The sequence below is a fragment of the Equus caballus genome, chromosome 22 (assembly GCF_041296265.1).
Source record: "Equus caballus isolate H_3958 breed thoroughbred chromosome 22, TB-T2T, whole genome shotgun sequence".
Lineage (NCBI taxonomy): Eukaryota > Metazoa > Chordata > Mammalia > Perissodactyla > Equidae > Equus > Equus caballus.
Window position 1 is genome coordinate 22,234,322 of NC_091705.1, and position 72,089 is coordinate 22,306,410.

At 45.2% G+C, this 72,089-nt stretch overlaps 1 protein-coding gene and 1 long non-coding RNA gene across 3 annotated transcripts; one reads left to right on the forward strand and one right to left on the reverse strand.

Annotated features, from left to right (window-relative positions):
* Positions 1 to 9,378: 9,378 nt before the first annotated feature.
* On the reverse strand, positions 9,379 to 50,465 carry PSMF1 (proteasome inhibitor subunit 1). Of its 2 annotated transcripts, none has more exons than XM_005604538.4 (8): positions 50,274 to 50,459; positions 47,309 to 47,452; positions 40,972 to 41,124; positions 39,443 to 39,525; positions 29,965 to 30,150; positions 14,858 to 14,911; positions 13,559 to 13,717; positions 9,379 to 11,748 (listed from the first exon to the last, which is right to left on the reverse strand). In XM_005604538.4, the coding sequence occupies exons 1-8, from the start codon at positions 50,277 to 50,279 to the stop codon at positions 11,721 to 11,723; spliced, it is 813 nt and encodes a 270-aa protein (XP_005604595.2). In that variant the 5' UTR covers positions 50,280 to 50,459; the 3' UTR covers positions 9,379 to 11,720. The 2 variants fall into 2 exon arrangements, with proteins under 2 accessions (XP_005604595.2, XP_001498961.3); XM_001498911.7 differs by lacking the exon at positions 9,379 to 11,748 and adding an exon at positions 12,579 to 13,007 and having other exon boundaries at positions 50,274 to 50,465.
* Positions 47,451 to 49,032, forward strand: LOC138920253 (uncharacterized). Its single transcript, XR_011431115.1, has 2 exons — positions 47,451 to 47,764; positions 48,206 to 49,032. It is a non-coding gene; the product is annotated as an uncharacterized lncRNA (long non-coding RNA).
* Positions 50,466 to 72,089: the final 21,624 nt, after the last annotated feature.

The window sequence follows — 72,089 nt, forward strand, 5'->3', positions numbered from 1 at the left end:
CAGGGCCAATCTTTCTCACCAAAAAAAAAAAAAAAAAGTCCTCCACCCTCAGGGTCAACCCTTCTGCCTTTCTTCTCTCACACCTACACCTCTCATTCTACCCATCAGCAGATCTCATCCTGCCTTTGAAATCTGACCACTGCCCACCCCTCAGCCATGATTACCTGGTCCAATTGCTCACTGGCATCCTAACTTCTCTCCTGCCTGCCCTCCACTCAAGTTCATCCCCAGATGATCCTGTTAAAAGGTTAATTGGGTTAGGTCACTCCTCTGCTCCAAACCCTCCTATGGCTCCCTCTCCCTCCCAGCAAAAGCCAAAATTCTCACCACAGCCAGAGGCAGATTTGCCATCCAGGTACCTCACTTGCACGGGCTCTGAGTCAAATTTTTATTGGTAATTTTGACTGATTTTAAGGATGGCCCCTTACACTGCATAGAATTCAGGTCCCCACAAACCTGAGTCTGACCCTCACAGTGGCCTATAAAACCCAAGGCAGTCAGGCCCTATGCCTCTCTGACCTTTCCCCCCCGCCTTGCCTCTTTGCTCATTCCACTCCAGCCACACTCGCCTCCTGGCCATTCCTCAACCTTGCTGGGCACACTCCCGCCTCAGGGCCTTTGCACTTGCTGTTCCTGCCTGGAAGGTGCTTCTGCTTCATATCTTCAAAGCCCACTCCCTCACCTCCTTAGGGCCAAATATCACCTTCTCCGTGAGGCCTTTGCTGACCACCTATTTAAAGGGCGCTCCCCTCCCTCCAATCTCATCCCTCTCTTCCTTCCCTGCTTTATTTTCCTCCGAGCACTCGTCACCACCCAGCAGGCTGTGTCTTGTACTTATTTACTGTCTGTCTCTCTCACCACATTCTCCACTGGGTTGCAAGCTCCATGCGGGCTGGCATTTGGGTCTAACTGGCTCCTGCTGTACTCCTGGTGCTAGAACAGTGACACATAGAAGTTTCCTCCGCCTGCTGCAGCGAGGCAGGGCCGTGTGCAGGGCCTGGAGACCCACGGTCCCTGCCACCCCCTCCGGAGCCCCTTGGGTGAGAGCAATCCTGTAGATCACGTGCCTGGAAGTACTGAAAGCTTATTGTGTCACTGGGCCCTGATGCTGGAGCTTGGGGGCCCACCTGCCTTCCTCTCTTAGGGCCTTGGCGCTGCTTTATGTGTGCGAGGTGGAGGGAGGACGACCCACTCCCCTAGCCTTGTCGGGAGACAGCGAGGGTCCAGCTGGTCTTGGGGGATGTTTGCTGGGAGTTGAGGAGCCTGTGAGAGACACCAGCCTGACGCTCCCCCAGGCCTGGCTTTGGGACCCCAGTATCCACAGGCACAGCTGCCCGCTTACCTCTGCATCCTATCAGGCTCCCTGCCAAAAAGGCCTGCTGCCTGAGATCCCAACACTATTCTTCCCTTCCTTGGGAGTAAGCAGTACCTTCCCTGGGATTCTCTTTAAAAGGTCCTCCTCCTTGCACGTACACACCTATGTGTATAGTCATGCATCGCTTACTGGCGGGTACGTCCTGAGGAACGCGTCATTAGGCGATTTCATCGTTGTGTGAACATCATGAGTGCGCTTACACAAACCTAGATGGGGTAGCCTACTACACACCTGGGCTGTATGGTACTAATCTTATGGGACCACCATCATGCATGCAGTCCACCATTGACCAAAACGTCATTCTGCAGCGCAGGACTGTACACACACATGCTCACATGCAGGAGCACACACCTGTGCATGCATACACACACTCGCATGCACATACCTTGTGCATGCGCGCGCGCGCGCACACACACACACACACACACACACACACACAGGGCTTTCTCTTGTCTGACCTAGCTCAGAAGCCAAGGACACATACTCTTTTGAAGCAGCTCCAAGCTGGGCAACCCCTGATTATTGATAACTTTTTCTCTTTCTCCAGAAGCCATGGGCCTTGCAGTTCCCAGGAAGCTAACCTCACAGCAACAGTCAAGCTTCCCTCTCCAGGTTAGGCTGGTGTCTCTGTATCCTTTCTGCTCCCCCTCTGTGTGGTCCTGGGCCGGGAACCAGGTGAGCCAGGTCCTGCAGGTCACCCCTCCCCTCTGGGTCTTTGGGCAAATCACTCCACCTCTCTGGTCCTCCAGAGTAAGATTGGAAACCTTCCCACCTTGCCTTCCCAGGCACTGAGGGGATCAGGAAACAGCAGCAGAGGGCTTCCACAGTGAAGAGCATGGGCCCCTGTGTCTGGGGAGCTTGGGAGAGGCAAGAGGAGGGGGCAGGAATGGAGGCATTATGAAGAAGCCACAGGAGGTGGCTTTCTGTCTAAGCGTTCTGTCTGGGAGGAAAGCGGGGTGCTGGTGGCACTGACAACATCAAGATGTCCTCCAGCTGAGACTGTTGGTTTCTCCCAGAGAGAGTGGACTCCCCTTGATGTCCCCGAAGAAGTGCATTTCAGCTAAGGGAAGGAGAAGCTTGCTGAGATCTTGCCTGGGTTGGAGTGGTAGGGAGCTCCTTGTCAGTGGAGGTATGTTAGCTCTTACCAGTCAGGTGTTGATTATCTCCAGGGATGGAGCCTAGTGGAGTTGGGTAGGATTTGGTCAAGAGGCTCCCCAGACTTCCAACCCCCCTCCTTGAAGGAGACCCAATGGCCCAGTGGCCAGAGCCTGGCTAAAGCCAGTAGCACCCTGGCCCTGCGGTATCTTCTTGCCTTTTGCCCAAACACCCTCTTCCCCAGATCAGTCCTCTTCCTGGGTCAGGTTGTCCTTGAGCAGATGGGCATGCCCGCCATATCTGACTGGTGCAGAGGGCGGCAGAATTACTGCCTTCCTCTTACCAGATGGCCGAGTGCTTCTGAGCTTTCTCCCTACTCAGATCTGAGGGACCGAGGGCAGAGCCCCTTATGCAGGGGGTCCACTGAGGGTCACCCATCAGATAGAAGTAGAAGGGCACTGGCTCCAGAGTCTGTCTGCCTGGATGCTTGGAGGATGCCTAATGCCCCTGAGCCTCTGTTTCCTCATCTGTGAAATGGGGGTGCTAAGAACACCTTCCCTGTAAGCCTGGTGAGCAGTAGAGGAGATGACACCTGTAAAGCACTTAGCACAGCGCCTGGCACTTCATCATCGCTCAGCAATGTTAGCTGTTTATGTTCATTCGTTCATTCACACCTAATGTGCATTCTTCCCTGGGTGAAGCCCTGCGGGGACACCCGGGCCCTGCCCTTGAGTCGGTCACAGACTATCTGGGGAAACAGGACGGTACACAGCAGGCTGTGTGTGTATTTAGGGGGGATGGGGTGCAGAGGAGGCATCTGGTTGAGTTGGCATCAGAAAAGCCTTTCCTGGAAGGAATAATGTCTAATAGGAGTCTTAAACAAGAGGCAGTATCTGCTGTGGGATGAGATAGGGGAGCAGGAAAGGCAGCCTAGGCAGAGAGGAACAGCATGAGCAGAGGCTCAGAGGCATAAATAGCCTGTGTGTACTGGGGAGGGGCGGGGGGGGGGAGGGAGGTCTGCAGGTTCTGGGCTGGCATGTTGAGATGAGGCATGCGGAAGGGCAGGGGCATCATCGTGGGGCCTTGCATTTCATCACCTATCGAATGGGAGCGACCACAGTCCTTAACTCTTGGTGTTGTTATGAGGACTCTGAGTTCATACTGGTACAGCACTTAGCAGGGGGCCTGGTACGTGATGAGAGCTCGCTGTCAGCCATTATGATTGCTTGCAGATGTGTGTGGCAGGAAGAATCTTCTAATGGCAGGTGCATTGTAGGGGTGACGTTGGCACTGTGGAGGCTAGTCCATGGGACTGTGGGTTTCCAGCGGCAGCCAGGGAAGATGACCTCAAACTCCAGGTCTCCATATCGGCAACCCGTCCCTTCTTGGCCTCTGAGCTGCCAAGGTCAAGGTGGCAGCTGCTGCTCTCCTAGGCCTGGGAGAAGGTTAGTCAGTGGAAGGATCTCCCACAGGAAAACTGGCCCCAGGGGAACATGGAGGGCAGGGGAAGAAGGCAGCTGCCATGCCAACCTCTTCCCAGGTGGCAGAGCATCTGAACCAATACTGACTTAGGGTTAAGGGCATTCAGGAAAGGCCATGTCTCTCCCTATCCCAGTTTGTCTCTTCCTCCAATCTTTCCCTATCCTCCTTTTCTTTTTGATTTCTCTCTCTGTGTTCACATATCTTTTCAGTGAAGCCACTCCTGGGGGTGAGGCACCCACAGGTGAGTTGTCACTATGGCTGACTCATCTGCTAGCCATCTGACTCTCCTTCTGAAAGTCTCCATCTTTCCCCATCAAAGATGAAAGCCGGGGCCCAAGTGCAAATGCCTGTAGGGCTCAGCAGGTGACAGTCACGAATGAAGCAGGTGGCTGTGGGCAGCAGAGGCAGGATTAAAGGGTTCAGTTCCAGCTCTGGCTGGCTGCTGCCCTATGGTGGATGGGCTCAGGGCTGCTGGAACGCCTGACTTTTCAAGAGCAGCTGGACATCTAGACCTTCATGTGGGTAAAAGGATGCTGAAAGCGATTATCCTACTGCCTGAGAACTCTGTCGGGCCAAAATTGAGGACAAGGGAGTATCCAGTGAGATGCCACCTGCTAGGGCCAGACATCCGCCCCTCCGCTGGCCCAGGGCTTACTAAGTCACTCAGAGATGGGGGCGCCCTCAAGAAGTGGACTAGCCTCTGCCTCCAGCTGGAGGCTTGCGGAACTGCAAGGCCTGTAAACCACTTGAGTGTTGTCCATCCAAAATCCTTTATTCATTCTTTCAACAAAGATTTGAGCACCAATTCCGTGCTAGGTTTTGGAAGTTTAGCACCCAACAGGTGAAAGGAGAGTATTCTTGAGAGGGCCTGAAATGTATCTTCTGGGGCTCAGCGGTGATTGTGAATGTGGAGGACAGGTCTGTTTCTCACCTGGAGAATTTCTGATGTGGGAGGCCCAGGAGAACAGCAAACGCTTGAAGGGATAGTCGTATTGGGGATCAGGAAGAAAGAAGGGCAGCCCTGCATCCCCTCCCAGTGTGCTGAGGCCCTTGAAGGGAGGTGAATGACCTCAGTGTTCTAGGGCTCCAAGTGTCGACACAGGGAGGTGAGAGGAGGCTGGAGCTATGGGGTGGCACAGTGGCTATGCAGCCCAGCACACCACCTCAAGGAGCAGATGGGCTGTGAGCCTCTGGTGGACTAGACAGAGACCCTCACTCCCCTCAGAGTCCAGGATGAAGCTCTCATCATCCCCCAAATTATGCGTGTTGTCTACTGGAGACCCCAGAATCCAACCCCCCCAAAAACTAAAACCAAAATCCAGTATGAATTAGAGTAAGCACACCTCCCCCCACACCCCCACCATCACGGCCAGTGAAGGGGCACTTCATTTTCTCTCTTCCTCTTCCCCACCCCACCGTAGTGGAGAAGCAACAGTCCAAAAGATGTCAGAAGAGACCCCTTGGAACTGGGTGTGAGTTGGAAAGCTTTAAACTGGACTGGACTGAGTTTGAAAATCAAAGTGACCAGTTAGTTATTGGTTGGGCCCCAAATGCTGAGATGAGAAAGGGGGATTTGAGACAGTTGGATACAAGAAAACATTTCATGTTTGTACATGTCGATGAACCAGTTATGCATTATACACATTAGATCATCACTTTTTTTAATGAAATATAGTGTTCTTTCTGTGCCAGGCACTCTTCTAAGTTTTTACATCTACCAGCTCATTTAACCCTCATAACAACCTTTGAGAGTTACTTCCATTTTACAGATGAGGAAGATGAGGCACAGGCAGGTTGAGTGACTTGCCCAAAGTCAGACAGCTGGCAAATAGCAGAATCAAGACTCAAATTTAATAATATGCAGGCCCGTCAGAGCATGTTTGTGGACATATCTGGGCTGTGGGCTGCCACTTTGAGGCCCATGGTGTGAATGAGAATAGGGAAGCTCTGTGGGGGAGGAGGAGGGCAGGTGGGGGAGTAGAACCCACTTAGAATCACAGACTCTCACAGATGGGGAGAATCTTGGAGACAGTCGGCCCACCTTTATCTCCATTTTACAGGTAGGGAAAACTAAAGGGGGCAGGCCCTGCTCAGGGTCACTACGGCTCAGGGCCCCTGCCTGTCCCTCTCCTCTTCACAGGCTTCTCATGTGAATTTATCTCCTGTGAACCAAGGATGAAACTGTGCTCCTGCAGTTCTAATCTCAAGGAGAGGAGGAGAGGTGTCTCTTTCCTGGAGGCAGGACACCTAGGTCCAGGTTCCCTTCTCTTAGGGATGCCTGCCTGTCCCCTGGGGTCGGCCACCCTGAGCGGGAGCAGCAGGCACTGGCCTATCCTGGCCAAAAGGCTGCCTCTGGCCGGCGCGCATAAGGTGGGCGCTGACCAGGGTGCTGAACCTGTACAGCGCCTTCCTCTTAACACACAGGCTAGCTGACGTTAGAAAGGGAAGTGAGAAGGAAGGGGATTCTCAAATTTTTGTCACTCAGGAACCAACATGACTGTTTTGGGCAGTGTTTAGTGGGAAAGTTTTGGAGCTAGGATTTCTGTGGTCTTTGTGTCCTGGGGAAGGCCATTCGACTGCTCTGGACCCGCTTTTTATCTGTTCAATGGGGAGAGTAGCTCTCATCCTACCACACTCGGAAGGCTGAGGTGAGATCATCTGGAGCTAGTGACAGCCCCACGCAGCCCAGGTCCATCTCTGGGGCCCAGTAAGGCTCTCAGGAGCTCACCCTCAGAGGCTCCGTGGCCTGTTTCCTCCTCTGTGGAGTGGCGGTCGTGCCAGGTGGTTTCTGCTGCTCCTAACCTGGGTGCTCTGGATGCTGTGGGTGTAGGTGGAAGTGCTCCGAAACATGAGATACACTTCGAAATTGGGACTGATTTGGGAGTCTGAGAGCATACTGGGGATTATGCAACATTGTTCCTTTCTCACACAAGTCCAGACTTGGTTTTCCCGCTTCAGGAATGGCTATGGCCAGGGATCCATGCTCCTCACCTGAACAGGGTGGGGTCTGGGTACGGCAGTTTTACTAAGAGCACTGGCTTTAGAACCAGGCTGTCCCAGGTTCTCATCATGGTTCTGCCACATGTAGAAGGGCAAGCCCAGTGCCTCTACTAAAGCAGCTAAGCGTTTCCCTTGGGGTGGCCAGGAGTACTACAAGAGCCTAGGAGAAGCCTAGCATGCTGGGGGTACCAGATACATGCCTGTGCTCTGCACTGGAGGGCAGCCTCAAGTTCCCTTTGTCTTCTTCATGTGCCCGTAGCCTATCTACCCACATGGCCTCAGTACTAATGACAGCTCCAACTATCTGTTTGTAAGACACATTATTTGGCTGAACTCTGCAAGAATTCTGAAGGTAGAGGTGATGCTCATTTTGCAGATAAGGCCGCACACCAGCAGAGGGAGGGCTGGGAGTCACACCCATGCCTACCTGATTCTGAGACTCCTACTTGGCTTTGAGCAGATTACTTGACCTTTCCAAACCATTTTTCTGGTCTAGAAAACGGGGATAGTTATCTCATTATGCTTGTTATGATTTGAAGATATAATGTGCACTATTTTACAAGGGTACATACATATTTAAAAACATACATGAAACATATTTGAGTGACCTACAAGGAGCAAGGGGAGGAGAGAACACAGGGTAAACCTGGAAAACCTTAAAATGAGCAGGTTCTTGCACGCATCATAGTGTGCTACGAACCAAGACTGACTCGATTCTACCTGATATCCAGGTGAAGGAGGAAGATATAAAGTTTGTACACTACAGCATCTCAAACTCTAATGTGCACACGAATCACCAGGGAACTGTTTACAAGGCAGGTTCGCACTTGATAAGTCTGGGGCAGGGCCTGAGATCCCGCATTTCTAACAAGTTTCCAGGTGAGGCTGTTGGTTTGAGTGGCAAGGATGTGGAAAGTTTTCCCTTCCCTTCTCAGGAGTCCTCAACTTGCTTGATCACGTGAGTCACATGAGGAACTCATAAAAACGGATTAAAGGCCCTTCCCTAGTGAACTGGATCCAGGTCTGGGTTGGGGCCCAGGATATACTGTGTACTCTGAGCAAGCATCTCAGGAGACTGGTAGGCTCAGGCAAGCTGGGGAAGCATGGCTGTGGTCCACATCTGTTATCATGGCCCATGGCGTAGACAGACACAGGAGACTGGCTCCCCAGACCTCTGTCCCCAGTGCGCCTTCCTGAAGGAGAGGTGGGAAAAGGGAACAAAGGCATTTTCCCAAGTTCCCTTGCAGCTGTGGTCTGCGAGGTGCTGTAGCTTCCAACCATCAGATGCATTCAACTGAGCCTTGAACTTGGAAGTGAGCTGAGCGGTGCATTCACTTTCTCGTACAGATCCAGGCAGTTGTTGTGTGGCTCTAGTTTCCTGATCCCCAGATCATGGCGATGATGATGGATCTTGTTGATCTCTGTATCTAAACCTTTTTGTTTAAAAAGGCTAAAGTAGCTTCTGTTTACTAGAACTGAACCCCAGGACTAAGACTTCCGCAGGATCCCCCCACCCCCTCCTCCCTCTAAACCTGTACACTGTCACTCTCACAACACTCACCTTATGTGGCTCAAATGGAACACAGCCGTTTCTGGGGTCATTCAATCTTCTCTATTAGACTGCACCATTAGCCTAAGCAGATGCTGGACCTTCAACTCTATATCTCCCACCTGGTCCTTTGGTCATTGCTGCTCCCTGCATTCTAGGGTCTGTCCTTAGTCACCTGGGTCTTGCCAACCCTCACTGCCCACCATCCTCACTGCCTGCCACTCCTGCCTTCTGACCCACTCTCCGGGTCAGATTCAGGGCCAAGCACAGCGGCAGTGGCTTGAGGCGGGCCTTGTGGTATCCCAAGGACAAACAAGGGCTGTGAACTTGGATGCCTGCCTTTGAATCTGTCCTTTAGTGCAAACAGTCAATAGTGGCCCACAAGCATGCAAGGTGTACAAGAGAAAGCTGAGGATACGTGTGTGTGGGATCTTTCCTCTCCTTGGTGGTGGACCTGTCTTATTGGAACTGCACCAAAGTAGACAAGATTGGAAGGTGATAGAGAATATTACCTGTTCCACAGACTCTAGTTTTCTCTGTGTGAAGAGGCATGGATCACTAACAATGTCATTAATGACACTAGGAAGACAGGCCGAGAGGGAAGCTGGGTTCTTAAGAGTGAGGCTGTGTGGGCTTGCCACTCGTTTTCTAACTACATGTCAACAGGTACTGACCTGACCATAATACATTCTTGGACTCGGGGTCTCAAGAGACTCATGACTTCACTATGGAGGCTGACAGACTGAGTAGACAGATGCAATGAAAAACACAGCCAGCTCTAAGAATTGGGAAGGAGATAAGGCAAGGAGAAGGTGGGGATGTAGGAGCTGCCAGAGATGGTACAAGTGGTTTACGGCACTTCACCAAAGGACAAGGATTTGGAACCAGACCTTTATTTTACTTGTAAGGCACTGGATGAACAAAGAAATTTCAAGCCAGGCAAAAGTGATGCCATGAATCTCACTAGACCTGGAAAGGTCATGGGAACCTCCCTATAGACAGGACCTGCTCTACACCATATCCAGCCCAGGACCTTCCCCCAAGGTCAAACCCAGCTCCTCTGTGGCTCCCCAGCCATGCTCATCCAAAGCCATGGTCTGCTCCCCAGGGGTGACTGTCTTTGGTCTATGCCTTGCTTGGCCTAGGTCAAAATTCTTTTTTTTTTAAAAAAACAGAGGACAAAACCACAGTGAGATGCCACTTCACACCTATTAAGATGGCTATCTGTAAGAACACTACCACGTATTGGCAATAATGTGGAGAAATTGGAACCCTCATACCCTGCTGGTGGGAATGTAACACGGTACCACCACGTTGGAAAACAGTCTGGCAGTTCCTCAAAAAGTTAAACACAATTACCGTATGATCCAGCAATTCCACTCCAAGGTGCATACCTAAGAGAACTAAAACATATGTCCACACAAAAACTTGTACACAAATGTTCACAGCAGCATTATTCATAATAGCCAAAAAGTAGAAACAACCTAACTGTCCCTCAACTGATAAATGGTTAAAGAAAACGTGGTATATATCCATACAATGGATCATTATTCAGTCATAAAAAGGAATAAGGTACTGACACATACTCCAATACAGATGAACCTTGAAAACCTTAAATGAAAGAGGCCAGACACAAAAAGCCACATATTGTGTGATTCCACTTATGAGAATTGTCCAGAATAGGCAAATATTTAGATAGAAAATAGACTAGTGGTTGCCTGGGGATAGGATGGGGGGGAATGGGGAGCGACTGTCAATGGGTATGAGGTTTCCTTTTGGGGCGGTAAGAATGTTCAGGAATTAGATATGGTGATGGACGCACGACACTGTGAATATACTAAAAACCACTGAATTGCACACTTTAAAAAGGATGACTTTTATGATTCTGTGAAGTATATCTCAATAAAGCTGTTATTTACAAAAATAGGAACAGGTTTGGGGCTGGCCCCGTGGCCGAGCGGTTAAGTTCGCGCGCTCCGCTGCAGGCAGCCCAGTGTTTCGTTGGTTCGAATCCTGGGCGGGGACATGACACTGCTCATCAAACCACGCTGAGGCAGCATCCCACATGCCACAACTAGAAGGACCCACAACAAAGAATATACAACTATGTACCGGGGGGCTTTGGGGAGAAAAAGGAAAAAAATAAAATCTTTATAAAAAAAAAAAAATAGGAACAGGTTATTAAGTGCTGATATTTATTGTTAAGGCTCCAACTTTTCAGGTTCCACAAAACCTGAACTATTCCCATTTGCCGCTGGTGATTACTTGGTGATGGCTGGAAGGAGGGAGGCGGCCCAGACCACAAGCACGACAGCCTGACTTGGAAGTTCCTAACGGCCTCATTCCCTTCCCCCCACAGAACACCTAAGACACTGTCTGTGTTGCTCACTGTCCTGGATGCAAGGAGACCTACTCAGAAAATGGCTGATTCTGCAGATGAATCACTAGAGTTTCTGTTTTCAGAAGACAAAATTATGTCTGTGACTATCCTTTCAATCTTTGCTACTAGAAAATCTAAGTGGCAAATTTATTGTTTCAGTCTTGTCTTTTCCTTGACTCAGGGTCCTAAAAGTTATCTCCCTTCCCTGATTGTCTAGTGGTCTCTGGTCTGATGTTCCTTTAAATGCTTCCTCTTACAGTAAAGGATGCTTTCATGAGCAAATTGCCCCAAGTCCTTTTGGTAGCAGATATGGTCCGATTTCAAAACACAAACGTTCCGCCCACTTGCCAGCCCTTAAGGAAGAAGACCACGATTAATGGTTGCATTTGTAGCTCTGCCTGACCTCTGGGTCTTTCCCCAGAGCGGAGATGTTCTAAAGGCTTCAACGTGGTCTTTTACTAATCACTGCTTGAGGTGGGGTCTGCCAGAAATGCCCAGGGGGCTCGCTCATGCTGGCCTCCCCACCCAGGCACAGCCCCGACCCTGGATTGACCCTGGGCACAGGTGCCAGTTTAGCTTACCACTAACCCACTCTCAGGCAGGGCAGACAGGCAATCCCAGGCTACAGAGGATTAGCAGACATCTCAGGAAGGCTCTAGTGGCCCTCTGCACACAGACAAATGTCCTAGTTTGGGGGAAGGAACCCAAGGAACTACGAAGTGAAAGGACGCACCCATGGCTGAAATGCTACTTGTGGAACGAAAGTGACTAGTGCCTTGATCTCTTGCCTCTGAGCCTGGTGCTCTACGGTGTTCTTTCCACTCCAACACAGGGCTTCATCACTGACCATGTCTGTCAGGCCTCGGGCTGAAAAGGATCCGGAGAACACTAAAGTCAGGTGGGCCTGAGTGGAGGGCACAGGCTTCCAGAGGCGGGGCTCCCTGGGGGTGAAAGGCCTTCCTGGGTTGTTTCTTGCTTCACTAGCTCCTCCATCTACCCCAGTCACTGGCTTCCAGAGGCTGGGCTCCCTGCTCCTCCTGAAGTTCAGCACCAAACTCAGATGGAGCCCATGCTCCTATACTCCTGTCTGGGCCCCAAAGGGGATGAGAGGCAGAGAGTTACAGACTTTGTTGGTAAGCACCACACAAAGCCTTGAACCTTCATTGTCTTCCTTTTGCACCAGTTCCTAGGGGTCACCATACACAGAAGCAGACGTCAGAATTCTAGGTAGGAAAGGCACCTCAGATTTCACAGCAGGGCACAAAGGCCCGGGGAGGGGACAGGACTTAGGGTCACTCAGTAAGTTAGTGGCCAAAATGAGATTAGCCCTCAGGTCTGTTCTGTTTACTCCTGTTTATAGGCTGCCATTGCCCAGGCACAGACAGACCCAGAGGACTGGCTGAGACAGGCAGAACTGGAGGATTCTGCCCTTTTCAGAATGATGCAGTCTTTCTGCAATGTGCCTGCTCTTGCGAAAATCATCCTTGTGGCTATGGAGTTTCCAGTCACTCATTTTCATCCACACAGCCGGACTGGGACCCATCTTAGCGATGTCAGGAGCAAGGGCAATTTATGAAGGGAAGGTGCTCGAGAGGCAAGATTGAACCCTGGGGAGGAAAAGAGTCATTTAACCCCACAAAGACTCAAACTCTCAAGTCTCATAACTGGAAGGAGCTGTGCAGTAAAGAAGAGTGGGAGACCGGCAACATGATTTTTGTATTGACATTTGGTTCTCAATAATAACATCCAAAATGCGTTCTGTTCTTATAGCGCTGCAGGTGGGACTGCATCGGGCCGAGGGCATATGTTGCCGGAGTCTCCCTTGGGAAGTGGGGAGGAGCTGGTGGCAAAAGAGACACACTGATTTCTCTTTGGGACCTATATACAGCCAGGTGGAGAGCTGCAGCAGGCGTCTTGGCTCTGAGAGGGGGTGGGGAGGCAATCCCAGATGGCCTGCAAACACATGGGCAGAGTCCCTTGCCCCCGGCCCACAAGAACACGGTTGCTGATGGGACCAGTGGTGGCAGCTCCAGGAGAGTGGAGGGAAGGCTGGGATGTTACATTCTTGAGGCCTTCACAGGTACATGTCATCGTAGCCCGGCGGGGGGAGATGGTCTGGGTTAGGTCTGGAATGGAAAGAGGGGTTGGTGAGTTGGAGCGATGTGAGGCCGGGGGCACACAGGCAGACTGGGCCTGAGCTGAGGGAGCCTGCCTCCAGAATCACATGGTGGTTCATGAGTTTAAGAGCGTGTGCTCTAGAGCCAGACCGCCTGGGCTTGCATCCTGATCCTCCATCTTGGATAAGTTACTTCACCTTTCAGGGCCTCGATTTCTGCATCTGTTAAATGTGGATAGTAATATCTACCCACGAGTGTTGATGTAGGATCCAATGAATTCCCGACACACACTAAAACTCCAGTGAGCAGTGTGAGCAGCAACTCCTCCCCTGAGTCCTCCCTGAGGGGAGCTGGGGGGAGGGAGGCACTGAGGAAGGGGGTGCTCCTGGAAGGCTCCGGAGAGGCATCAGGCAGGGGCCTGGAGGAGGCTCCGCTCTCCTGGCAGCAGGGGATGGAGCTAGTGCCAACTCTGCACCTAGTGTCAGACATCTTCGTTTCTGTGACACTGAGCTGAGCTGCCAGCAGGTCCTACTTCTCAGCAGCCCTGCGTGAACACCTACCCAGACGGGCTGGTCCCAATGGGTCCAAAGGGGTCAAAGCGTGCTCCTGGGGGCACAGCGCCTGGAGGAAGCCGGTTTGGGAGCCCCGACGAGGGGTCGATAATCGCTCTTGGGAAGCCGGATCTCAGGGGATCCACAATCATGCCACCTCTCCGACACCTGAGGCAAGAAGGAACGATGGGTAAGCAGGTGTTGCAAGGAGCTGCTGAAGAGGTGAAGGAGGCAAGAATGGACTAAGAATGACTAAGATATCTACTCTGGGTGAATCAAGCAGACACGTGTGGTTGGGTGCCTGAGTGCCAGCAGGAAGTGGGCAAGGGCAAGAACACAAAGAGTACCTTTCTTGGCACACATGCCCTGCACTTTCAGCTCTACATGCTCCCTGAGACTGTAAAACTGAGATCTCTGCCATGACCCACACCCACAGGGGACAGCTAATCGAGAACAGGTGCCAGAACTTGTCAAGGTCAACGCAGAACCACCACATGGCTCTGCAGGGCACTACTTTAGATCTAACAACTAACAGCAGTCAGACAATTCATACTGCTCGCTTCTTTGCTTTACTTTCTTAAAGGACCCCGGGGCAATCTATGACTGCCTGTGGCCTGCCCAAGTCTGGCTCCTGACAGCATCTGTCCCTCATGGAGTTCCACAGACCTGACCTCACGGCTCAAACTAGGATGAATGAGCTGATGCTCCCCAAACTTTGAGGTTTCTGTTCAAGCTTAACTGCAGGCTTCGGTGAATTGCCCACTGCCTAAAAATGAGATGCTTAACTTGGAGTCACCTTGCAACAGAGGTTGAACTCTATTCTGAATCATTCAGAGAAGACAGTGTACAGCGGAGGCTGCAATAACTTTGTTGGGTGCATGACAAGAGTCACACAGTGTCTAATGGAGATCAGAGACTCCTCTTATCAAGAGAGGTGACCTCTTCATAGCCCTGAACTGCCCTGAAGTGTGTAGCCCAATGAGTGCACTGCAGTCTGCACCTGATAAACCCCACGGTATCCTTCCATCCAAGGGAGGGCTACTGTCCTCCAGCAGGGTAAAGGGGGCCAGAAAACGACAGACGAGTTACCCGCTGGGCTTGCTCAGCCCCTCTCCAACACTGAGAACTCTCCTGCGCTGCCCTGGGCAAGGCAGAGCAGAAGTGGCAATTCTTTCTAAGCTGCTCAGCAACAACTGCCTCCTTCAACCCAAAGGAAGACTGACGAAAAGCTCTAAAATTAGACGATGAGCTGGGGCTGAAAGCCACAAGAGCAAGTTACGTTGCTGCCACTGCCCCAGCAATACTCACCCAAAGGGGTCTAGGTCCTCTCCCCCGACAGCAAACGGGCCCAGGGGATCACACCTGAAACAAACAAGGGACAATTACCGACAGTCCCAGAGCAGCCGGGCGCCTGGGCTCCCAGGGATGGGGACAGGGGAAATCTCTGCATGAGACCATAACCCAAGGGCTATTTCAGAGTGGTCCTTAGCACACACTAACACTAATAACATTACAATGGCAATTACGTGAACAGAGCTAAACACAAAGTTAAAAACATGGAAAATCCCAATCTCTGTACAAATTTTATCTGTAGAAAGATAAAATATTAACAGTGGTAACCTCCAGATGAAATTTATTTTATTTACACCTTTTTCAAGTTCCTAAACTTTGTATAAAGAACCAAGAACTTTTAGATCAGAAAAATATTATTCTAGGGCCAGCTCTGATGGCCTAGTGGTAAAGATTGGTAGCGCTCAGCTTCAGTGGCCCAGGTTCAGTTCCCGGGCATGGACATACACCACTTGTCTGTCAGTAGCCATGCTGTGGCAGTGGCTTACTTACAAAGAGGAAGATTGGCAGTGGATGTTAATCTTCCTCAGCAAAAGAAAAAAGTTAAAAAAAAATTATTCTAAAACCCAAAATCAAAAGCTGATTTAAAAGCGTCCAAGGGTGGAATGAGACGGGTGCTCACGCAGCCAGAACAGTGTTTCTCAACCTTCCATTCATTATGGCCCCTAAATGGGACTTTAATACCACAGCTACTGTGTCCCTGTGTATGCACCAGAGCCCACTGGAGGGTCACAAACCATTATAATCTCTAAGATTCTTTTCACCACCCACCAAGGACCAATTTCTGTCTTCATTGAGAATGCATGTGCTAGGACCATAAATGACTATGCTTTCTGGAGAGCAATTTTATATTATCTAATATATATACACAAACTATGTCTATCTTGCCAAGAGTCTTATATATCTTTATATTCCTTAGATTCAATAACTTAACGTTTCTATTTTAAGGAAAGAATACAGAATTCAAATTAAAATATCACCATAAAGACTTGAATCAAGGGAACTGGACTGGCCTAAATGGGGACCAGTTAGACACATTATGGTACATCCCTAAATGCAGACATGGAAACAATGTTCTTAGAATGCTTTAAAATAATGTGGAAAAATGCTTATGCTCTAGTGTTAACTGTAGGGGAAAAGGGGATTATCAATAGCCTAGGAAATCAGCTGTGAAAAATGTGTGTGTGGGCGTGTATGCATAAATAAAATTAGACAGCAGCATACTGAAAATATAAACAGTGACAGTTTTTCCTGGGTGGTGAGTTTCTTCTTTATAGTCTCCCGGCTTTCTCTATAAAGCACATGGATATGGATATAATAAAACAAGACTGAGTATTTGAAAAAGTGCGCTTTGGCATCTGCTTGGAGCCCCAGCGCGCAGTACAAACCTGCCAGTTCGGGGGCACCGCGAGTTCCTGCCAGACTTCAGGACAGCCTTGTAAACAGCAGCTAACCTAAGCTTACAGGTAAGAAGCCATTCATTAAAGAACTGGGAAAAAATCCAAAAGTAGGTGCTTCTCCGGTCAGTTCTACCTAACGGGCTGGAAAGGATATTGTGATTTAGGTGGACGTGGCTAGGTTTCCAAGGGAAAAAATTTTTCCTGACCTAGGTTAGTGTTCCCAAGACACGGTCCATGGAGCTGGTACTCAAAGTTTCCAGTGGCCTCCAACATTCTGCCTCACTGGACAGACCAGATGGTGCCAGAGGGCAGTGAGCATCTTACCTATCCCCACAGAGCAGCAAAGAGAAGGGGATTCTAGAGGCTATAAAAACGCCTGCGAGAACAGAGCCTGGATGGCTCCTGGACCACGTGGCTGTCTCTATTTTTCTCTCCTGGGCCACAGAGGGTGGGGAGGGGAGAAGAAATGGAGAACAATGGAGGCTAGAAAGGCAGCTGGGAGGCCGGCCCCAACAGTTTGTGTACTTGAAAGTGTCACAGCATATCCTTTAGGCTCACACTCAACACAGTTGCACTGTAACACAGGCACACTTCTGTGAACTCAATATGTACATGCTCAGAATCCATTTTAAAACAGCCTCAGTCCCGGATGTGCTGAGGTCCTGGGGATTAAAAATAATGCTAATTTTTGTACGTGGTCTCCAAAATCAAGCCCCTACAACTTCCGCTGGTAATCAAGTGAAGGAAAGAGAGCTGTAACTAACCCTGTAGGCAAAATGGCCAGGCTGGGCCCACTGGACAGTATGTCCCAACTCCAAAAGGGATTTGAGGGTGATCCTGACCACACACAACTTCCTCCTCAGGGGTTCCCCTCTCCTCTTCCATAAAAACAAGCCTCTCTTGGGCACACAAATCCAGCCAATGCCATTCTAATGGCCGAGGTCTGGTGCACTGGAAAGGCCTCAGGACTGGGAGTCAGAAGATGGGCCTCGGACTCTGGATGGCGATTAGCTTAGCTGGCTGGCAGAGGTCTGTCAGAAACCTCTGAACCTCAGTCTTTTAAGATGTAAATCTAAGTTGTAACACTCACAGGGTCTGCCATGATGGTAAAATGTAGTGCGGACATGAACAGATTTGTTGACAAGAAAGGCTCGAAGAATGGAATAAAAGCAGCCACCATTTACCAACAGCTTGCTTGGTGTCAGGCCTGTGCTAAATTTAGTTTTTAAAAGATTAATTTCTAAAATTTTATTTACTAAATAAGGTAATGCATTCACCAGTTTCAAAATTAAAGGATAAAAAAGGATATACAGGTCTATAATCTCAGGCTAGATGTGTTTTAGAATTCAGACTTTTTCATATTTTAGAAAGGTCAGAAGGGTACACCTAACATACACTGACACTCCCAAGCAGCACTCTGTAACCAATACCCTAATACTTCTGCAAAATGAATGAGTATTCACAAGTAAGTGAGATAAATGAACATATAAGGAGCTTCATGCCACTTTAGGTCAGGTTTTGCTACCAAATAAGGCTTGGCACCATTCTTATGAAAAGAAACTTCGTTTTCAGAGCTCTTCTGATTTCAGAATTGTAGATAGGAGACGGTGGACCTGTAAAAGTAAAAAAAATCTCCCTCTCACCGCTGTCTCCAAGCCTACCAGGTCTTCCCACAGACAACTAACAGCACCATTTCTTGAACGTCCTTCCAATACACTGCACATATGAGCAAACACATATCTCCCTTACTTTCTTAACAGATGGATGTGCTGAGCTCCTTACATATATTATCTTATTTCATCTTTGCAGCAGCCCTCTGAGTATGTATGATTTTTATTCCTATTTTAAAGATAGATGAGGAAACTGAGGTTCAAGAAGCAAGGTTTCTTGCACAAGGCCACATAGGCAGTAAGTGGCCAAGAGAGATTTCAGACCAGGTCTGCCCAACTTCAAAACCCATGCTCTTTTTATTGGTGTGTTGAGGCCATTTATATTTAATGTGATTTAATATGATACGTTGAGATTTAGATCTACCATTTTATTATTGTTTTTCCAATTGTTCCTTCTGTTTTCCATTTGTTTCCTCTTTTCTGAAAATTCAGTTTGAATTAGTGTTTTTCAATAGACCTCTTTGTGCTTTTTTCAGTGGTTGCTCGAGGAATTACAATATACACACTTACCTTTTCAGTCTACTTGGAAAAAGTATGTTGCCATTTAAAGGGGAAGGTAGAAACCTCAGCAGCATACATAGGTCTTATTATCCTCCCTTGACGTCACACTTGTCACATATTACATCTACATACATTGAGATGTTATAATTTTTGCTTTCAGTTGTAAAACATATTTTAGAAAATTCAAGAGAAAAACAGTCTATTATATTCATTCAGGTATTTGTCATTTCTAATGCTCTTCCTGATGCTCTAATTTTCCATCTGGTCTCGTTTCCCTTCTGTCCGATGAACTTCCTTTAGCAATTCCTTTTGAGAAGATCTGTTGACTATGAATTCCCTTAGTTTCCTTTCACTAAGAATATCTTAATATGCTTTGAAAAGAAAGGTGAAATATTCACTGGATATAGAATTCTGGGTTGACAATTCTTTTTTCTCCATATGTTAAGAACCTTGGTCTACTTCTTCCTGGTCTCCACAGTGTCTGATGGGAAATACACAATCGTCCAAATTCTTATTCCTCTATAAGCAATGTGTTGTTTATCTCTAGCTGCTTTCATCATTTTTTTCTTCATTTTTAGTTTTCAGCAGTTTGATTATACATCTGGGCATGAACCTCTTTGGGTTTATCCTATTTATGATTTGCTTTTTGAATCTGTGGGTTTATGTCTTTTGCCAAATCTGAGAAGCTTTTGGCTATTTTCTTCAAGTAATTTTTCTGTACTGCACTCTTTCTTCTCTCCTAAGACTCTGATGGCCCCAATGTTAGACCTTTTATAATTGTCCCACAGGTCCCTGAAACTGTTTATTTTTAAATCTTTTTTCTCTCTGTTGTTCAGACAGGATAATTTCTATTATCTATCTTCAAGTTCATTAACTCTTTCTTCTGTTATCTCCATTCTGATACTCATTCATTCAGTGAGGTTATTTTGATCATTGTATTTTTCAGTTCTAAAATTTCCATTTGGTTCTTTTTTATATCTTCTATTTCTTTGCCGAGACTTTCTATCATTCCATTAATTTCAAGACTGTTTGCCCTCACTTCTTGGAGCATTTTTGTTATAGCTGCTTTATGTCTTTGTCAGACAATTCCAACATCTCTGTCATCTTAGTATTCTATCTATGGACTGTCTTTTTCTGAGTTGAAATTTTCTTCATTCTTTGTATGCCTAGTAATCTTGGATTGTATTCCAGACATTTTGAAAATTTTGTTATGAGGCTTTGGGAGAATCCCAATATTTTTCTTTTAGCAGGCAGTCAACCCAGCTGGGTTTGGGCTCCAAGTTCTAGTTTCAATGTCAGTACTGTTTTCAAAGTTTTTGCAGTGTTATTCAGTGCTGTACCATGTACGTGCTACCCAGTGGTCACTCTGAGACCCAGGAGTAGGCTATTTTATCTCGTAGTTCTGTTCTCAAAGTCTTTGGTATGCTGTCTAGGATCAGATCCACTTACGTATAGTTTGCAGGTAAGGCCAGGAGTCCATAAACAACTTTATGGAGTTGCTTTCTGAGATTCTCCCTTTCTGTGACCTCCTTGGTACTTTTCAGTTCCTTGGGGTTCCTTATTTGGTCCTCTGGCCAGAAAGCTGGGGCTTTATTTATCGTGCTCTGCCATGCACTTCCCCTGACTATGCCTGTGTCCACATGCCTGTGTAAAGTGATGGGAGGACAAAGAGGAAAAAACACAAGAATGGTTCACCCTATACTCTTGAGACAAGTCTTCTTACTGGAAAGGAAGGTTCTTCTCCCCCAGTTTTAGGTGTTTGTGGACTGCCACAGGCTGGGGAGCAAAAAAAGTGGAGAAGAGGAAGAAGAGACACAGGAAATTTTTCTGGTCCCCCTGGGCGTTAGTAGACCCCTTCCCGCCTCTCCAGTCAGAATGGGAGGGCTCTCCTGGAGTGCTCTCTGTTCATGCTGACGTCCACTGTCTCATCCTGGGGTTTGAGTTTAGACTAGAGGATACTGAACGGGGACGTGCATTAGTAGACTCCTTTCTCCCTCTCCAGTCAGAATGGGAGGGCTCTCCTGGAGTGCTCTCTGTTCATGCTGACGTCCACTGCCTCATCCTGGGCTTTGAGTTTAGACTAGAGGATACTGAACGGGGACAATGGTGAATTCACTGCCACTTTGGTGGTACTTCAAACTCTGGTCTTCCTCCCCAATCTACCTGCTACTACTTTTCAGAGTCCTCAAATAGCCACTCCATGCATTCTGTGCAGCTGCAGTCAGTGGAAAAGTCAGGATGGAGTGTGTTTACTCCAGAACCAGAACCTTCTAAACCCAGGCTCTGATCCAAGGCAGAACATTAATATGGCTGCCTTTAACATAACTGCTGGTCTGCACCCAGAGGTGACTGCCGGCTGTGAACATGAAGCTTTTAATCTGCACATCAAACTTCTCTAGGGGTGCCCGCTGTGGTTTCACAGAGCACCAAGCAGCAATGACCTGAAGATTTCCAGACCCTAATCCCTGAGTGGGTTTTCACAGTGTTGTCTGAACCATCTAGGTCAGTTCTGCTCAAACTGTAATGTGCACATGAATTGGGAGGGGATCTTGCTAAAATGCAGGTTCCAACTCAAAAGATCAAGGGTGGAATCTGAGATTGTGCATTTTCCACGATCTCCCAGGTGATCTGACTTTGCTAGTCTGGGAAGCACAAAGAGTTAGGCTACTTCCTGGTCAGGGTACAAGTTCAAGCTGGTGAACTTTTGTGATCTGGGTTTATTTACCTTGTTCTGCCAAGTGTGGAAATCCAGGACTGGGGAATTGGAGATGCTGCTGAGTGTAGACAAGAAGTGTGGGTACACGTACATGTACAGCACCAGTTAGAGTGCTCAGAACAAGCAGAGCACCAAACCTTCCCTCTTCCCACCCCGAGGATGTTCTATGAATTCAAAGGTGAATCAGGGACTGAGAATGGTTGGGAAATACTGCATTTTGACTAAGTGAACAGATTTTTAAAAGAGAGAAAAAGAGAAAAGATATGCATAAATTACACTAAAAAATTCTAAGAAAAATGTGACCATAACCTTATTTTAACAATGATTTGTCCTGGTCTTTCCTAGTCCTCTTTTATCAGCATGTTTTCATATAATTGTAACATTACAAGTATAATTTTAGATCCCAGTGTTTTCCTCCACTATGTCCCATATTTCCCAAGTTGTTGGCCTTTGATATTAAATTTTTTAATAGCCAAGTAATATTCATTCAAGTGAAGAAAATTTTTAAAATTTACTTAATCTTCTACTGTAGGTACTGGTATTGCTTCTGGTGTGGATAACTATAACTGCTGCTGTAATTAATAACTTTTGTGCACACAGTTTCTTCTATGCTAGAAATCAATAACTGCTATCTTCTGCCTGTCCCACCACTGTATGATGGGAACATACAACCTGTTTCTCTGGTCAATAGATAGAAAGGAGTTGTGCTCACTGAATCGTGCTATTTAGAGGGTGAAATTTGGGTCCTTCAAGCTGATGAGATTTCGGTAAGATTTTAGACTGAGCTGATGCAGTAATGGCATGAGACTCCTGTGAATCTTGGGGAAGGGGGCATGTATATTGCATTTGGGAGGCGAGAGGGTAGACTGTGAGGTAGGGAAACCTTCTAGAAATGGCCCCCTTTCAATATTCCAAACCCCTAAATCCCCAGAACCCATAAATGATGGGAAATCACTCCTGTGATTGTTGCATGTTCTATGGCACGACTGACTTTGAAAGGGGGAGATCATCTGGGTGGGCTAACCACACAGCCCTTAAAAGCTGAGAAGTTTCTCTGGTTGGAGGCAGAAGAGAAGGCAAAAGGGAAGACTGGAAGCACAGGAAGGACTTGAGGACCTGACACTGCTGCTAGCTTTGAAGATGGAGAAGGCCATGTGAGAAGAAAGGCAGGAGGAGCTAAGAGAGAGGCCCCCAGCCAACGGCCAGTGAGGACTGGGGACCTCAGCCTTATAACAACAAGGCACTGAATTTGGGTTCAGTTAACTTACAATGTTATGGGGATGATGCTTTTCTAAACAATTTAAAAGAAAAAGGAAACTAACTCCAGCAATGGCAAGGGAAATGACATCAAAATAGAGTGGGAATGCCAACTAATACAACTGTCTAGGAGGGGAACTGGGAAATATGTATCAAAATCTTTAAAAAGAGGCTTAGTCCTTAATGTAGTAACTCTATACTCAGGAATGCATGCTAAGGAAATATTCAGAGATGTGCTCTAAGTTGCATAAAACATTCCCTGACGCGTTAGCGATGGTAGCCCAAAATTAGAAATGACTTAGGCTAAAAAAACCCTTGCATCATCCTTGATTTTTCTTCCCTCCTTTAAGCCAACCCATCAGCAAGTCCTGTCAGGTATACTTCCCAATACGCCGCAGATCATCTCCCCAGTCTGTCAGCACCTACCACCATTACTGCTTGCCTGAGTGCCTGTGTCAGACCCTTACGTGGTCTTCTGTTTCCGTTCCTGTCCCTCTAGACTCCACTCTCTACAAAGGAGCCAGAGGGATTAAAAAATGTAAACAACATGAAGCCCCTCTGTTGTTAAACACACCCAGTGGCTTCCCACTGCTCCTGATCTTGACCCCAAGGCTCTAGATGAACTGGTCCGTGCTTACCCCTACAGGGTCACCTCCTATCTCTACCCCACCGGTTTACTGTGCTCCACCCACACCAGCTTCCTCTTTGTTCTTGGAACAATCTAAGCCAACACAGTTTCTTTTGAAGCAATTGCTGATAAATGTGTCAAAAGGAGGAAATACTAAAGGCTGAATCCTATTCCAATATTTATAAGCCATGCTGCTTTGGGCAAGTTAATTAACCTCTCTGTGCCTCAGTTTTCTTTTCTATAAAATGGGGATAACAGTAGCACCTACTTTCTTCTCTTGTTATGAGGATTAAGAGATTACACACTTAATGTAAGTGCTTGGCACACAGTAAGGGCTCAACAACTATTAACCATGTTAGTTATCACAATCTAACTGGGATTCATGGAGAGAAAAAAGTCAGTGGCTAAAGGGGTCCCAACCAGATCACTTTATACCCAAAACATTTTGACGGCTCCTATCACCCCAGAATCAAATCCAGCTCCTTGTACATAAGGCCCCTTGTGACGTGGTGCTCACATTCACCTGTTCTCCCCTCAGAGGCCAGCACAAGTGAAACATAACCCCCCTGCTCTCCACCACACGAGATGACTTCATAACCCCATTTGGACCCACTGTTCCTTGTCATAAATGCCAATTACCCCCAAAACCACTGAATTTGTATCAGTCCTTTAAAATTTAGCTCATCAGGCATTATCTCTGTGAAGCCTTTCCTTCTACCCTGTCCCACGTGAGCCTTCAGAAGAACCACCCTTCTCTGTGCTTCAGCAGACCTCAGACATACTTCTGCCGTTGCTTTAAAAACACTTAGGACCTGGAATGAAAAGGGCAATCAGCCCTAATCGACTGTGAACTCCGTGAAGGTTGGGACGACACCTCATCATCTACTCCCAGTGCCGAGTGCAGTGCTTCACACATAATGGACACTTAAACAGACCGCTTGGGGATAAGAAACTGCACACAGGATAAAAGCAAAGGCTTCAGAGTAAGACCCACATTCAAATTCCGGCTTTCCCATTTAACAGCTGTGTGAGCTGGGCAAGTCACGAAACCTCTAAGCCCTAGCTTTCTCTCCTGTATACAGACAATAGTACCTGTTTCTCAGGGTTGTTAGACAGATTAAATGAGAATGTTTATAAAAGCGTAACACCTGGTACATGATAAAGAATTCAACAAGTGGTATCCAGTATTCTAGTATTATAACACAAGTTCTGCTTCTTACTGGTTTATCATCACGTTCATTATTATACATGAACCGCAGTTTCCTTACTTGTAAAACGGGGATAGCTCTTCCTGATCTCACGGGGTGGAGAGGATTTAATAAGAGCATGTGGATGAAATGCCTAGCATGTTGTCTGAAATACTTGGCACTCAATAAACAGTATATAAATATTATTGAACTAACCATGCCTCCACGGTAAAAAAAAATCAAACAGATTAAGATTATTTGGCTCCAAGAAAAGAATGAGGGCAAATTTTAATAGGAAATAACAGTTTCACAAGTGATGAAAAACAAAAATTTAATTACTAAGGTGGCACAGGTAGAGGATAATTCTTTTCAAAATATGGTGCTGGATCAACTGGCTATCAAAATGGTAAAATATGAATATATCTCACACTACACATACAAATTAATTTCAAATGGATTGTATAACTAAATAAAAGGTAAAACAACAAAGCTTCTAGAAAAAAATACATGAGAAATTCTCCATGATCTCGGGGTAGGGCAAAGATTTCTCAAACAGATCAAAAAAGCACCAAACATAAAGGGAAAGCATTGATAAGCTAGATTACATAAAATATTAAGAAGATGTTAATTAAAAAACCCCATCATTAACAGAGTGAAAAGGCAAGCTACAGAGGGAAGATATTTATAGTACGTATGTCCGACAAAGGAGTTAAATCCACAATATATAAGCAATGCCTACAAATCATAAAAAGACAAGATAACCCAATAGAAAAATGAGCAAGAGACTTGAACAGACTCTTCACAAAAGAGGAAATCCAAATGGCTTGTAGACATGAAAAAAAAGAAGATTCAAAATGTGGTCCATGGAGCCCTTGGGGACCCCTGAGACACTCATTTCAGGGGGTCCAGGAGGTCAAAACTATTTCACGTTGGAAGCTATCTGCTTTTTTCACAGTGCTGACTGCTATTTTCACTGATGGTGCAGAACCAATGGTGAGTGGAACTGCTGACGCCTTGGCAGGAATCAAAGTGGTGGCACTAAACCAGCAGGACCTGTCTCCTCCCTCGCCAACCCCCCCACACACATCCAGTTTGCTTTAGAATGTCCTGATGAAGTAGCAAAAATTACCAAGTGTTCTAAAATAGCAATTGAGTCCACTTCTTTTAATGTTCTGTGTGATGCAATGGAAAATAGCATAAAACATTTCCTTTGCATACAGAAATACAATGGCTGTCTGAAAGAAAAGCTCTTCTGCAGTTGTTTAAATTGCTAGCTGCAGTAGCCATTTTTTCATGAAAAACATTTTTATTTGAAAGAATGACTGACAGACAAACCATGGTTATTCAGACTTGGTTACACAGTAGACATTTTCTCAAAAACAATGTGAGCCTGTTACTTCAAGGAAAACAACTGACAGTATATGTTGCCAATGATAAAATTCAAGCTTTCAAATGAAAATTAGCAATTTGGAAATTTGTGTTTACCGCTAGCTTGATGGCTTCTCAGTGCTAATGCTGATGAGATCCGTGATACCAATGACTGTGATTTTTTGATATTGTGTAAGAAAATGTGTCAATGTTAGGCACATCTGTACACCTCAGTGAATATTTTCCAAATGACCAAGACATGATTTTCCAATATCATGCATGGGTAAAAAATGACCCATTCAAAGGCATGATAGACCAGTTGGTTTTAACGTAATAATGCACTGATACGGATTCAGATTCTACATTGCCACTAACCCTTAAAGAAACCATCACCTGTCAAATTTTGGTATACAGAGGTCCCCCCTTATCCACAGGGGATACCTTCCAGGAGCCCTAGCGGATCCTGAAAACACAGACAGTGCCAAACCATATATATACTATGTTTTTTCCTATATGTACATACCTACAATAAAGTTTAATTTATAAACGAGGCACAGTAACAGATTAACAACTAATAATAAAATAGAACAATATGACCACATATTGTAATAAAAGTTATTGAAGCTCCTAGTAACCTCAGAATGTGATTTTTTTTCCTTTCCTTATTAAGTCAAGAACTTTTTGCCTTTTCACTTAAAGGAAGCAGTTTAGGGCTTCTCTTTGGCATACCCAAATTGCCAGCATCACTACTCTTATGCTCTGCGGACATTATTAAGTAAAATAAAGGTTACTTGAACACAAGCACTGTGATACTGCCACAATCTGATAACAGAGATGACTACTAAGTGACTAACAGGCGGGTGGAACACCCAGCGTGGACATGCTGGATAAAGGGATGATTCATGTCCTGGGCAGGATGGCGTGGGATGGCCGAAATTTTATCATGCTTCTCAGAATGGTGTACATTTTAAAACTAATGAATTGTTTATTTTGGAATTTTCCATTTAACATTTTCGGACTGAGGTTGACCACAGGTAACTGAAACCACGGAAAGGGAAATTGCAGATAAGGAGGGACTACTATAACGCAGAATATCCATGATTATTTGAAAAGATTATTAAACTACCCCTCTCTTTTCCAACAACCTACTTGTGTTAAGGCTTCAACAAAAACAACATTATCACCTGGAGACTAAATGCAGAAGCAGAAACAAGAATCCAGCTGTCTTGTATGCCAGATATTAGAGAGATTTGCAGCAACATACAACAATATCGCTCTTTTCACTAAGTTTTTTGCTTTGACAATATAGTTACTTTCATAAAATTTGTTATCTATGTTAACACATGAGTTTACTGCTATTTTTAAACATATGAATAAATGTGCATTTAAAAAATTTTTCAGCTGTAATTTCTAACACGATAAATATTGATAGATATAACCCAAACAAACAAGAGCTCTTTGAGTTCCTCATTAATTTTTGAGAGTGCAAGAGGGTTCCTGAGACCAAAAAGTTTGAGATCTGTCACCATAGGAAATATAACTCAAGGAAGTAAAAGAAAAATTTATATAGATTGTTCATAGTGTACTATTTAAAATGAAAAACTGGACAGGCTTGAAATACGCCATGGAGGTTAGGCATATCAGTAAAATAAAATATCAGACATTAAAAAACATATGTTCAGCACTTTAGTAAATGAATGGTTAAATTTCAAAAAGAAAATGTAAATCACAAAATATTGATAGCATTTAAAAAATACACATCCAGACTGATTGGGATTGAAAATGAATTTTGAATGACATAAATAAGAGCTTTATATCCGAGGATTTATTTTTAGCAAAGCTGGTTAAGCATAGGAAAAACTGGTTTTGCAAAACAAGGAACAGGATTTGGGGCATACAGTCTCCTGACTGAGGACAGATGGAGGAAAGGGAAATGGGTTAGAATTGTAATGACAACCACAAAAAAAAGTCAGGCTTAGATGAAAAAAACTTCCCTTACAGATGGGCTGTTTTCAGTTAATTCTTCCCTAGAGATCTCAGGAGTAGGACAGACCTACTTTTCACCCTCAATTCTCCATCACAATGGAATACCCTCTCCATCTATACCCAAAACCTAGAAGCATCCAGTATCAAATCAGCAGACCCAGTACTCTGAATAAGCTCTGGACACACGTCACCACACGCTTAGGAAAGCAAATCTCTTTATGCACTGAGGCGCACATCCCAACTTCGGTTTGCATCTGGAGGTTTCCAGGTGTGGGACAGGCAAGATGGGGGTGTGGAAGGCAAGGGGTGAGACGCAGGACTGTGTCTTGTGGGAAGGGGCAGAGGCTGCTCCTTACTACTCCAGCACAAGCTAAGCTCAGGGTTGGGGTAATTAACGCCCCAGCAGCCAGATGGGCCCATTGCTGTGCTGCTCTTTCCCTTCTTCCTGCCCTACAGCCTCACCCCCAAATCAAGCATTGAGGGAAAAACGAAAAGGTGGAAGTGTGAGTGCCTCGTTGCCCAGCAACATGGCGGTAGTGGGGGCTAAAGGAATTGGTGTTGTTTTAGACATCTGTGCTGACACAGGAAGGGGGCTTGCAAGGAGTGGGGGTGGAGGGAGGCGAGGTGACTACAGAGGGAAGACCTGACAGGCTGTCAGCTCGCTAGTGGCTGACAAAGGCCTGCTAAACATTCCACCTCCTCTGCCAACCATCTCATCCCGTTCATGTCCTAGTCCTGGGAGAGAGGCTTGCTTGAGAAAGACCTAACTGAGAGGTGAACAGCAGATGGATTTTTCTCCATTATCAGTGTGTACTCACTACACTGAGCTTGTACACAAATTGATTATTACTTGAGCTAAAACTGAAGGGTGCATTGGGGAAAGCATAAGCTTCTGATCAGACCTGGACAGGGGTAAACCCCAGTCTTCACCCTCCCAGAGAGATAACTCTGGGAAGTTACGCTACCTCCCTATCCACTATTTCCTCCCCCTGTAGAGATGCCACTGATCATCTTGTAGGGCTGTCTGGAAGATGAGCAACCATAAATGAAAGCATCTTGTTCAGGGATCAACACATGGTGGACAGCCAAGAAAAGGCAGTTACTCCTATTCTCGATAAATGAGGCCAATGTTGATAACGCAAACGATGTCCATAAAGGGCCTGGGCCTAAAGACAGTCGCCCAACACACCCTCTGGGTTGATATTCTCACACCTAAGCAGCTCTACCACACTAAATCCTCTCCTGGAGGGAAAAGGCTACGTATTTAAAAAAATAAAACAAGGTTCTCTCTTTTGGGAGACCCTCTACCTTCAGTCTTGTTTTCATCTATGCCTACTACCTGAATGGGATCTGCTGAATGTTTACTTAACATCTACTATATTCTGAGAAATAAACTCAACACGTGACATCCATCATCACAGTCAACCCTAAGAAATCTCTGAGACAGACATTATAATTCCCAAGGTGCAGATGAGGAAACCGAGGCTCTGAGAGGTTAAATGTGCTCAATGAGACGTAAAGCTACAAGGTTAGGGTGTGAACCCAGCTGATCAACCTCGGACACCTGTGATCCTAACTGCTCTCTCCTTGACATGGGATGCAAGAGTGACAAGGCTCTGTCCCTTCTGCCTTCTGCCCCCCAACCCACCGGGCTCTTTAGTCAAAGGCACTACTGCCCTCATCAGAATCCTTCAGTGGTTTCCAGCTACCCAGGGAGAGATGCATGTACTTCGTATGAGGGGCTTTTGAAAGTCTAGTCCCATCCTCCACAGCTGTTACATCCTACGAGCCCAGACATGAATTCTTTCTCTAGCCTAACTTCAGGAACAGTCCCAGGCTTTCAGACCTTGATGCCTCTGGCCTGTTGCTCTCTCAGCCTGGAACAACCTTCCCCCTGAAAGAAATGTTAAGAAATAATTCAGACATGTGAAAAGGAGCTCAAGGAATACTTCTCCTCTTCCCCGTGAAGACGCAGCTCCTCCTCCAAGAAGCTCTCCCAGGCTACCCAGGAAGGATCTCTGCACTAACCTCTGTACCGGCAGTTACCACTCTTATTCACTCACCTGTCTCCCATGCTAAAGGGACAGTGCGTGCCTCAAGAGTGGGCGCCAAGCCCTAAGAATCCCTGAACCGACAGGGAAACAGTGCTGAAGAGAAAACTCGTCAAAAACTTGCAAGGCACAGGTCCAGCAGACACAAGATGTGAAAAAGTAGGGCAAAGGGGAGAAGAGGGGATACACACTTAAAAAGCCAATAATCTTGGGGGCGAGAGAGGAGGTCAAGAGGCAGGATGGTCATGACTGCAATCCTCCGGCAGAAGCATAGGTTGCCCAGCTGGGCCTCTGTACTCACCAGGGAGGCTGCCGGCTGGTGTGTGGGTGCTGTGGGTGAATCTGCAGTGGGTCCACCTCTCTGGCAGTGGCAGGGGGAAACTCCCGGTGGGCACTGCTTACACTAGCCTTTTCCCAGTGTTCATGGATAGGTGTGATGATTCCAGACACAATTCGAGACCGAAGATCCTCACTGTTCTTGTAGGTCCTGCAGGAAGCAGACGAGGCGTCAACTGCTTGCAGCTGGCTGGCAACTGTGTTTACGGTATTTTGGCGGCGGCGACTCTGACCGCTCTTGCCGTTGCGCTTGGGAGGTTTGCAAGGGTGGGAATGGGCCGCCCGGCGGACCTGCGTGAGGGGGGCAACAGCCCGGGGTTGTCTCCGAGATTTGGGCCTAAGCTTCTTAGGCATCTGAGTTGCCCCTCCTCATTCACCACCCCATTAGAAAGAAGTGAGGGTATAGGGGCACAGGGCCTGCACTGGCCACTCCTCTGTATCAGCCCCACCCACACCCACCCCACCCTTAGCCTCATTGTGTGTTCATCACATGTCATGGGAAGGGTCATGGAAGGCCAAGGCTCTGTGGGGAGGATGAATCAGGTTCCTGGTTCAGATAGGCAGGGTTCTGGGGGCTCAGGCCCAGTTTTGTCACTAACTCGGGGGCCCTCAGAAGGCTGCTCTGGGCTTCTTTTCTCTACCTGAGAGAAATAAGCAATGTGAGCACTAGCTGAGGTGCTGAGGCAGACTGAGGTCAGAGTGGGCAGGATTCTAGAGTTCCTAAAAATCTGGTGTTTTAAAAAGAGCCACATCCTGAGTCAAAAAGCAAACCTCACAAATTAAAAAGAACTGAAATCATAGAGAGTATGTTCTCTGACCACATAGAATCATACTAAACATCAAAACAGAGAGGAGGTCTCTGATTAAGCAACACAATTTTAGATAATCCATGGATAAGAGGAAGTCTTTTAAAAAAAGTACAAAGCACTAAATAAAAATAAAAATACAACATATTACAATATATGGGATATAGCTAAACCAGTGCTGAGAGGAAACTTTACAGTACTAAACACTTACATGGGAAAAGAGGAAAGAAATCAATAATCACAATTCTGACCTCAAGAACCTAGAAAAAGAAGAGCAAATTCAACCCAAAGGAAGCAGAAGTAAGGAAATAATAAAGAATAGAAATCAATAAAAGGGAAAACAGGAAAACGATAGAGAAAATTAATAAAATAAAAAAGTGGTTCTTCCAAAAGATGAATAAAACTGATAAACTTCTAGCAAGATTGGCAAACATAAAGAGAAGACACAAATCACGAGTATCAAGAATGAAAGAGCAGATATTACAACACTCTTGCTGCCATTGAAAGGATAATAAGAGAATACTGAAAACAATTTAATTCAACAACTTAGGCCAATTCTTCAAACACCACAAACTGTAACAACTCAGCCAAAATGAAACACGTAATCTGGATAGTTCTATTAATGTAACTAGATTCATACTTAAGCACTCAAAAAAAGAAATCTCTAGGTCCAGATGATTTCAGGAGAAAATTCTATCAAACATTTAAAGAAGAATTAACACCAACTTGTGGTCACTTTCAGAAAACAAAGGAGAAGGGAATATTTCCCAACTCATTTTATGAGGCCAGTATTACCTGATATCAAAACCAGACAGTACAAAAAAAGAGAGAACTACAGACCAGCTATTTCCTATGAACAAAAAAATGAGCAAATTGAATTAAAAAATATATAGAAAGAATGATACCATAGGATTTATTGTAGGTATGCAAAGCTGGTTCAATATTCACAAATCCCTACCATATCAATAAGCTAAGAAAAATCATACGATCCTAACAATTGAGGCAGAAAAAGCATTTGATAAAATCCAACATGATAAATCCACTCATGATAAAAACTCAACAAGCTAGGAAGACAGGGGCTCTTCTTCAACTTGATAAAGAGCATCTACAAAAAACCTACAGCTAACAATACACTTAATAGTGAAAGATTGAATACTTTGCCACTAAGACTGGGAATAAGGCAAGGATTTTCTCTCTCAACACTCTTAATTAACACACATTAACAATATTAACAATACTGGAAGTTCCAGCCATTGCAATAAGGCAAGAAAAAGGAAAAAGGATACAAATTAGAAAGCAAGAATAAAACTGCCCCCATGTGTAGACGAAATAATAGTCTACCTTAAAATTCCCAAGGAATCCCAAAAAACCTTCCAACACTGTGAGTTCAGCAAGGTGACAGGATACAAGACCAACACATATTAACACACATTAATTGCCTTTCTATATACTAACAATGAACATCTGAAAATGAAAACTAAGAACACCACCATTTATAATCAACCCCTGCAAAAGAAATAACAAAAACATGTTCAGTATATATACTGAAAATTACAAAATGATGATGAAAGAAATCAAAGTAAGACCTAAATAAAAGGAGAGACATACCGTGTTCGTAGTAAAAACAGCAATTTTCCCCACTACAGGTTTAATGATCTATAGGTTTAATGCAACTCCTATTAAAATCCTAGCAAGGATTTTTATAGACATAGACCAGCTTATTCTAAAGTTTATACACAAAGGCACAGACCCTAGAATAGCTAAAACTATCTTAACAAAGAAGAAGTAAGTGGGGGGAATCATTTTACTCAACATTATGGTCTACTATATAGCAACAATAATCAATACAGTGTGATACTGGCAGAGAGAGACACACAAAGATCAGTGGAGAAAAGCAGAGAACCCAGAAACAGACCCACACAAGAAGAGACAACTTATTTTTGACAAAGTTGCAAAAGCAATTCAATGAAGGAAGAACAAATGGTGTTGGAGCAACTGGACATCCACAGGCAAGAGAATTAACTTCCGTCTAAACCTCACATTTTACACAAAGTTAACTTACAACAGACCACAGACTTAAATGGGAAAACATAAAACTGTAAAATGTTTAGGAAACAACATAGGAGAAAATCTTTGGGCCCTAAAGCCAGGCGAAGAGTTCTTACACTTGACACCAAATGCTTGATCCATAAAAGCAAAATAGGTATTATCAAAATTAAAAACTTTTGCTTTGCAAGAGACCCAGACAGGAAAATTTTTTAAAACCTAAAGGCTGGAAGAAAACGTTTATAAACCAACATCTAACGAAGGACTTGCATCTGAAATACATAAGGAACTCTCAAAAATACAACAATTAAAAAACCGAACAATCTTAATTAGAAAATGGGCAAAAGACATGAACAGACATTTTGCCAAAGATGGCAAGTACACAGATGAAAAGATGCTCAACATCATTAACCATTAGAGAAACGCAAATTAAAACCACAACGAGATATTACTACACATCTATCAGAATAACTAAAATGAAAAAGAGTGACAACACCAAATGCTGGTGAAGATGCAGAGAAACTTTATCACTCATACACTGGTGGTAGATATGTAAAACGGTACAGACACTCTGGAAAATCATTTGGCAGTTTTTTAAAAAACTAAATGTGCAATTACCATTGGATTGTAATCACTCTTGGGCATTTATTACAGAAAAATGAAAATTATGTCCATACAAAAGTCTGTACATGAATGTTCACAGCACCTTTACTTGTAAACAGCAAAAAACTGAAAACAACTCACATGTCCTTCAACAAGTGAATGGTTCAACAAACTGTGGTACATACACACCATGAAATACTGCTCAGCAATACAAAGGAACAAACTACTGAGGCATGCAACTACTCAGAGGGGCCACAATGATATTACACTGAATGAGAAAGGCCAAACCTAACAGCTTCCATACTGTATGATTCCATCTATGTAATATTTTTGAAATGACAACATTTTAGAAATGGAGAATAAATGGTGGCTGCCAGTGGGGTCAGTGGTAGGGAGTGGGAGTGGGTGTGGCTAGAAAAGGGCATCAGGAGGGATCCTTGTGGTGACGGAAATGCTTTGTATCATTGTCTCAACGTCAATATCCTGGCTGTAATATCTAGTATGATATTATCTGTATGATGCTATTTTTATCAATACAAAGTCTCTCTGTATTATTTCTTACAACTGTATTTAAGACTACAAATACCTCAAAATCAAAAGTTTAATTAAAAAATACATTTATTATATAACCATAAGATAAACTGAGAATATTAGACTTGAATTAATGGGTTTTCTCTCCCTACAAGGGGACTCAGGGAGGGCAACAGAGAAAGCCAAGTATGTGAAGCACGGGGACCTCCACTTCCCGCCCCCGTCCTTTCCACCATAGCAAGTCTACTTGAACTGGCTTAATATGCCAATCCTAAAACACTATGCTTAAAGAAAGAGTTCCAGGGTTAAAAAGTGTAACATCTGCAATGGCTTAGAAGATCTGGGGGCCTGCGGTCCAGACATCCCTACAAAGATCAGGTTCCTACTTAGAACACAGACCTTCAGGGAGCTTGCTGCTTCCCCGTCCAAGCTGGGTGGAGGGGATAAATCTAACTCCTCTTTCCTCCAGTCAGATGCGCTGTGTGATACAGTCGAAGGCCTCTGATCTCCCCATGGAAGATGTTCACCTGCAGAACTCAGGTCCCATTCAAAACTGCCAAGTCCCGAAGGAGAAGTTCTTGCAGAATTTCTAAGTCTGAGTAGAACTGCCACTTTGGTAGCAGCAAAAGACAGCCTGCCGCCCCGTCTAACGCAGAAGGAGCGGGGCGGAGCAGGGTTACGCTCTTTAGCAGACCAGGTGGCTCACCAAGGGGCACAAATCCCCACCTAGGACAGGCAAGACACGCCGTGACGACCTAACAGGGGAAGGGGACTCGAAGCAGGCAGCTCAGGCTGCTGGCAGCAAGGCCGAGGAGAGGGAGGGGCTTCCGATCCGGAGGCAGACACACCCCAGCTCTCAGGGCCTCAGTTTCCATGGAGATGATTCCTGGTATCACATTTTTTCCCTGTGCGTCTGTACGAAGAGCTGGGCCCAGCACTAAGCACTCTCTGCTGACATCTCATTTTGTTCTCAGTTTCCTCATTTCACAGTAATCGAAAAACAAAACACCTCCCCCCACAAAATCCCAACAGCAAATGTATTTTTTAAAAAAATAAATGGAGACACCACCATTTTCTCTCAGTATTGCCGAGGGGGACTACTGCTCTAAGGAGCATGAAAGCTTAGTTCAGCGCCTGGGTTCTTCCACAGGTTTTGTCAATTTCTCTCCCACTGGCATTCCAGAAGAAGCAGAAGCCACACTCCCCGTGTCCTTCCCTCAAGCCCTTTAAGGGGTGTGGGGGAATGGTGTGCACAGCTCTGCCAAGGCCAGGGCTGGCCTCTCACTTCACTCCTTCATTCCCCTGTCCACTATACAGAAAACAGCCCCAGGCCCTGCCCCAGGGAGATCGCAGGCTACTGGGGGAGACCAACTCCAAGAAGTCAATCATAAGATACCTACTTATCAACGTCTTAAAAGGTGGTTTCGAAACATCCAACACAGGCTGCCAGGGGCGGCTTCTCTGAGGAACGGACATTTGAATGGGAATTGAAGAAAGAAGGAGTTGGCTGTGTGAGGTCGGGGAGAGCACTCCAGGCAGAGGGCCGGCTCTGAAGAGGGAAGGACAGGGCCTGATGTCGGGGGCAGCAGGGCACCGTGGCTGAGGCACAGGAACTAGGGGGAAGTGGTAGAGGATGACGTTGGAGGGGCTGGGTGCTAGACTTCAGGCCTCATCAAAGATTTTGTTCTTTATCTTAAGAGCAATGAACATTCACTAAGGGTTTTGTTTTGTTTCTTAGAGTTGAAAAACTTTTAATTGTAAAATATACATAAAATTTACCAACAGTTTTAAGCGTACAGTTCAGTAGTATCAAGTACATCCACACTGTGGCACAATCACCACCATCTTCAGAACTCTTTCCATCTTGCAAAACTGAAACTCCGTACCCATTAAACAGCAATCCCCTATTCTCCCCTCTCCTAGCCCCTGGCAACCACTATTTTACCTTGTCTCTATAAATCTGACTAGTCTAGGAACCTCATTTAAGTGGAATCATGCAGTATTTGCCTGCTTGTAACCAGTTTATTTTGCTTAGCATAATGTCCTCGAGGTTTATCCCTGCTGAAGCATGTGTCAGCATTTCCTTCCTTTTTAAAGCTGAATAACACTCCATTGTAAGTACAGCTGTCCCTCGGTACTGGCAGGGGACTGGTTCCGTGACCCCCCAAGGATATCAAAATCCTCGGATGCTCAAGTCTCTTATCAGCCCTCTGAGGCTGGTTGAATCTGTGGAAGAGAAACGCTCAGACACAGGCAGACTGTATATACCACATTTTATTTATCCAGTCATCTGTCCTAGGTATTCATGGACATCTACGTTGCTTCCACCTTTTGGCTACTGTGAATAATGCGTCCACGAACACAGGTGTACAGATATTGCTGAGACCCTGTTTTCAATTCTACTGGGTCTATACCCAGAAGCTGAACTGCTGGATCATATGGTAATTTAATTTTTTGAGGAACCATCATACTGTTTTCCATAGTGGCCGCTCCATTTGACATTTCCACTAACAGTGTACAAAGGTTCCAACTTCTCCACATCCTTGCCAACATTTGTTTTCTTTTCATAGTAGCCACCCTAGTGTGTGTGAGGTAGGATCACCGAAGGATTTCAAGCAAGGGTTTTACCCACAATCTGACCTGTTTTAAAAAGGCTGGTCCAACTGCTGTGTGGGAAACTGACTGGAGGGTAACGAGCAGAAGTGGAAGTTGGGACCGCTTCACACAAAGGTTGCATGGAAAAGGGAAAGAGACAAAGATGGGTGGCCAGAATGATGGAGGCAGGTGGTTTGAAAGTTTGAGAGGAATTGAGCTTGTTCAAAATGGTTATTGCTGATTAAATGCAATTAAATGCAACAGGGTTTTCTAGGCAGTTCTGATGACTGAATTTATAGTAATGTCAAGCTTCATCCAAAACCTGAGAAGGTCAATGAGGATGGGGGAAAAGTCCCTAAAGTGGAAATAAATGGGCCTAACTGTATATCAAAGAGAGAATTTCATTACATTGATGGAAAAACAAGCATTAATTTAAGTACCTTTTGAACACAATACTCTGACTATATATGTCCTCAGTGGGATAAGGTCAAAGGACAAAAAGAACTGGAAATAAATCGTATTTGGAACTTTACTTAGATTTGTTACTGGTAGGTACTGATGCAGCAGTTTAGAAACTATGTGTGTGTTATTTTAAAATCAAACAAATGAGTACATATATTGATGCCGCTGGGCATCAGGGTTCTCACCACAGAAGAGAGATACAAGTATGGAATAAGAGAACAAGAATCCTATGGTGTTAGATTAAAAATAAAAGTATCAGTTTAAACTTTAAGAAAAAAAACTTTAAGGAAAAAGTTTCCTAGCTCTACTCTCTGAAAAGGCCTGGAAGCAATAACATCCTTAGTATTAATAAGCACACTCAGGGCCCAGATTTTGGTTTTTAAATACTATTCCCCACCAACAGAAATCACAGTCCCTTAGATAAATGGCTGATTTCAAGGCAAGAGCAAGTAAAGTACAAGGCGAGGCTAGAACATCTTATTGTACCAGAAAGTATGAAAACACTCAAAGAATGATGAGGACGTGTCAAAAGGACAAAGGAGGCAGCTTGAAGGGGTTCCCATGGGTCAACTCTGAACAACTTGTGCAAAGAATAACAGAAATGGACTAAAACTGAATAAAATGGAATCCATTTTATTAAAATTAAAAAGGAAACTTTTTTATTTAAAAAATACTAATTAGTGAGTGTAGAAAGAATGATGAACATAGAAAATTACTGTTTTGTAATCATCACAGTAATAATTGATTCAGGCAAGAATCAATAGATGCTAAAACCACGGGGTGAAAGCCCTTTAGGAAGCAGAATATCCAGTCTGCTAGTATAATCCCACAGATCACTTACTAAACACAAAGGGAAACACACGCCCTTACTATAGAGGAACTGGCAGATACCGTCATAACCAAGTGATCAAACTGAACGAAACCAACGAGGAGACAGACGTCACATGCCTGATGTGCAACACTGACGAGAACACAGCCTCGCCCATGCAGTGCTCTTGTCGAAAATGTTCAGCCTGAATCAAATGATGAGGAAACAATCTGAACATCCCACACAGTAACTGACCTCAAGTCTTCAAAAATACCAGTGCCATGAAAAACAGTCTAGGAAACCATTCCAGATTAAAGGTAAAGAGACATGAAAATAAATGCAACGTGTGATCTTTGGTTGGATAAGAAAAAAAACCTCAAACCAAAAACCAAGACTAGCTAAAAAGGATATTCCTGGGATGACTGAGAAATCTGAGCTTGGACCGTGTATAAATGATATTAATGTATCAGTGCTACATTTCCTGAGTGTGATAATTGTATTAAGCTTATACAGGAGGATACCCTTGTAGGAACAGGGAGACACATGCTGAAATATCTAGGGGTTAAGGTTCAGAAAGTGTGGAAATAGTTCTCAGATGGTTCAAAAAGAAAAAATAAAGTCAAGAGAATGAGAAGACAAGCCAGACTAGGAGAAAATATTTGCAAAACACATATATGATAAAGGTCTGTTAGCCAAAATATACAAAGAACTCCTAAAACTTAACAATAAGAAAACAACTCAATTAAAAATAGAGCAAAGACCTGTACATACACCCCACAAAAGGAAATATACAGATGGTAAATAAGCATAAGACACTCAGTAACAGATATCATCAGGGAACTGCAAATTAAAACGACAAGATACCAGTGCATACCTATTAGAAGAGCCAAAATCTGAAACACTAGCACCACTAAATGCTGACAATGCTGAGCGACAGGAACTCTCATTCACTGCTGGTGGGGAGGCAAAACCGTACGGCCACTTTGGAAGACAGGTTGGCAGTTTCTTACAAAACTAAACATACTCCGACACCACCAAGAGTGAACTCTGATGTAAACTATGGACTTCGGGTGACAACGTGTGTCAGTGTAGGTTCATCCATCCTAAAATAGGCCCCACTCTGGGGCAGCACGCTGAGAGAGAAGGAGAGTGTGCGTCAGGTGGGGCAGGACGGACACGGGAACTTTCTGCACGTGCTCCTCAATTTTGCTGTGAACCTAAAACTGATCTAAAAAGAAAGTCCATTGGAAAAAGAAAAGTTGGGGGTGGAGTGGAAACCTGATCAGGCACACTTTTTCCCAGGAGCCTACCCCGCCTGACCCCATTCACCTGGCCCCAACTCTATTCTGTAGCCACTGCCGCCCTTGTGGACTCTTGATTGCATCATTTTATTTCACATGGCATTTCCCATGTGAGTCTTCTCCTCAAATAAATTACAAACAGCAAAGAAAACTGAGAAGTGACTGTACCCAGGGGTGAAAGATCCCTCCATTAGCCTTCCTCCATTCTCTGGTCACCTCTACCCCATTCCTCATATCTGGCCACTAGTTCTCTCTTCTTTTTCCCAGAGGAAAGCCATCACTTAGAAGTACCTGTGGAAGTCAACCAGGTGTTCTGAATCAATATAATCATCCAAATTCAGGGTCAAGTCTGACACTTGCTGTGAGCCATATTCCTAGAAAAATGAAAACAGAACATGAGAGACTAGGGATATTCCTAGTTAATGCATGGGTGGGTAGGGGGAGAAAATTAAATATTCAACCTAAAGGAATACATATATGCACAAGGAGACATATATAAGGACTGTCTGTAATGTAGGGAATGCCATTCCAATGCATGGGGACTTCTCTGATTTGGGAATACTGACTTTCTGAGGCAGAGCCCAGAAAACCTACCCCCAGGCTCTTTGCAACTTGGGCACAGGCATGTAACTGAGGTGCCAAATGGATGCACAACTTCAATTTGGAGCGGGGCAACATGGAAAAGCAGGCCCAGCAAGGGGGAGACACATCTTGCTAATAAGGGAGGCAGCAGGGGTCACAACATAAGTGGCTCATGAAAGGGGGCACTAGGGCTGGCAGTATTGGCCAGGACCTAATGTCCTGGGGTTGGTGGCAGCAGCAGTGGTTTCCATGGCTTGGTTTGGGGCACTATCCTGGAAGCCCAGCCTTGAACCTGTTTTTCCAGCCCTTCCAACAATTCAGTGAGCCATCCCAGTTCTTTTAATAAACCCAATCTGTTTAAACTAAACTGAGGGGACTTTGTTGTTTATAAGAACCCCGTTTGATACAAGATCTAAATGTCCATCAAAAGGAAAAGGGATAAATAAATTATCGTATTATGGAATACTATAGAGTAGTTAAAATGAATAAGGTATATCTATATACATTCCCACACAAAGACCTCCAAAACATACTGAGTGAAAAAAGCTTTCATCTGCACACACACAGACAACCAGCATAAAACTTAACAAAAAGGAGGTCACTGCTCCCGTGGTGCTTACAGTCCAGTGGCAGAATGAAAACATTAAATGAAAACATAAATAAGTACATAATTACAAGTTGGGTAGTTCCAGGCAGGAAAATAAAATGATGAAGTAGAAAGGCATAATTTAGATTTTTCTCGCAGGCGCGAGTAGGTAGTCAGGACTAAACTTCCAGAGGAAGTGACAATGAGAGGGAGCTAGCCAGGCTAAAGAGTGGAGGGTGTGTATGTATGCGAGGAGGTCCACAGTTGGGGGTAAGCGCTTCCCAGCACAGGAAACAAGAAGTGTAAAGGCTCCAAGGCAGCAGAGAGCCAGGCTTACCCAAAGTAGCCCCCTGGAACGACAATAAGCTTTTTTCTGCCATGTTGTCACTAAACGCATTTACCTTGATCTACTTAACCATTCCTCCGTAATGGAAAGTCCCCCTTTAACAATACCAGGGAGCTGCGCATCTCTGAGCACAAAGCTTTTCTATATTTAGGGTTCTTGCCTCAGGATAAAGTTCCAGAAGTAGGATCACTGGGTAAAGGTTCATAAACATTTAGGGCTCCTGATCCATACTGTTAAATGGGTTTCAAAAAAGCGATCCCAATGTCCACTCCCATCAGTGAACCCCTATGGGTCCCAGAAACTCACCAGCACATTGATGATCATGCTGTTCTCCACAGTGACGGCCTTCACGAGGAGCTTTCTGGACCCATCCTTAGACTCATACCGGAGGACGTACAGGTCTTTATTGCTGTTCCATTCGGCTGGCAGTAGTTCTGATTTCTTATCATTGGGACCCGGCTGAGAAGACACCAGGGTTGAGAGGAGGAAGACTATGACCTCAGAACACAGAGCTATAAAAGACCTTACCAATAATCTAATCCCACTCCCCCACTTGACAGATGAGGACAGGGAGGCCGAGAGAAATAAAATGAGCAAGGGCATGCAGCAAGTTAGAGGCCTTGGATTCAGGTCTCTGGACTCCTGCTCCAGTGCTCCCTGCCTCATGTCTGACTGCCTTTACGGCACAGCCCTGGAACCTGCCAAGAATCTGCAGCCTTGCTTCAATAATAATCCCCTCTCCATCCCCCTGCCAAGAATAGGGCCAATCATCTCAAGGGATACTGCGAAATATTAAGGCAGTGTTTTTCAAAGTTGGCACTTGGGCCATCTGCAATAGGATCGCCAAAGTGTTGACTGAAAATACAGATTCTAATATATCCCTCTCCAGACCACCGCAGTGGTTTAACAAAAATTATGAACAATTTTCACACACACACAAAATGTAGCATATGTACAAGATACAAAAGAATGATAAAATAGACACCGATGTATGTACCACCACCTGAAGAAAGAGAACATTGCCAATACTGCTAAAGCCTTAGGTAGCGTACTGCCAATGAATATCCCTTCTTCCCCCTCAGGGGTAATTACTACTCTGTATTTTCTAAAATTTCTTTACTTTTCCTTACAGTTATACACAACCCTAAAAATATATTGTTTCAAATGTTTTTCAATTTTTTATAAATGGCATCACTTTTATCACTTGCCTTTTTCAGTTGACAGTTTTTTGAAATTTATCCATGTGACTGCATTTAACTGTAGTTGATTCACTACACAGCACTGCATTGCTTTACAGTTCACAGCCACAAAGCGTACCATTGTACGAATATGCTGCAAGCTGCACATTCACTTGATGGATATGTGGAGTGTTTCCAGTTTATTTGTTTTCCCATTCTAAACAATGCTTTTACTTGTACCCATCTCCTAGTACACATGTGGATAAATTTCTATAGACTATGTCTAGGGGAAAATCTTTTAATTTATACGATAAAGTCAAATTGTTTTCCAAAGAGGTACTGATTTACACTCCCATGAGCAATGCATCAGAGTTCTTGTTCCGTGTGGTCAGCAACATTGCCACGGCCCAATTTTTAAATTTTTGCCAACCTAGTAAAATGCATCACTATGAGTTGTGTTATCTTCCTTTCTTTTCTTTTTAAATGATCTTAGGATTTTTCTTTACACACTGAAGTTTGAGAAATAGTTCTCAAACTATTTCTACAGTAAAAACTAATATAGTTATTTCCAGGTGGAGAAAGATGTCTTAAATAAGATCCACAAAAGAAACACAGTGCTGTCTTTGAGACTGTTCATAATTTAAAGCTTCTGCTCAACAAGACACCACAAAGTTAACAGGCATCACAGGCTAGGACGAGATATTTGCCATGGTTGCAAGTGAAAAGAGTTAATAACTAGCAAATAAAGGGAATGCTTGGTAAATAAATAACAAAATTGGGAACCCACTCAAAAAACTGGCAGGGGATATAAACAAGCAAAAGATAACAGCAGCTAACAGAGTATAAAGGGCTGTTCAACTTTACTAGCACTCAAAGAAGCCCAGGCTGAAATAACGAGATAATAGGTCACACCTATTGGACCAGTTTTATCTGTTTTTCTATTTTTTTGCCAGATGTTTGTGTGAGTATGCGGAGAATGGGAACCTCCAGGCACTGCTGGCTGCCATTTGCACTCATACAACTTCTTTGGAGAGCAATCTGGCAGTACTTAGTATAATTAGGTGATCTGATACCCCAGGACCCAAAACCTCCACTCCTGGAAGAAACCCTGTGCACAGAGACACAGGGGACGTGACAAGGAATCTTCATCACAACCTTGTTGGGGGCACCAAAGTGGAGGTAAAATGCAAAATATAATCACAGAGGAATACTGTATAGCAGTTCGAAGGAATAAACTAGATCTAATTGTAGTATTACTGATAAATATAAAAAATATGACTTGAAAGTTAAGAAAAAATGAGATTTATAGCTGGATACTATTTATGTAAAAAATTCTTAAAACACAAAAAACCTGTATTTTTTTTCATGGATGCAGATTTATATAGCTAAACACAGAGCAAGCGGACTGGGAGGATCGGTATTCACGAGAACACAGGGGAGGGAGTAGGACCACAGGTGAAGGACAACGGCCAAGACAAAGGCCCAGCACCACAGAGCCTCCTCACACCAAGCAGAACGGGAGGCCAGGAGTGGGGAGAACCACGGGCCTCTCCTCTTTGGTCGCCCCTGGTGCTCAGGAATCCAATGCGGGAAGCAGTCTCAAATACATTTCAAGATGTGCAACCACATGGCTTAAAACCGACTGGATGACAAGGAAACTCACAGGCCTGAAGCAGAGAAATGAGAGTGGCAAAAAACAAAAGTGAAACTTATCAAACCACTCTGCTGAGTGAGAAAGAAACTATCCCATCACCCTTAATTGGGTAAATTTCCTGTAATGGGTTTAGTGTTGTGGATTTAGGGTTTACTTCGGAAGCCAAAATTGGATAACATGCCTTGTCGTTGTTCTGGCAAGGGCCTCTGAATTTATACTTATATCCTTCATGTATAGTATTCAATCCACTAGAATTCTTTCCTGGAATATAGATAATTTGGTCCGCTCACTATCACATAACCTCTGGCTTACAGAGTATGAGAGAATCCTGGGGTGAGGGGAGGCTGGCGCCGCTCACTGTGGTGGAACCGAGGTTCCCCTGCCCAAGGGCTGCCCTGATATGGGGAAAACAGGTGGAACTGAGAGGGACTGGCCCGGGTGATATCAGGCCAAACACAACACTTGACTGCCTCTAGGCCCTGACATCCAACATCAGGCCACCCAGAAAGCCACAGCTGGAAAGTAGCCAAAGCGCATGGCTGTGAAGTTTAACTCCCTCGGATGCACAATCAAGGGGCTGAGAGGGGCTGCGGGGGGCTGAGAATCGCCCACGGTCACAGTAAGTCAGGTGAAGAGCTGGGTTTGACATTCAAAGCTTCTAGAGGCTTTGGCTATGGCTGGAGATTTTTCCCAGCCACATCCACCAGACTGGTCCCAAGAAAGTAAAGACAGTTGTCCTCTTAGGCAAAATCTTGGGGCTGGAAACATTCTCTAGTGGCCGAGAGTCCACTCCAGCGTCTCTCAGCTAGAGAGACATTCAAAGAAACTCAAGAGGATCATCTGGGACATTTTCTCTCTTTCAGCATAATCCTGAAGATTCCTAGAACACAAAACAAAATTCTCTAACTTAAGTCTATGGTCATCTGTATCCCCTTGCCACCTAAATCACTTGACACAGCTGTAAAGCTCTTATGTGGAGTGGTGCTGACTTCAAAAAAGAAATCCAAATTCAAATACTGGGTTTTTATAGAAGCCGATGGCTGCACTGCTCTCCTGATCAACGTTTATGTACACAACTCCCTTGTACCAGAGGAGACAACACCAAAGAGAAAAGCAGACAACTTAGCTTTCCGTTTAACTGTCAATATATTATATGATCAAGTACACACTTTCGGGACCTTCCTCTCTCTCTTATCACCCCAAAAGGGTGGGGAGCAGGAGGTGGCTGGAGGGGCAACATAAACACCCTCTGATCTGGGCGACACTATTGGTTTCAGACTAGGAAATTAAACCCTCTCTTAAATAAACTAACAGGAAAGATGCCTCGCCAAACAGCTTCTACTCTGAATGAAAGGAGACCCAGCAGAAGTGAGAGGAGGACAAGTGCAACCTGAGCTCCCACCGCACTTAAGAGAAAGGACAGAGAGAAGGAAAACTACACTCCGGGGTACAATACCAACCCCATCCCCTCAGAGGCACCATGATTTAGCACTGGGGTGGACAGACGGACAGGGCGCAACGCCTTTCAAAACCCTCATCCCACTCTCCTCGGCCTCCCCTGGAGCCAGCTTCTTTTTCTGGCCTGCATCAACTCAACACATGGCACCACGAACAGAGTGGAGTTAGACGGACCTTTGGAAATCAGCCACGGATCTTTTCTTTATTTGTTTAAACCAGTATTAAAATGAGATCATATTCTTTCTGCACATTTCACCTGAAAATTTTGGGGTCAGGAGTATATGGCAAGGGGATGATGCCAGCTGGAAGGAGGCAAGGACCTATATGAACTGATGTCCCTAAGCTGTCAAACTGACTCAGACGGAGCTGCCGAAAGGATGTGTGAGGGAAGCAGTGGGAGCACATCTGCAGTGTTGACACGTATTAACGGAATGGGAAGAAGAGAAGGGAGTCACACAGGCCCCCTCTAACAAGCTCCTGTTCTAGGGGAAAGGTTCTGACAGGATGTCAGAGCAGAACTGGCTAGCTGGGAGTAAATAAGTTGAGGTACATGAAGAGGGACAGGAAACAGGACAGAGCTGAAGGACAGGGCAAGGGGCGGGGGAGCTGAGGGCCGATGGGGGAGCCCCAAGGTCAGGACCAGGTCTTACTCGCCTCTCCAACCCCATCCCCCCACCCCCACCAAACACCATCCGACACCTCAGCTTCCTGGGAGAAATTCCAAGGAAGAGTTGAAATGAAATGACTGGGGCAAGTCAAAGAGCTGTTAAAGACTGGAAAGCTGCAGTGGGCAAGTGAGGAGACGCAAGGCCTCCACTGCAGAGACTCTGCTCTGAAAGGGGAAGCTGGACACTTGTGAGTGGAGCTCAGTCCACCTGGTGCGAAGGTCTGAAGTCCTGAAAGGCAAGGGAAGTGGAACCAAGTGTGGGCTGAAGAGGGGGGCCAGTAACAGAAGCATCTGTGGGGAAGAAACAGTTCCTGCTTCCAGGTGTGTGCGAAAGGCTGGCCCTTCTTTCCCAGCCTTATCTCCAGTCCTAGAGTCCACAGGAGGGATAAAGTATGGTGAGCCTGGAGGGGATGCTAAGTGTGTATCTGCGGTCCCAGGGAGATACTTGAGGTCTAGAAAATAAATGAACCAGAGACCCGTGACAGTTCCTGTCTTGACTCCTGCTGGTGGGGGCAAAGCGTGAGAGGTGTAGTGGTCTTGATCAGTAGTTCTCAGGGACAGAGGAGTGGGGCAGCCGGGGGTGGGAGGATTACCTAGTTCTAAGGGCTCAGGATGTTTGAGGAGGGATCCTAAAGCTCTCTGTCAAGACAGGAAAAGTTAAGACTCTGGATACATATCTGAGAAACTGAAAAAGGATCATGGCATTCGAGAACTGAAGCAATTCGAAATGAGAGGAAGGTTAAAACTCACTGTAAGATGCGAGGGGTGAGGTGCCCTGTTTCCCAGAGCTGGTCTAGGTTCTGAGAGTCACCGTGAGCGGCAGCCTGGAGTGCCGAGTGTGTGTATGCGGTGAGCGCGGCTGGGAGGATATTTTCTCCGATGGAGGAGAAGGCAAATGAAGGGGCAGTAAGGGGCCAAGCCCAGTTCTCCCAGGAAGCTCACATGTAGGGTGATAGTCACAGGGTAGGGGTAGGGAAGATGGGAGAATGCTACAGCAAAGAATCAGTGAGGTGGGCCGGGCTCGGCAGTCCTGGGGCTCTGTGGGGATGACAACAAGACCTCCAGCTGTAAGAGGCAGAGCGTGAGGATGGGAGAGCACGAGGGGCTAGCCCTGTAGGGACAGCTGCTGGGGAGGAACCCTTACCCGGCCCTCACACCCAGGGTGTATGTGTACGTCTGGGAGGCGGCGGTTTCCCAGAGCCCGAGGCGGGGATGACAGCGGCGAGTGGTCTGCACGGGTGCACGCATTCGGTAAAGGGTGCGTGAGCTCTCCGGGCTCAGGCTGAGGAGCGCAGAAAGGACCTGGGCTGGCGCTAGAGTCAAAGTTCACCCCCGTGCTTGGATCCTGACAGCCGGGGGAGGCTCGAGGGCAGTACGGAGCCCAGCCCACCCCCGCCGTGTGGACTTTCAGCTAGGTGAGGAGTGCCCGGTCCGCACGATGCTGGCCGGGGCGGCCCCCAGGCTGTGTTGGGGCGAGTTTCGGTCCTTGGGCTTTCCCATCGTGTTGCGTCCGCCGAGCTGCGGGGGCGCTGGGCTGGGGCAGTAGGGCACCCCCCAGACCCACAGACCCAACGGGGTCAGAAGCCCCGGGGCCTGGACGTGGAAGGAAGGCCAGGCGCCTGGAACGGGCCTGGGTTTGCGCAGCTGACACCTCGCCCCCCGCCCAGGCCCGGCTCCGAGGCGTACCTGGTCGCCGGCTCCCAAGCCGTAGTAGCCGTGCGTCACCACCTCCCAGTGCAGGAAGCAGACGAGCGCGTCCTGCGCGCAGGTGATGGCCGGCGCCGCCGACGCGAACAGCACCTCCAAGCCCGCCATGCGCGCCCCCGGCCTCTGCGGGCGGAGGAAGGAAGGGAGAGACGGCAGTGAGCCGATCGGCCTTCAGCGTACTGAAGCCTCCGCTCAGCTACCCAACTCGTCCTGGCCGCGCCTCCACCAGCCGCCAAAATGGAGACGCCCAGGGGTGGGGGCGCGGTCGCCGGAAGTAATTCCAAGCGGTGGCGCAGCTGAGGAGCGCGCCCGGCCGGAAACCCGAGCACCGCGCTTAAAGGTTCCGACAGGCAGCGCAAGGGAGTGGAGGGACGCGGCCGTTCAAAGCCGGAATCGCACATTTTCCCCAGGAGATAGGAGGACTGCTGCGCGCAGGTTGTTGCGTCTTCGAGACGAGGCCACCTTGTTCTGAGCCACAGACTTGCCGTTTGCAGACTGGAATGGGCTTATGCTGGTTATGAAATATGGCTAAAGCATATTGATCATAATAGTTGGGACTTATGCAGTGCTTGCTACGTGTCACGTTGTTCTAAATGCTATAGTGTAGTCATTTATTTAATTCTCACGACCTGACCCTGTGAAGTTGGTACTAATGATAGCCCCATTTTTCAGATGGGCAAACAGAGGGACGGGGTAGATTTGACCAAAATGACAGTCAGCCAGTGAATGGCAGAGATGATACTGGAACCCAGCAGTATGGCTCCTAGGATAACATTTATTAAATGTTTATTGTGTGTTAGATCCTGTGCCAAAATCTTTACATCACCCTGTCAACAACTCTGTGAGTTACGTTCCATTTTCATCCTCATTTTGCAGGTGACAAAACTGGCTCAGAGAACTGAAGCTACTTCCATCAAGAAGGCACAGCTGCTGTCCACAGAGTTGGAGCTCCTGATCCACTACCAAATTTCAAGCATTTATTTGCCTGTCTCCTTCATGATTTTTGCCACCTATTGTTTCTTCAACAAGTTTTTTTGAAATCCACTTATTGTTTTTACTCAAATTTAGTTTTCCCATCCCAGTCAACCCCCCCCCCCCCGCCGCCCACACACACACACAAGCCACCCTTATCCCTCTCTCACTTGCATGTCTGCACCAGGCTCTGAACTGCTCTACTGCATCTCTGTCTCCTAAAGTCTGTTCCATACTCTGCAACTGGAGATTCTGTTAGAACGCATGCCATATCACATCCCTCCTCTGCTCGAAACCCTCCCCGGGCTCCCATCACACTCAAAGGAAGAGTCAAGTCCTCCCTGTAGTCTGCATAAGGTCTGTGCCCGCCTTCCCCCACCCCTCACCTTTCTCTGACATCATCTCCTCCAACTCTCCCTTCAGCCCCAGCACTCTTGACTGCAATAATCTTGACTCCTCTCTTCTCTCACACCCATGTCTAATCCAACAGCAAAACTAGTCAACTTTACCCTCAAAATATATTCTGAATCTGACTACTTCCTGCCACCTCCTGAGGCTTTCCCCCATTTCCTCTGCTCACAAGCAATTATTCTCTCCTCCATGGAGTGCAGTTGGTGTTAGTGGGGAGCCAAGGGGTGGGCATGCAGCAGCAAGAGCTATCAGCCTCAGTGCAGAGGAGAATGTTACCATTGAAGACAATTAAAATGGCTGGTTCATGGTGATAATAAAAAGAAGACTGGCTGTTGGTCAGTTTTAGTTGTGCTTTTAATCCCGACCCTGATATCAGTTTCCCCACATTAAACCCAGCATATATGGGGTTAAAACCAAAACACTCATTCCCTGCTTACTCTCCGGCTTCCTGGCTCCAGAGTCCACTATCCTCCATGGAGACAGACACTGCCAAGGACAAGCACCCGGATTCTCTCCTCCCGGAAAAGAGATACAGGCTGGTGGGAAAGCTGCTGACCAGCAAGGCCATATGCTCCCCATCCCCTACCTAAAACCCCAAATAAAAACCCTTCCTCTTAGCTTTTCGGGGAGTTTGGGATTTCAGCGTTAGCTGCCCTCTCTCCTTGCTCAGCGCTGTGCAAAAATAAAATTCCTACTTTCTTCCACCACACTCAGTGTCAGAGATTGGCTTGCTGCGCAACGGGTGAGTGAACTCACTTCAGGTTCGGTATCACTTTCAAGTTTTTTACCCACAATGCACCCCTCATTGCCTGCACCTGGGCTGACAGCTCCCCCATCCCCACCCCTTTGGTTCAGCCATTGCTTTTCATGCAATCACTTATGGCCAGAATCTCACAGAACATTGGCTCCCTATTATACCATTTATACACCGTGCTGTTATACAGCATCCTCCCTGTGTTAGCTTGGGTTCCCTCAGCAGTCAACGTGAGACAAGGATTTGAGCGGTTTATTTGGGAGCCGATTCCAGGAAATGGCAGCAAGGGAGTGGGGGAGTGTGACTGGGAAGGGAAGGCAGGCAAGAGTTGGTATGTGATCAAACCAGTTACTTCTGGGCACCTGGAGCTCGGGTTTGTCTGGCAACTCTGGGAGACACATGTCTGAGAGCTGTCCCAGTTGAGGGTGTTCTTTCACTCACTCTCTGGTTGAGGGCTGCTTCTGGAGGCATGAAAAGCCCTCAGGCAGAGAACTGCAGAGTTTAGAGAAAGTAGCCTTTGGTGCTTAGAGGTGACTGCTGAGGAGTGAGTGGGGCACTACACTGTCACTCCTTTGCAAGTCTGTGGCTGAGAGCCAGCATGGAGTAGGCACCAGCATCTGTATATTGAAAGAACAAGGTGAGCTCTGTCTCTTGCACTAGGTTGTAAGTCCCCTGAGAGCAGGACAGTGTTCCATGCGCCCTGGGCCCCAGGGTCCTCCATAGATGGGGCCAAATGGGAAAGTCCCCTGGGGCTGGAAGTTGTCTGTGTCCTGCCCCTACTCCATCTAGCACTTTCTGTGGACTTACCTCCATCAACAAGAGTTCAGTTGTCCTTGTGAGGCCTGTGAGTGGCTGAGGAGGGAAGCAGATGGAAGATGCCTCCCTAGCTGGGCCCCCACTGGCTGGGCAGCTCAGAGCCCATGCCAGAGATGAGGGCCCAGGATGGTGGAAAGAACACGGTAGGCAGGTGCAGCCGCCAGGTCCTGGTTGCCAAGTGACAGCAATGTGGGCATTCCAAGCTCCCTGGAGACTGTCTCCCTGGAAACTGTGAAGATGTGAGCTGAGAGGCAGAGCCCAGATAGGCGCTGAGGTGGAATCATTAGCCACTGGAGTCCTTCTGCTCTTTTAGCCTAGCATCACCTCCAACCACCTCACTTCCTCCAGGAAGTCCTCTGTGACTAATAGTGTTCATTACTACCCGAACCCAAGACTTCCCATTCCCCTTGTCACTGGGGTGCCCGGCATATTTGACACTTGGAGGAGAGAACTCTTTTTTTAAAAGAATACTATAATTTTAATATAGCTCTATTAGTTTTTTGAAAGATTTTTTTTTATTGTGGCAAAATACACGTAACACAAAATTTAGCCCTCTTCACCATTTTAAAGTGTACAATTCAGTGGTATTAAGTACATGCACATTGTTGTTCAATCTTCTCATCTTCAGAACTCTTCATTTTGCAAAACTGAAACTCTGTACCCATTAAATAATAACTCCCCATTCCCCGCTCCTCCCAGTCCCTGGAAACTCCCATTCTACTTTCTGTCTCTTAGCAATCTGACTACTCTAGGCACCTCATTTAAGTGGAATCACACAGTATTTGTCATTTTGTGACTAGCTTATTTCACAGCATAATGTCCTCAAGGTTCGTCTATGTTGTAGCATGTGTCAGAATTTCTTTCCTTTTAAAGCCTTAATAATATTCCATTGTAATGCAAATCAAAGCTACAATGAGATATCACCTTACACCAGTCAGAATGGCTGTAATTACCAAGACCAAAACCAACAAATGTTGGAGAGGGTGTGGAGAAAAGGGAATGCTCATACATTGCTGGTGGGAATGCAAACTGGTGCAGCCACTGTGAAAAACAGTATGGAGATTCCTCAAAAAGCTAAAAATAGAAATACCTTATGACCCAGCTATCCCACTACTGGGTATCTACCCAAACAACTTGAAATCAACAATCCAAAGTAACATATGCACCCCTATGTTCATCGCAGCACTATTCACAATAGCCAAGACACGGAAACTATCCAAGTGCCCAGTGACTGATGATTGGATAAAGAAGATGTGGTATATATATATACACAATGGAGTACTACTCAGCCATAAAAATAGACAAAATCATCCATTTGCAGCAACATGGATAGACCTGGAGGATACTACGCTAAGTGAAATAAGCCAAACTGAGAAAGACAAACACCATACGAGTTCACTTATATGTGGAATATAAACCAACACATGAACAAAGAAAATAGTTCAGTGGTCACCAGGGGAAGGGGGGTGGGGGGTTGCCACAGGGGGTGAAGGGGAGCACTTATGTGGTGACAGACAAGAAATAATGTACAACTGAAATTTCACAATGATGTAAACTATTGTGAATCTCATTAAAAAAATAATGTTCCATTGTGTATATCTCTATCTCTATTTATATCTCTATCCATACTCATCCATATATATACACAATAGAATGTCTATATCTATATCACATTTTGCTCATCCACTCATCTGTAGATGGACACTTGGGTTGTTTCCACCTTTTGGCTACTGTGAATAATGCTGCTATAAATGTGGATGTATAAATATTTATTCAAGACCCTAATTTCAATTTTTTTGGATATATACACAGAAATATAATTGCTGATCAGTGATAATTCTATTGTTAATTTTTTGAGGAATTGCCATACTGTTTTCCATAGCAGCTGTACCATTTTACATTCCCACCAACAGCACACAAGGGTTCCAATTTCTCTGCATCCTCACCCACACTGGTTTATTTTCTGGTTTTTTGACAGTGGCCGTCCTAATGGGTATGAGGTGGTATCTCATTGTGGTTTTGCTTTGCATTTCCCTAATGATATCAGTGTTGAGCATCTATTGATGGGCTTATTGGCCATTTGTATTTCTCCTTTGATTAAATGTTGATTCAAGTCCTTTGCCCATTTTTGGAGAGGGTTTTGTAGACATTATTTTTCAGAGCAGTTTCAGGTTCACAGCAAAACTAAGCAGAAGGTAGAGAGTTTTCCCTTATACCCCCTGCCCCAACATGTGCACAGCCTCTGCCTTTATCAACATTCCCCCACAGAGTGGTACATTTGTTACAACTGATGAACCTACATTGACACATCTTTATCACCACAGTTCATAGTTTACACTAGGGTCTATTCTTGGTGTTGTACAATCTATGGGTTTGGACATGAATAATGACATGTTTACACCATTATAGTTGCATACAGAGTGATTTCACTGCCCTAAAAATCCCCTATGCCCCAACTATTCATCCCTTCCTCCCCCCAACCCCTACCAGCCACCAATCTTTTCACCATCTCCACAGTTTTGCCTTTTCCAGAATATCATATAGTTGGAATTGTACAGTATGTAGTATTTTCAGACTGGCTTCTTTCAGTTAGTAATATGCATTTAAGATTCTTCCATGTGTTTTCATGGCTTGATGGCTCATTTTTTTGGTGCTGAATTACATTTCATTGTCTGGATGTGCCACAGTTTGTCTACTCACCTCCTGAAGGACATCTCAGCTTCTTCCAAGTTTTCACAGTTATGAAAAAGCTGCTATAAACATATATGTGCAGGGTTTTGTGTGAACATAAGTTTTCAACTCCTTTGGGTAAATACCAAGGAGCGCAACTGTTGGACTGTGTGGTAAGATATGTTTAATTTTATAAGAAATTGCCAAATGTCTTCCAAAGTGGCAGTACCACTTTTCATTCTCACCAGCAATGGGTGAGAGTTCCTGGTGCACGACATTCTCACCAGCATTTGGTGTTGCTGCACCAGTGTTGTGGATTTTGGCCATTCTAATAGGTGTGTAGTGGTATCTCACTGTTGGTTTAGTTTGCATTTCCCTGATGCTGTATGATGTGGAGCATCTTTTCATATGCTTATTTGCCGTCTGTGTATCTCCTTTGATGAGCTGTCTGTTCAGTTCTCTGGCCCAATTTTTAATTGGTTTGTTTGTTTTCTTATTGTTGAACAACTCTTATTGTTGTTAAGAATTCTTTGTATATTTTGGAGTAAAGTCCTTTATCAGATATGTCTTTTGCAAATATTTTCTCTCGGTCGCTGGCTTCTCATTTTGTTCTGTTGGCAGTGTCTTTCACAGAGCAGAATTTTTAATTTTAATGAAGTCTAGCTGATTGATTTTTTCTTTCATGGATTGTGCCTTTGGTGTTGTATCTAAAAAGTCATTGCCAACCCCTAGGTCATCTAGATTTTCTCCTGTGTTGTCTTCCGGGAGTTTTATAGTTTTGAATTTTACATTTAGGTCTGTAATTCATTTTGTGTTAATTTTTGTGAAGGATGTAAGGTCTGTGTCTAGGTTCTGTTTTTGTTTTTGTTTTTGTTTTTGTTTGCATATGGATGTCTATCTGTTCCAGCACCATTTCCTGAAAAGACTATCATTTTTCCATGATATTGCCTTTGCTCCTTTGTGAAAGATACGTTAACTGTATTTATTTGGATCTATTTCTAATCTCTCTTTTCTGTTCCATTGATCGGTTTGCCTATCCTTTCACCAATACCACACTGTTTTGATTACTGTAGCTTTATATTAAGTCTTGAAGTCAGGCAATGTTAGTTCTCCAACTTTATTCTCATTCAATGTAGTGTTCACTATTCTGAGTCCGTTGCCTCTCCACATAAACTTTAGAATAAGTTTGTCAATATCTACGAAATAACTTATTGGGATTTTGTTTAGGATTGCATTGAATCTATAGATCAAGTTTGGAAGACCAGACATTTTAACAATATTGAGTCTTTCTATCCATGAACATGGAATATCTCTCTATTTAGTTAGTTCTTGTTTGATTTCTTTCACCAGAGTTTTATAGTTTTCCTCATATAGAGTTTTCCTTATATAGATATTGAATTGAGGTTTTTTTTGGTTGAGTTTTAAGAGTTCTCCATATATTGTGTATATTAATCCCTTATCAGATATATGATTTGCAAATATTTTCTCTCATTCTGAGGGCTGCCTTTTTACTCTGTTGACAATGTCTTTGGAAGTATAAAAGTTTTTAATTTTCATGAGGCCCAATTTGTTTTTTTTTCCTTTTGTTTCCTGTGCTTTTGATGACAGACCCAGGAAATCATTGCCAAATCCAATGTCGGGAAGTTTTACTGTCTGTTTTTTTCAAAGAATTTTATAGTTTTAGGTCTTATGTTTAGGACCTTGATCCATTTTGAGTTAACTTTTGTGTATGGTGTGAGGTAGGGGGTCCAACCTTTTTTCTTTTGCATGTGGATAAATAGTTTCCCAGCACTATTTATTGTAAAGACTGTCCTTTCCCCAAGAATGGTCTTGGCATCCTTGTTTCAAATCATTTGACCATATATGTGAGAGTTTATTTCTGTGCTCTCTATTCTGTCCTGCTGGTCTATGTGTCTGTCTTTATTCCAGTGCTATGCTCTTTTAACTATTGTAGCTTTTTAGTAAGTTTTGAAACCAGGAAGTGTGAGTCCTCTAATGGAGCATTGCCCCATCTGTATGACAAAATTATTTTAAGTAACAGCCATGTGATAATCGGTATAAACTATTTTCCTGATTTATTCTTTTTTCATGAAGGTATAACTTATACATAGTACACATCTTCCTTTTTAGTGTACAATTCTGTGTTTCACCAAATATACACAGTCCTGTAACCACCAGATGATCTGGATATTTCCAGAAGGCAGAGATTTTTAAAAAATCATCTTTATTGAAGTATAATTTACGTATAATAAAATCACTCATTTTAATTGTACACTGTAGTGAGTTTTGACAAATGTATAAACCAGTGTAACCACCATGACAGTCAAGACAGAGAGCATTTACATCACTCAGAAAAATGTCCTCATTCCCCTCTGCAGTCAATCTTCCCAACGTCTGGCCCAGGCAACCACTGATGTGTTTTCTGTCTCTGTAGATTCATTTGGCCTCTCTTAAAATTTCATAAAAATGAAATCTATATGTCAGTTGGGGGCCCCAGGAAGCAGATGTCAGAATGGAGTTAGCAGTGCTAGAGACTTATTTCAGATAAGGCTTGTGAAAGAAAAAGGGGAGCAGAAACAGGAGTCGGCAGGGAGAACCTTCACACCATGATGCAGGTCTGACACCTGTGAAGGAAGGGGACAAGGAATGAGGATTAGACGGGAAGAGCCTGAGGCTTCAGTGAAGTTCTGAGAAGATCTCAGCCAGCCAACATGGAGCCCTAGAACAAAGATTCCCATAGAGCCCCATGTTGGGCAGAAATGACCAGGTGTCCCTCTGTACTCCCTCTGTGCCCGTCACTGGGTGGGCTGCCGTGAAGAGCACAGCCTCAGCATTATCCCAAAGGAGCTACAGCTGGGGGCTGTTGACAACCTTCCCTCCTCACAGCTGATTGGCAGTTTCTTTCTTGAGGAGAGACTGGCCTCCCTCCATGGCTGGCATCAAAGTGTATACTCTGTTGTACCTGTTTTTTTTTCATTCATCATCGTGTCTGAGGTTCATCCATGTTATTGTGTGTATCAGTTCCTTCCTTTTAATTTCTGAGTAATATTCCATTGTATGGATGTACCACAGTTTTTCCCTTCCCTGACTGATGGACATTTGGGTCATTTCCAGGTTGAGGTGATTACGAATGATGCTACTATAAGATTCATGTATAGGGCTTGGTTTGGACATATGTTTTCACCAGTGTTGGATAAATTCCTAGAACAGGACTGCTGGGTCATATGGTTGTAGTGTGTGTTTATAAGAAACTGCCACAGGGATTTCCAAAGTGGTTGTATCACTTTATACTCCCATGAACGATGAATGAAAGCCCTGGTTGCTCCACATCCAGCAGAAATGGATTTAATATGAAAAATTTGGTGTTTACACACCATTGAATGGGTTGGAATAGAAAGATTACGGAAAGCTGCCACCAGCTTTCAGCGAGTCTGGGAGTTTCAGGAACTGCAGGAAAGTGCCAGCAATGATCTGAGGCAGCGTTCAGTAGAAAAACCTGCAGAGGCGGCTGCTAAACTGAACTCTGAAACTGGATCCACTGCTGTCGGAGGAGGAATAACGTGCCTTTGTTGCTCCCATTGGCTGATTCTAACTAAGTACTCTGCTGGCAAGTCATTCTAGAAAATGTCAAGCCTCAGCCCCCTGCATTACAGGGGAGGGGCAGAGAAGATGTGTGTGTAGAGGGGTGAAGGTCAGGGATGGTGTTGAGGCTTTAACAGACAAATTGGCCAATGAGTATTATCTCATTTAATTCCCATAACTCTTTAAGGTAGTAACTATTATAACTCTCCTTTTTATTTTTATTTTTGTAAGGAAGATTGGTCCTGAGCTAACATCTGTTGCCAGTCTTCCTCTATTTTATGTGAGATGCCACCACAGCTTGGCTTGGTAAATGGTGCTATATCTGCACCCAGGATCCAAACCTGGGAACCCTGGGCTGCCAAAGCGTAGTGCAAACTTAACCACTACGCCACCGGGCCAGCTCCATGACCCTCATATTTAAAACGAGAAAACTAAGGCACAGCAAGGCCATACAACTGCCCCTAAGTGACACAGTCAGGATTTGAACCAGATGGTACATCTGCATGCTACACGATGGCATGGCTGTGCCCCCTGAGAGCATCAGAAGGGCTTGCAGGCACCCGGGCTTTCTGTTCCAAGGTCTACGTAGGAAAAGGTGAGAGAGATGTGACTGAGATTTTCAGGCCTCAGCTGGAGGCAGGAAAGGCTGGGAACAGGGAAAAGGGTCCAGTCTGGGGACAGAGAAATAGCCTAGATATGGGCAGCACGTTCAACCCCAGTGAGGCATGGAGGGTCCCTGCAGAGACAAGGGAAACCACAAGAGGGCGCCAGGGCCCACCCAAATGCCCACGGAGGGCGGCCATGCAGGATGAGGTGCCTGTTTCCTTTATCTTGACTTTTTCTACCAGGAGGATGAGGGGAGCCCTCGACTGGGGGCCCCACAGCAGATTGTGTCCACAGTGCAGCCGGAGTCGTCACACGTGGACATGCCTGCTTTTAGCTCCGGGTGTTGTTGACCTGAGAGAGAGACAGTTGTCAGAGAACCCAAGTCCCACGGGGCACAGAGGGTCTGCTGTGCTCATTTCTGAGGCCATTTTCCTTCCCGCATCCCCCACTTCCCTCAGATGTCAGCAGACATCTTCATCTCCATCGTTTCATTGACTCGGCCTTGAAAGGCCATTCGTCCCTTCCACTGCCCTCTCTCCCAGCCATGTCCAGCTTCAGCCCGAAAGCCCCATCAGGCACTTGCCCCACCTTTGTCAGGCAGGTAGGGTGGGTGACCAGCCTCACCAGGAAAGGCCAGAAGCTTTGTCTGATGCTCCCCTAACTAGAACATCAGTTTCGTGAGGGATTTGTGTCTGTTTGGCTCACTGCTGTGCCTCTAGCTCCTAGAACAGTGCCTGGCATATATAGAAGATGCCCAGTAAATATTTGCTGAATTGAATAAATTAAGGAATGCATAGAACAGTGTCTAGGTCATGGAGTCAAGCAACCTGGTTTACATCTTGGCCTCATTGCTTACTCTCTGTGCAACTTCAGCAAATGGATTATCGAATTGTCAAATAGGGATTATAATGGCATCTCCCCAAGGGTGATTGGGAGGATTGCTGGAGATGATGTCACCAAAGTGCCTCCCACAGTGTCTGGCACATGGCAGGGGCTCCTATGTGTGGCTCATTATTTGAGATAATGAGGCCTTGGAAAGCAGTGGCTCTTTATTGAAGATTTACTGTGTGTCTGGCACTTGGCTTACATTAGCTAATTCAATTGTCTTAACTACTTCATGAGAGGTTAAGCAGCTCAGCGAGGTTAGATCACTTACTTGCCCAGGTTCACACACTTGAGAAGAACAGACTTGGGTTTAAGTCCAGGTCTTGAAGACGATAGCACGCAAGGTCAGACTTCCTGGGGTCGAGTCCTGGCTCCATCACTTGCAAGCAGTTGGGCCTTGGGCAGGTTTCCCAGTGGGAAGATGTAGGCAGGACAGAGGTGGACTGCCACACAGGGCTGTCCTGTTCTTTAGGATTTAGAGGGGTCAAAGACACAACAAACTGTAATGCTGCAGCCTCATTCCCTTGAAATTGAGCCACCTGCCGAGGCCTCTGGAGTCTGCCCTTTAACCTGGTCCCCCATCAGGCACCAGACTGTTCTCAAATGTATTCTTTGGACTACATGTGACCTGGAAACACACTCTAGTCAAGGAGGTAGGACACACACATACACATACACACAGAGCTCCAGAAGGAAAAAGTGTGGGCTTTAGCTGTGTAACCTTGGCTAAGTTGCTTTGCCTCTCTGAGCCCTAATCCTCACTTGTAAACTGAAGGGTGATAAGTAGTATTCTGTATGAGGATTTTCCAGAAAATGCACATGGAAGGGCTGAGTCCCAGCACTGGAGGTAAGCAAGGGGCAACAGGAGCATTGGTTTGCAGGACAACTGCCGTAAGGATCAGGCATTGACTTCTAAGGTCCTGTTAAAAGACAGAAAAACGTAAATTCATGATTCTCATATAAATCTAAAAATGAATATGTGTTAAAGATTTTGTTTTACTTGTTGAACAGTGAGGAAATCAGACCGATATTATAACTGGTTCAAAGGAAAAGTATAAAAAGCACAAATTTGTATGGAGTAAAGAAACTGAACTATAAATGGAAGCAGAACTAGTTTTTCTATGAAGCGGATGGAAGTCAATTCTACCAGACAAGACAGAGTTTGCATATCAATCAGTTACCTAAAAAAGATGCAAAATAGCTCAAAGACGGGGGACAGGGCTAGAATCAGACAGCAGAAGGGTACGCTGTAGTTTTCTCTGCAGCCCATTCTGGCCCCGAGATGCCAGGCTTCTCGTCTTGGAGAAGTGCTTCTCGTCTTCTCAGCTTTCCTGGGTTTCAGTTTCTTCATCTGTAAAATGGGGTTACTAATTGTATCCTCTCCCAGGGTTATTGTGAGGAGGAAATGAGCTGGTAGAGTGGAGCGCTTAGAATGGGGCCTTGCAGAGAGCAAGCTGTTATCTCTGTTGTTCCAGAACTGTTCTCAGGGGAGTCACCCGTGCTGAGGGACCGTGTGGGTCAGGCCCTTGTTGTTTGTGTGCCTTGTCTCATTTCATCCTCCTCACAACCCCATACAGGAGAGACTGTTATTGCCTTTGACTAGAGAATTGAGGCTCACAAAGATGGTGGCACTTGCCCAAAGCCACTCTGAAAATAAGCGCAAACTGAGTTAAAACCCAGTCGGTCTGGTCTCGCAGACTGTGTGATTTTGTTGAGCGCCTGTGTGACCTTGGGCTGGCCTCTGTCTGCCCATCTCTCCAGGAGGGCTGGATCGGCCGACCTCTGAATGACGTCTCTCATCCCGTCCACTCTGTGGGGTGCTCCACAGCTACCCAGCTGGCCAGGCCAGAGCAACTCTGGGAATGGCCTGGTGGGCAGGTGGCATGGGAGTGGCAGGTCAAGCAGACTGGCTGCCAGGGACGTGGCAGGGATGAGGTCCAGCCTTGGCGTGCAAACCTCAGCCCATCCAGAACTGCCATTCTTTCCACCTCGCTCACATGGCCTGCTGGAAAGGGCCGGCCCCAGCTGGACTTTAACAAGGAAAAAGGAAAGGGAGTTTCCCAATTGCTGGGTCAAACCCCAGGCTGGCACGAATGGGAAAGAGCGGGCACAGGCCAGCTCTGTCTGAATCAGTTGTTTTCCCTCTGCCTTACCCGTGGCCCATCTGTCATCCTGCACACAGCCGTCATCTTAGAGCACCCCTGTACTGACTGCAGCCACAAGGCAGGGTGTCCTCTAGGTCAGGGTCTCCGAAGCACCGAGCTCTGTGCCAAGTCATTTGGCGGGGCTAAAGGAGGGGCCTTTGTCTTCAGGGGGGTCGGTTGTCAAGTCTTCATCAAGGGCTGTAACGCTTAGGAATGCTTGGTTTACAAAGGAGGGAAAACTCAATTCAAACTAGTTGGGGCAAAAAAAAGCGCAATTTATTCACTTATGTAACAAAATAGTCTGTCCTAAGGAAAAAAGTGAAATGGGAGAGGAAAGAGGGGTAGGAGTGAGGTGGGCATATTTTAACTAGGGAGGACAGGGAGGGTCTCACTGACAAGGGACACGAGAGAAAAGACCTGAAAGAGGTAAGCCAGTGAGCCAGGTGGATGTCCTAGACAGATGGAACAGCAAGTGCAAAGGCCCTGAGGTGGGAGTGCGCCTGGCATATGTGTCCAGAGCCCAAGGAGGGAAGGGAGAGTTGGGAGATGAGATCAGAGAGCTCACCTAAAGCCAAATATTAGGAAAAGACTTAGAAAGTTATTTTTAAAAAGCTCTTTATCCCATGGCCTAACAGAAGAGTCAGGTTCCTGCGGGCTTTGGCGAGGAGGGGGAATAGGGTGGGAGGAGAAATGAGGAGAGAGGGAAATGAAGCAAGACCACCCCTTCCCAGCCTGGCCCTCCTTGGCCTTGGGAGGCCCAGACAAGGAGCTGGAAGGGGAATTTGTGGCCTGGGCTCCATAGCACCGCTGATAAGGGATCCTGTCATCAGTAACAGCCCCGGCAGGCAAAAGCTTCCTCTGGAGTCACCTAACCGCCCAGGCAACCAGGCTGGACCAGAGTAGTCTGTGACAGCTCCGGGTGCACAGGGCACTCTCTGTAGCAGGAGTACCCAGGCCTGGCCCCCATCCAGGTTCCATAACTTTGTGGGAGAGTGTCTAGTGGGCACTCTTGGCTCTCGGGAAGCCAGAGAGAATAGGAGATATCAGCCAAATGCTTCGTTTTACATATGGGGAAACTGAGGCAGAGAGCGAAGAACCGGTGCACCCAGGGTCACACGGTCGGGTAGCAGCAAAGCTGAGACTTGAATTCAGACTCCCTGACTCCAAAGTCAATGCTCGTTTCTCAATCCTGGGGAGACAAAGGAGCTCAAAGAGCACACAAGTCCTAGCTTTAACCTCCACGTTTGAATCCAGGCTCCACCAGTTGTTGTCGTGTGACTTTGAGCAAGTCACTTCACCTCTTTGTGCCTCAGATGCCTTATCTGTAGGACAGAGGTAATGATAAGAACAAAACCTGCCTTGCAAGCTGATGGCAAAAATTCGATAGGGTGACATGTATAAAAGGTTTAGAAAAGAGAAGATGGTAGGATAGGACTTCTGAAAATTCTCTCTTCTATAAAAGCAATGACAACATGGGCAATATAATGGTCAGAATCAACATTTTTAGAATTCTTGAAGTTAATCAAAGGCTTGCAGCAATAAAGGGAGCATTTATTCAAGAAAAGGGCTAAATCTTATTAAAAATAGTGGCCTTTGTGGCATTTTAACTTGCTCTCTTCCCACCCCCACCCTCAGCTCCATTGTAGACTTGACATCCAGCTACCCAGAAGCCACCAGAGGGGACAAAATAGGCTGAATTTCCTTCAAAGCCTCATCCCCAGAGGGGATTTGTCATTATCTGGCATGTCTGGTGGTTCCCTGGAAGACCCAGTTGCAAGGTGTCTTTATTTGTCCTGACTAGGAGCTCACCCAGTGCAAAAAGCCTTTCCCTGGGGATATTTGTCAAAAACATTCAGAGGCAATTGTTTAACTTTGGGGCTGCCTGAGGTGGTGGATAACATTTGAGGAAAACAATAGACTTAGAATGAATAGCTGGAGAATGAGGTGTGCATAGGGGCCATGAAAATCTCTGACAGACTCCTGGGGATCTAGAAGGCCATGTGCGTGTGTAGGGCTGTATGCATGCCCAGGGCTGTGCAAATGTGCAGGAAAGGTCTGAGAAGGTGCTAAGCCCTCACCTCTGGCTAACCTTAGGGCTCTGCACAAACAGAAAGTGAAGGCTATAGCAGAGTTATCAACTGCTGGGCTGAGTGTTCAGCGTGTGCCCCAACACGCACAGAGAGCCCCTCAGCAAAGACTGGGAGACATTACCCCAGGCACTTAAGGAAATCTCTGCCCAGCTGCTACCTGACCACTAGGTAACTGAACAGAAATTTCAGTGCCACACACACAAGAACACAGACTTTACAGAATTACTGCAGAAAAGTCACTAAAACAAATAACAACAGCAAACAGCAACAATAACAAACCCTGGGGATGGGGGTAAATCTGATTTCCAGAGTCCCCACACTATATTATGCAAAATGTCTATTTTTCAACAAAAAAATGATGGGACATGAAAAGAAATCAGAAACTATTGTCCCTACACAGGAGAAAAGCAATCAATAGAAACTGTCCCTTGGCAGGCAGGCTCTGTGGCCGAGTGGTTAAGTTCGCAAGCTCCACTGCAATGGTCCAGGGTTTGGATCGTGGGTGCAGACATGGCACTGCTCGTCAGGCCACATTGAGGCAGTGTCCCACATCCCACAACTAGAAGGACCTGCAACGAAGATATACAACTGTGTACAAGGAGGGTTTGGGGAGATAAAGCAGAAAAAAAAAAAAGATTGGCAACAGTTGTTAGCCCAGGTGCCAATCCTTAAAATAAAAAGGAAGATTGGCAACAGTTGTCAGCCCAGGTGCCAATCTTTAAAAAAAAAAAAGAAAAGAAACTGTCCCTGAGGAAGCCCAGACGTTAGGCTTACTAGACAAAGACTTTAAATATGCTCTTTTAAATGCATTCAAAGAACTAAAGGAAAGTACGTCTCATGAAGTAAAGTGAGAATGATGTCTCACCAAATAGAGAATTACAATAGAGATAGAAATTATATGAAAAGAACCAATGGAAATTTTGGAGTTGAAAAGTACAGTAACAAAAATGAAAAATTCACTAGAGGGCTCAGCAAATAGTGGCAGGCAGAGGGGCTGGCCTGGTGGCGCAGCAGTTAAGTTCATATGTTCTGCTTCAGCAGCCTAGGGTTCACCGGTTCAGATCCCGGGTGCAGACATGGCACTGCTTGGCAAGCCTTGCTGTGGTAGGCATCCCACATATAAAGTAGAGGAAGATGGGCATGGATGTTAGGTGAGGGCCAGTCTTCCTCAGCAAAAAGAGGAGGATTGGCGGCAGATGTTAGCTCAGGGCTAATCTTCCTCAAAAAGAAATAGTAGCAGGTAGAAACAGAATTGGTGGACTTGGGCTTAGGTCAATTGACACTATCCAGTCTGAAGAATAGGAAGAAAAAAAGGATAAAGTGGAATAAACAGAGCTCAAGAATTTGTGGGACATCATCAAGTATAACGTTGTATGCATAACGAGAATCCAAGAAGGAAAAGAGTCAAAATATTTGAAGAAATTATTTGATGCAAAACTTTACGCATCCAAGCTGTTCAACAAACTGCAGGTAGGATGAACTCAGAGAGCCACACCTAGACACATCGTAATCAAACTGCTGAAAGTCCAAGACAAAGAAAGAGTCTTGAAAACAGCAAGAGGGAAGTGACTCGTCAGGTGCAAGGCATCCTCGATAAGATTAACAGCTGATTTCTCCTTAGAAACCATGGAGGCCAGAAGACAGGGAGCTGACGTATTCAAAGCGCTCAAAGAAAAAGACCGCCAACCAAGAATTCTACATCCAGCTCTCCTTAAAAAGTGAAAGAGAAACTAAGACATTCCCAGTACTCAAAAACTCAGACAGTTTGTTGTTAGCAAACCTGCCCTTCAAGAAATACTTATACATTGAAAACTATAAGACATCATTGAACGAAATTAAAGAAGACCTAAGCAAATGGAAAGACAGGCTGTGTTCATAGATTAGAAGATATAATATTGGCAACATCCCCCAAATTGGTCTACAGATACATTGAAATCCCTATCAAAATCCTAGCTGAAGATATTGAAGATCTTGAGAAGATGATCCTAAAATTCAAATGGAAATGCAAGAGACCCAGAATAGTTAAAACAATCTTAAAAAGAAGGACAGTATTGGAAGACCTACACTTCCCTATTTCAAAATCTACTACAGTGCTATAACAATCAAGACTATGTGGTACTGGCATAAGGATAGACATGTAGATCACTGGAATAGAACTGATGGTCCAGAAACAAATCCGTACATTTACAGGAAATCGATTTTTGACAAAAGTGCCAAGATAACGCAATAGGGAAAGAACAGTTTTTTCAACAAATGGTACTGGAATAACAGGATATCCACATGCAAAAGAATGAAGGTGGACCTCTATCTCGATCCATATATATAAATTAATTAAACATGGATCAAAGACTTAAATCTAAGAGCTAGCACTATAAAACTCTTAGGCTAAGATTTAGAAGTAAGTTGGATTAGGCAATGCTTTCTCAGATGTGACACCTAGAGCACAAGCAACCAAAGGAAAAATTGAAAACTTTTGTAATTCAAAGAACACCGTCAAGAAAGTGAAAAGACAACTCACAAAATGGGAGAAAATATTTGCAAATCATTTATCTGATGAGGGTATAATATCCAGAACATATATAGGACTCTTATAACTCAACAATAAAAAACCCAAATAGCTCAATTTAAAAATGGGCAAAGGATTTACATAGACATTTTTCCAAAGAAGATATACAAATGGCCGATAAGCACATGAAAAGATATTCAACATCATTAGTCATGAGGACAATACAAATCAAAACTACAATGAGATAGCACTTCACACCCACTAGGATGGGTAAAATAAAAAAGACGGAGGGTAGCAATTGTTGGCAAAAGTGTGGAGAAATTGGAACTCTCCTATATTGCTGGTGGAAATGTAGAATGATGCAGCCCCTTTGGAAAGTGATTTGGCAGTTCTTCAAGAGTTAAATGTAGGGTCACATAACCCATGAATTCCGATCCTACGCATACACTCAAAAGAACTGAAAACATATTCACACTAAAACTTGTATGTGAATGTCCATAGCGGCATTATGCATAATTACCAAAAAGTGGAAACAACCCAAATGTCCATCAACTGATAAGTGGATAAAAAAGTGTTATATCCATACTATAGAATATTATTCAGCCCTAAAAAAGAGTGAAGTACTGGCACATGCTACACCATGGGTAAGCTTTAAAAATATTATGCTAAGTGAAAGAAGCCAGACGGAAACGGCCACATATCATATGATTCTATTTACATGAAATGTCAAGAATAGTCATATCTTTAGAAACAGAAAGTAGATTAGTGGTTGCCAGGGACTAGAAAAAGAGGGAATAGGGAGTGACTGTTAATGAACATAAGGTTTCTTTCTTTTTCCCTTTTAAAAATAGACTTTATTTTTTGGAGCAGTATTAGGTCCACAGCAGAATTGAGCAGAAGGTACAGCGATTTCCCACATGCCCCATGCCCCCACAAATGCACAGGCTCTCCCACTATCAAAACCCCACGCCAGAGTGGTACATTTGTTACAATCAATGAACCTACACTGACACATCGTTATCACCCAAAGGTCACAGTTTACATTAGGGTTGACTCTTGGTGAAGGGTTTCTTTTTAGGGTGATAAAAATGTTCCGGGATTAGATAGTGAAAATGCTTGCACAGACCACTGAGTTGTGCACTTCAAAAAGGGTGAATTTTATGGTATGTGAATTATCTCTTAATAAAAAAAGATTTAGAACAGTGCCAGACACAGGACAAGCTCATCAAACATTAGCTGTTGTTAGTTAGTTATTTATTTGACTAGGCTTACTAGGGTGGGGGAATAAATGAACTACCATTTGTCCTATGCTGACCTTTATTTACTAGAGAAGAAAAAGCAGGGAAAAAAGAAGCACAATAAGAATGACTCTCAAGTGTGCACAGCCCTTTTAATTTACAAAGCATTCTTGAACGTTTTTCTAGAGAAGCCGCCCCATCCACCACAAGGCAGTTATGACCCTTGATCATGACCATGGTTATTTATTCACCTCATTATTTTGTCTCTTTCCCTCTGTAGGTGAGCAGATACTTGGTCTAATTCACCTGGCACTTTTGGCATCCAGCAGGTGCTCAATATGTCTATTTGTTGCACGAATGGAAGAATGAATGGATGAACACCCCTGTGATCTCGCTTGAACTGCAAACTAACGCTGTGAGGTTAGACCAGGTTCATTAGCTCCGCAGAGTTAGGAAACTGAGGCTCAGCGAGGCCGGTGATGAGCCTAAGGCACTCCTGCTCTGTGCAGGTTTAGGTATGTGGTAAGTCCACCTCCCTCTGCCCTCAGGGCTGTTTCTCTTCCCAAACTGACAGAGTGTAGGACGACTCTTGCCAAGTCCTCAGCCCCTCCGTGACCCCCAAAGAGTTATTCCCGACAGTGTGTCCCCTCAGGTGCATGTGATCCTCTTGTTTCAGAGACGACTGGGTCACGCTTCTCCATTACTGAACTGAAACACAATTTTCTCCTCTCTAAAATGGGCACAATCCACGCTCATGTTTGGGCAGTGCTGCAATGAGGTCAGTTCTCCCCGATCTGATCTACAAATTCAAGGCAATCTCAATCAAAACGCAACAAATTTTTCTTTTGGTTTTTTTTTCTTGGTGAAAAATGTCAAGCTCATTCTAAAATTTACGTGAATATCTAAACAGCCAAGAATAACTGATAAAATCTTGAAGAAGAAAGTTAGGAAAATTTACTCTAGCAGATATCAGAATGTATTATAAAACCAGTAATTAAGATCATGTAGTATTGGCAGAAAGAGGCCAATGGAATGTAGAGAGGCTGGAACACGTATGCGATGCTTGATTGAGGACAAAACTGACAGTGTGGTGCACTGAGCAAAGGATAAACTTTTTAATAAATAATGGTAGACCAAGTGAATATCAAGTTGGGAGAAAAAAATGAATCTTGCTTCCCTACCTCACACCATACCAAAAAATTCCAAGTGGTTTGTGAAAATAAAAAATTAAATGTGAATGTTAAAATGATAAATAGAATAATGGTCAATCTCTTCATGACTTCAGGTTAGACAAATATTCCTTAAACAGTTCAGAAAAACACGAACCATAAAGGAAAAGATTGACAAATTGGACTTTATTAAAATTAGGAATATCTGTTTATCCAAAGACACTACTAAGACAACGAAAAGGTAAGCCACAGAGCAAGAAAAGATACTTGCTGTATGAACAACCTGCAAAAGATTTGTTAACCAGAACATACAACGAGAGCCTCATTATAAAGAGTCTCTCATATAAAGAGTTATATATAAAGAATCTCTCAAATAAAGAGTCCATTCACTAAGAAAAAGACAAATCGATTTCAAAAGAGACAACACACACAGACAAACATTTCACAAAAGAGAATACCCAAATGACCAATAGAGCACGTGAAAAGATGCCCAACCTCACTGGTCATCAGGAAAATGAAGACGTCAGCCTCAATGAGATAACTTCACATACTCGCTAAAATGGCTAAAAAGAGAAAGTCTGACAATACCACATGCAGACAAGGATATGGAGCAACTGAACCTTCTAGGCATCTTGGCTTAAATTGGTACAGATACTTTGGAAAACTGACAGTGTCTAGTAAAGCCAAATGTATGCACACCGTATGGCCAGCAATTCCACTCCTAGGGTTATACCCAATAGAAATTAGTCCGCATGAGGGCCAGAAGATATATACAAAGTGTTCATAGAATTATTATCTGTCATAGCCCCAAACTGGGAACAGTTCAAACGTCCATCGCCAGTGGGATGAATGAATAAATTGTGGTATATTCGTACAACAGAAAACTAAAGAACAATAAAAATAAGCGAGTTCCTAATTCATGTGACAAGATGGATGAATCCCACAAGCATAATTTTGAATGAAAGAAGCCAGACACAGTAGACACATGCTGTATGATTCCATGTACATCAAGCTTAAAACCAAGGCAAAGCTAATCCATGGTTTTGGAAGTTATGATGGGGGCTGCTTTTTGGAGGAGGGAGGGGGAATGGCTGGGAGGGAGTGCGGGGCATGACAGTTCCACTGTGTGTTCACTTTGTGATAGTAAGATGCACGCTTAGGGTTAGTGCATCTTTCTGTATACGTTATACTTGAGTGAAATGGCTCAAGGAAACCATTTTTTAAATTTGAGTATAATGGGTATAATATTTTTAAACATGGGTATAATGAGGTATCCCTTGCCTTCTGGGGGATCAGGATTGTTACAGCAGAAGCTCAAAGGAAGAAGTTGTTGTTCAGCCTTTGACTCTTAAAATCGCAATTTTGAGTCCCTCGTCAGGAAATGGTCTTGAAAGCCTGTGTTATTTAGGGAGAAACAAATTTTCTCAATTCCTAGGGTTCCATCAGTACAGGAAGAGCCTGGCCTGGGGGACAGGAAGATGGATCTTGACCATAAGCCACAGGTAGAAAAAATATCTGAGATAAGTTGGATAAGTTGTTAACGATGTCCTGTCTGCCTAGGAAAGAAGATCAGGGAAGAGAGAGAGAAGTCAGGGAATAAGAGGTAGAGAGAGGAAGCAGGATCGCTGGGAGCTTCCTTTACACACACACACACACGCACACACACACACACTTGTGTACTGCAAGTGGGCTGCTGTCACGTGTCCAGAGAGACAAAGAGATCAGGATCACCTGGAGAAAGCAGAGACTGCAGTGTTTGTGCGCATCTGCTCGCCATGGTAAGTTCTAGCCCCATACGCACGCTCTCATTTCCTCCTCATAACAAGCTTCCCAGGGAGGCACTATCCTCATCCCTATTTTTCACACATGGAACCTGAGACTGAGAGAGCGATGTGCTTGCTCGAGGTCATAGCTTGACTGCAGAACGATGCTCTTATCTAGGACGTGGCACTGTTCCCGAAGCACTGCATGTCCTATGTTAGAAGACATTACTGTTATCATCGGCCCAGTCCTTCCTCCCAAATAAATTGTAGAGGATGCTACAATTAGAAATCAGGGGGATTCAAGTTCCAGAAAGACCAAATTCTGCCACCAATTAACCAGAAACTCTTGAGTAGCAATAGTCTTGCTGATCGCCTGATGCTTCCTGCCCACTCTCCTGTCTGCTCCTTGCAGGAGTCCCTCAGAGGTGGCAAGGGGGTGTCAGCACCATCCTGCCTTAGAGGTCAGGAAACCAAGGGGCTCGAGCAGCTTGCTGCAGGTGACTTAGCAGGTCAGTAGGAAGGTTTGTGATATAGCCGCTGCTCTTTCTGCAGCCCCAGTGTCCCCATCTGTAACATGGGCAGAAGGGCCCTTAGGCTGGGCGATTTCTAAACTCTTACACCTGGTTTGAAGTTTCTGGAGTGCAAGAGAAAAAGAGAAAGAGAAGGAAGAAAAGCAAGGGAGAAGAACAAAGAGGGAAGAGATACAGAGCGTTCCACGGGTGGCTTAGATTTCAGCTTTTATTTTTGTAGAGCATAAGGAGAAAAGATTCAAACCAGATGCTGTCCTGTGACTTGCAGTAGCCGGGTGGGACTGTGTTGTGATGATACCACATTCGCTTGAAGCAACATATCTATCAACAGCCCCGCCAGAGTGAAGCAGCGGGCATCTGCAGGAACCGTGTTCCCCACGCTTGAGTTCAGCATTTGAAAGGGCCTCAGACCCCGACCAGGCTTCCAAACTCCTCCAGGCAGGGCCCGTTCTTCAGAGGTTGTCCAGCCCCCACCTCCCACTCATACCTCTGGGGAGAGCCTCCCGCCCAGGCCAAGGCCGGGATCCCAGTCACTCGGTTGGCGACACATTTGAGGCAGGATGGGGAGGCGGGGGCAGCAGCCCAGAAGAGCCAGGCTCCGTGGGGGCCGATGGAGCGTGGCCCAAACAGCCCACAGGATCCTAGGCCACATTGTTATTACTTTTTAATTAAAATGGCGTCTTTTCCCCTTATTACAAAAGCCACGTCTGTTTATTTTAGCAAAATTAGACAGGCCAGACCAGGAAAAAGAAAAAATTAAAAACGACCCATGACCCAGAGGGAGCCATTGTTAACGCCCTGGTGTATTCGGGGGTCACAAACTAAACACAAACTAAACGCCAGGCGGTTAATGTAAATGTGAATTGGATGGTACTAAAATTAACATAAATGTGTGAGTAGGGTGAATTAATTTATATGAAAATTAATATAAATATGCGACTTGTGATATTCAAAAATATCAGGAATGTTTGAATCTGTTGATTAACAGAGAGTATGCAGCCAGTATAAAGACACTGAAAAGTCAGAGATTTTAAATACTGGCTTAGGCTCCAGGGCTCACCAGTTTAAAACCTCTGCTGTGTATCTTTCTAAGTCTCTCCCTCTCTCTAATCTATGCAAAATACATATATATGTATATGTATGAATATGTATATATAAAGATATACACACATGTATACACACACATATATACAAATCAACACACATACCTACAAATACATCGAGCATAATTTTATGTGGATGCTCAATGAGATATTCCGATAAAAGAGGAAGTGCTTAGGTTGGGGAAGATTGGGGGCTGGGACTTCCCCCTTCCCCCTACCTTCTCACCCTAACAGCAGCCGCTATGTAACTCGGGGCCACTAGGAATCTGGTTTAAAAACTGGTCATCTATTCCAGTGGTTCTTAGTCTTCAGCAGTTCATGGACCAGTAAATTCCACCTTCTAAAACTTCAGGGGGCTGACCTAGGGGTGCCAGCCTTCTTCCCATCAGGTGTGGCAGGCATGGCTGGCTGCCCTCTCACTTCTTACTACTCTCCCCGCTTTGTTCTTGGTTTTATTTGAGGGGACAGTGTACCCTGTCCCAGGCAATTAGTCATCATTACTAAACCCAACATGGTGATCCCATTTCCGTTTGCCAGATTCTTGATTTCCTAGACTCCTTTGCAGCTAAGCATGGCCCTGTGACCTAATTTAGCTAATGAGACCTAAGAGGCAGTCTGCCGGGACTTCTGGGAAAGCTTTCACCTTCCTGCAAAAGGGAAAATGTCATTGGCACTATCTCATCCCCCTTCTTCCTACCTTGAACATGAATACCACGCCAAGAGCAGTGGTAGCCCTCTTGGGACCACGAGGGAAAGGACAAAAGAATCACACAGACCCCTGCCCGCCCTGCATTGGTGAGCACTGAAACTTCCTCAGCAGTGGCTATCTCCAGACTCCTTTTTATGTGAAAAATGAGCCCCTATTTGTTTATGCCACTGTTAATTGGACTTTTTGTTATTTGCAGCTTGGAAAGAAGAAAAAAGTTAACAACCATCATCATCGTCAAGCCAAAGAAGTGGAGCGAAGATAATGTCACAGAAAAAAAGTCTTGTGAACATCTTCTTGTTGTCTCTATTTTTCTGATTTTGCCATAGACGGGGGACAACTTTGTCACAGAACAGCCTTGGCCTGTGGACAAATGTCTGGGAATTGTCATTCTTTACCACAGCAGCACATCAAATGACTGAAGGACAGTCCGTCACCAGACTTCCAGTCATTAGGTGGACTGGCCTCCTGCTGTTGGACATTCAGACCATTTCCAGTTATTTCTATATAAACAGTGTTGCAATGAGCATCATCGAAGCTGAATCTTTGCCCTCATCTTTATTAATTTTCTTGGGAGAGCTCCTGGAGGTGGAATTTCCAGGTTGAAGAATATATATGTTCTCGGCTTTAGCTCATGCTGCACAGCTGTCTTCCAGAAAGAAAGTACCGAGTTGCAGTCGCATCCCCACAGACGTTTCACTTAACTTGGATTGATAACACGAGTCACGCCAGGATCCTTCCCGACTGCGCTTTGGGCCAAGGTGATTTGAGTTGGTGGGCTTCGGCCCCCCCGACCAGCAGTCCTGGTTCACGGG

Excerpts from the sequence above, each read along its gene's own strand:
- PSMF1 (XM_001498911.7), bottom strand. Across the intron at positions 41,125-47,308 it reads GCTTGGGAGCCGGCGACCAG|CCGGGTCCCAATGATAAGAA; the intron begins GTACGCCTCGGA and ends GTGTCTTCTCAG. Across the intron at positions 13,008-13,558 it reads ATTGGGACCAGCCCGTCTGG|ACCTAACCCAGACCATCTCC; the intron begins GTAGGTGTTCAC and ends TTTCCATTCCAG.